The sequence below is a fragment of the Camellia sinensis genome, chromosome 10 (genome assembly GCF_055761805.1).
Source record: "Camellia sinensis isolate YWXY chromosome 10, ASM5576180v1, whole genome shotgun sequence".
In the NCBI taxonomy this organism is placed as follows: Eukaryota; Viridiplantae; Streptophyta; class Magnoliopsida; order Ericales; family Theaceae; genus Camellia; species Camellia sinensis.
Genome location: NC_138970.1, coordinates 98,308,263 through 98,380,351, shown reverse-complemented (window position 1 = coordinate 98,380,351; position 72,089 = coordinate 98,308,263). Strand labels below are relative to the sequence as shown.

General features: G+C 39.7%; 3 protein-coding genes and 1 long non-coding RNA gene across 6 annotated transcripts; 1 reads left to right on the top strand and 3 right to left on the bottom strand.

Moving 5' to 3' along the window:
• The first annotated feature begins 15,735 nt into the window (after positions 1 to 15,735).
• LOC114316573 (uncharacterized) lies at positions 15,736 to 18,877 on the top strand. Of its 3 annotated transcripts, none has more exons than XR_014343329.1 (4): positions 15,736 to 16,020; positions 16,768 to 16,825; positions 17,233 to 17,352; positions 18,583 to 18,877. It is a non-coding gene; the product is annotated as an uncharacterized LOC114316573 (long non-coding RNA). The 3 variants fall into 3 exon arrangements; XR_014343330.1 differs by lacking the exon at positions 18,583 to 18,877 and adding an exon at positions 17,592 to 18,569; XR_014343331.1 differs by lacking the exon at positions 16,768 to 16,825 and having other exon boundaries at positions 15,740 to 16,020.
• An 18,016-nt stretch (positions 18,878 to 36,893) lies between these two features.
• On the bottom strand, positions 36,894 to 60,225 carry LOC145800581 (uncharacterized). The gene is made up of 7 exons (XM_082890284.1): positions 60,010 to 60,225; positions 59,836 to 59,943; positions 59,623 to 59,742; positions 59,220 to 59,504; positions 37,919 to 37,987; positions 37,209 to 37,549; positions 36,894 to 37,011 (listed from the first exon to the last, which is right to left on the bottom strand). Exons 1-7 carry the CDS (start codon positions 60,223 to 60,225, stop codon positions 36,894 to 36,896), a joined length of 1,257 nt encoding a protein of 418 aa, XP_082746410.1.
• A 15-nt stretch (positions 60,226 to 60,240) lies between these two features.
• Positions 60,241 to 61,077, bottom strand: LOC145800580 (uncharacterized). Its single transcript, XM_082890283.1, has one exon. The coding sequence runs from the start codon at positions 61,075 to 61,077 to the stop codon at positions 60,241 to 60,243; it is 837 nt and encodes a 278-aa protein (XP_082746409.1).
• A 2,054-nt stretch (positions 61,078 to 63,131) lies between these two features.
• Positions 63,132 to 63,564, bottom strand: LOC145800578 (serine/arginine-rich splicing factor SC35-like). The gene is made up of 2 exons (XM_082890282.1): positions 63,532 to 63,564; positions 63,132 to 63,446 (listed from the first exon to the last, which is right to left on the bottom strand). The coding sequence occupies exons 1-2, from the start codon at positions 63,562 to 63,564 to the stop codon at positions 63,132 to 63,134; spliced, it is 348 nt and encodes a 115-aa protein (XP_082746408.1).
• Positions 63,565 to 72,089: the final 8,525 nt, after the last annotated feature.

Here is a 72,089-nt window from a genome sequence, read left to right as displayed (position 1 = left end):
AAAATGAGAGAGATGGATGGAGATATGTATGTATATGCTTGAAGCAATTTTTCTAACCCCTAAAACCAATGTTGGCAGCTGGTTATATGGACCAAGGAGAGGGGGAGCATGGAAGGAAAGGGTAGGGGAAAAGGACCAAGTTTTCCCCCAAAAAATATCCCCCGGATCAAGATATTTTCTGGGGGAAACAGCTATACAGCTGTAAAGTGCACAGTGTAAGGATTATGCCGGCTACCTTTTGGAGCTGCAGGTGGCCGGCCGGCCACATTCCCTAGCCAGCCGGCCAAGGGTCAAAAGGCCAAGTTGAAATAGTGGCCGGCAGCCTCACATTGGTGTCCTCCCAGGTGCCCTCAACACAACCCTGTGATTCAAAATTGGAAACAGTGAAACAGGAGAGAGAACAAGCCATTTTTATGAGGGGTTCAAAAGGTTCAATAGGAGTTTCTGGCCGGCCATATGATATTAGGATCCTCCCATGTGTGTACAACACAAATATGTGGTTTGGGATTGAAGAAAGTGGCCCCAAGGTGTTCAACATTGGCTCGGAAGTGAGAAAAACGGGTGTCGGAGGGCGAAAATGGAATATAACTGGTTGCCAAGATAATTTCTGGCCTCCCATCCTCCAGTGACCTTCCTGGTGATAAAACAGAGGTACCTGCCAAAAATGAACGAAAACCGATGCAAAACGAATGCTCGGGGGCCAAAACACGCAGTTCGGGGTCCCGAAAATGGGCTGCTAAGCACCAAAAGTGGCGTTCGGCCACGAAGTGGGTTTCTCAGACCCCAGTGTCCCTTGAAAGGGAGAAAATAAGATGTATGCCAAAAATCAAAGCGAATGGAGATGGTTGAGCGGTCCCGAATCGAGGCACACGTCCTGACGGCTCCGAAAATCGAGAACCGGGCTCCGAAATGGGCAAAATGGCCTACGACCACAAAACGTAGCCTACAGCCATTGAGAGATGGTCTACGGGACCTCTCCCTCCCCTCAGGAAAAGAAACAGAGAAAACCGAGTCTGGTTCGCAAACCGAGACAAGGCACAAAAGAGGGTTCGGAAGTTTGGAGGCAGGGCTCGCAGCCGCGACTCTGAGACTTCTGAATGAGCACGATATGCAACGTCACCAAGCGTTCAATCGGTGATGTCTGAGTCTTAAGGTCGGTCAAAAATGGGGTGTCTACAGTTGCCCCTCTTTGACAGAACTTGGAAGTCACAAGTGACGGGAGTGAATGTCAAAGCCCAGAGACGACCCATTTTTGACAAGGCCGAAGACTTAGACTAATCATACAAGATAAACAGAGATGTGCCCGCAGGCATGCCCGCAGGCAAGGGAGCAAAATGCAAAGCGATATGCACAAAGCCGAACATAACTTATGATCATGCAAAGAAAATTGTAATGAAGCATACCATGCAACAGTTTTAAGCAAGTGAATACAACTCTAACTACATTTCATGCAGAAAGGATGTAAGAAAATTATGCAATTCTCACTGCGTCTCACGCGGAGAAGGCTAAAAGCGACTACTGAGACTATCCGGAGCCTTACACACAACATCTCTCTGCGTATCACACATAGGAGAGGAAGAAGGTAAACCTCTCAGCATATCACACACAAAAGAGGAAAGGTAAACTTCTCAGCGTATCACACGCAAGAGAAGAAAGGCAAATTCCACAGCGTATCACACGCAAGAGAAAACCTCTTAGCATATCACATGCAAGAGAGAAAAGGGAGATTTCACAACGTATCACACGCAAGAGAAAACCTCTCAGCATATCACATGCAAGAGAGAAAAGGGAAATTTCTCAGCGTATCACACGCAAGAGAAAACCTCTCAGCATATCACATGCAAGAGAGAAAAGGGAAATTTCTCAGCGTATCACACGCAAGAGAAAACCTCTCAGCATATCACATGCAAGAGAGAAAAGGGAAATTTCTCAGCGTATCACACGCAAGAGAAAATCTCTCAGCATATCACATGCAAGAGAGAAAAGGGAAATTTCTCAACGTATCACACGCAAGAGAAAACCTCTCAGCATATCACATGCAAGAGAGAAAAGGGAAATTTCTCAGCGTATCACACGCAAGAGAAAATCTCTCAGCATATCACATGCAAGAGAGAAAAGGGAAATTTCTCAGCGTATCACACGCAAGAGAAAACCTCTCAGCATATCACATGCAAGAGAGAAAAAGGGAAATTTCTCAGCGTATCACACGCAAGAGAAAATCTCTCAGCATATCACATGCAAGAGAGAAAAAGGAAATTTCTCAGCGTATCACACGCAAGAGAAAATCTCTCAGCATATCACATGCAAGAGAGAAAAGGGAAATTTCTCAGCGTATCACACGCAAGAGAAAATCTCTCAGCATATCACATGCAAGAGAGAAAAGGGAAATTTCTCAGCGTATCACACGCAAGAGAAAACCTCTCAGCATATCACATGCAAGAGAGAAAAGGGAAATTTCTCAGCGTATCACACGCAAGAGAAAATCTCTCAGCATATCACATGCAAGAAAGAAAAGGGAAATTTCTCAACGTATCACACGCAAGAGAAAATCTCTCAGCATATCACATGCAAGAGAGAAAAGGGAAATTTCTCAACGTATCACACGCAAGAGAAAACCTCTCAGCATATCACATGCGAGAGAGAAAAGGGAAATTTCTTAGCGTATCACACGCAAGAGAAAACCTCTCAGCATATCACATGCAAGAGAGAAAAGGGAAATTTCTCAGCGTATCACACGCAAGAGAGGAAAGGTATGAATGAACACCGGAACTCGTCCGAATGTTCGAAACCGAAGATGTCCTAACGCACCGCATGCGAGAGGAGAAAAGACGACAATTGCAAGTGAAAAGGTGCATAACGATGCAGGTGAAGTGTACATAACAATGCAAGTAATGAGCATAACAATGCTAGACAGATGTGCATAACAATGCAACGAATGAGCATAACAATGCTAGTGGAACGCGCGTGACAACACCCGTTTGAAACAAAAAATACCGAATAAGGGAATACAAGCCTTAAGTAGACCAAATTCCAAACGCAATCTCCGGTTTACCTCTCAGAGGGGTCACGATACATTCCAAAAAGGATACACCTCGTGCATGCCCACTGACGATGAGCTACACATCGAAGACATGAGTTGAAAATTCCGCAGAAACATTTTGAGCTGAAAAGAATGGGTTCTTCTTGCACTTTCTTGATTGTACTCCTAAACCGCGGTTACTACCTTTCCTTCCTGGCCATGTTCACAACTTTCCCTATTCTCCAACGGAGTGACAGACTAGGTTGATTCAGTATCCAGAATCGAGGCGCATTCACATGCTATCTCAATCTATGGGGCTGCCATACAGATTTCAAGCCGAGGATAGACCCCTGGGTATTTAAACCAGACTTTAGTCTCAGAAATTCCGAACCTTTGCGTTCTAGGCGATAGCCGTCCGAACTCTAGTTTCCACCGTCGCAGTTGGTCTCCTAGGAACTCATGGCAAACACAGCCAAGATGAATCTGGCAGGGGCTGGTTTTTTTTTTTTTTTTTTTTGAGGGAGCACTTTGATTACCATTCTGGCACTGAAGTAGGCTGGAGTTTGAGCTTGAGGTAGAGGCACATTCATACTTCGGAGCTTTGGCAAGACTTGAAGAGGTACACACGGAATGTAGTCCAACTTACTGAAGTTGAAACAAACTCAGATACCCGACATTTCCTCTTTTGCTTTTGCTTTGTAGTCCGGAACCCATATAGCTTCAAATAGGTCCTAGTTTTGCTGTTCTGACATGACCTGGGTTGAACCCTGCGGTTTTATGAAAGAACCAATTCTGTTTTTGCACAAATGTAGAGAACGGCACGGCACTCGGAGCACAAAACGATTTTATTTTTGAAATCGAGAGATGAGTTTTCGACCGGGTATTGAGCCTACGACTGAACACAGCAAAACGACTCAACAAGGAAATAAAAGGCACACAACCTAGACACATCGAGTAACACTCGAAACGACTCAAAACTAGCATCGAGATAAAACAAAACAAAAGACACGACACACAGACGTGCACAGGGAGCCTGTTTCACCGGGTATTGTTCCCCACCTTCTCTCATTTGTGATCCTCACATCACTCGGCCCTCAAGCTCTATTTTTCTGAAAAAGCCCTTTTCTCACTTTTCCTCTCATCGTACATCTCTCTATTCTTCAATCTCTCATTTTTCATCCCTCCCCTGGGTGGTTGATGGATGAACAGCAAATTGTGGGCTTGCGTCCCTAGCGTTCTGCTAGATTCTCTTTCTTCTGCTCACAACAGTGAGTTTCTCCCGCAGAGGGGTTGCGCCATAACTGGGTGTGTAGCAAATCTGCAGCTAACATCGGTCGATGGTGCTCTGCTGGGGAGTTTGGACGTGATCAGATGTGTCCAGACAAGAGAGTGGAATATCTTGATCCATTCCGGTTTGTGCTTCGCACGTGGCTTGATACCTCGTTGCTTGGAGGATGAGAGAGCTTTCAGCCATTTTGCTATTAGCTTCGGTTGTGCCCTATTCTGGCAGGTAGAGTGCCCTTTTTGGCAAGTATGTTGACAATGGGAAAGACAGGAAGCCTGACTGAACTGTGCCCCTAGTTCATCATTTTGACCATTTTTTGTTTTAGTTTTCTCCTAAAAAAAATTTGACCAAAATGAGAGTTAGATTAACATGCTTGTTCAATTTTCTGATTTAAAATAATGCAAGTCAGGCCATGAGCACTGAGAGTTTTCCTTTTTTGGGTCCGAGAAATGGTCCAGTTTTGAAAAATGGAGTACTTTTCAAGAAGATTAGTCAACCTCAGTAAAAATTCTCAAAAACTATTTTTGCAAACGACCACTGCTCAACGAGCACGGAACCTACTCTCGAGATGCACAACCTCGGATCCATAGCAATGGAAAATTGACCCTTGTCTGAAAGACACTGCATGGCAACGGAAAGTTGCCCCTTGTTTGAAATGACACTGTGGCGTTCTGAATGGCAACAAAAGTTGCCCCTTGTTTGGATAGCACCGCAACGCATTGAATGGCAACGGAAAGTTGCCCCTTGTTTGAATGACACCGCGGTGCATTGTAGTCAGTCCTCAGAGCGATGATTGCAACCGAACTCTCGGATATTGAGAAGGCAAAGATTATCAGAACCATTACATGGACATGATTGAGTTTGAAGTGTTTTACGGCTGGACTTCAGAATGAAGTTGCCTACGTATCCCGAAGATGGGAATCAAGCCTCACGTAGTTCGGGGTTAAGGTACGCTCGGGTATTAACCTTTCCTTTTTAGGCTCTAACTTTTGCCAAGGCGCCCGTCGCGGGTTTTCGACCTTGCGAGCTTTGTTCTTCTTTCTTTCTTTTTTCAATTCTTTTCTTTTTTTGATTTTTCTTTTTGTTCCTTTCTTTACATTTTTCTTCATTTTGTTCTTTTGTTCTTTTCTCTTTTTTTGTTCTTTTTCTTCTTTTCTTGCTCTAACTTTTGCCTGGGCCGCCCTTCCGAGTTTTCGGCCCAGCGAGCCTCTCAAAGGGTAAAAGTGTAGCTTTGTCCATGTCAAATGGTTTTGAGATCCCGAAGTCATCTGAATCCAGGAGAATGGCTGCTGTTCTAGCTTCGTAAGCTTCTTCTGATGAGACCTGATCTTCTTGATCTGACTTTCTTGGCCTCTTGTTCGAGGGCTGCTTCAAATCCGGCCACACAAGCCTCATATCGCGGTTGACCGTTGAACATTCAAGTTCAAGGGTTGGAAGCAAAGGGGTTGTGTAATGACCCCAAAGTGCGTATAGGAAGTAATCCTTATTTAATTAGGGGTTAATGTGTTTGCTATCGGAATCGAAGAACGATCCGTTGGGTTATGCCTTTGAAACTAGAATTTGTGACCTTTACCAAAGAATCTGGAACTTTTTCCCTCCGCTCGAGCGGAGCAGTAGGCGCTCGAGCGTACTTTTGGGGTCACCAGCAAATTGTGCAGACGACCTGAGATTCTGGGAGTTGTGATTTTCCGCTCGAGCGGGGGAGTTGACGCTCGAGCGGACGTCTTTGTTGGTCTTCGTGCTCGAGCGCAAGGTTGGGCGCTCGAGCGGGTCTCCAAATTGAGTTTAAATTTCTGAGGCGTAGGTTCGTTTTTGGAAATTTTTATTAGTGAACTTAGAACCTCCTTATCTTATTTTGGGGTATTGATTGAGAGGGTAATATGATGGTAAAGTAAGATTGGACTAAAAGCTTTAATTAGAATAATTCGTCTACGATCAGCCGTCACTCTTTTGTCCTTTTCTTTTTCCACACTTTGAATTTGGATGTGAGGTTAGAACCATTGGAAAGCTTATTTCCGGGGCTTCAATTTGGACACAAGAACGACCTAAAACGGAGTCCGGGTGGGAGAGTTATACCTGTTTGAAGTTTTGAAATCTGTGTTGGGGACAGGTCCGCTCGAGCGGGAATAGGGACGCTCGAGCGGAAGTTTCGGGGACAGCAGCTTAAAATCGGGATTTCTAGATCATTCTTGATATTTTTCTTTTCCCCTCTTCTTTCCTCTCATTCTAGGTCCAAAACCCTAGCCCCAAAACCTTGATTTCCTTTACTTTGATCAACAATCCACTATGATTCTTACATCAAGGATGGAGAACAAGAGAGGATCAACACTTTTAACCGATTGGAATTCAGGATTGCGAAAGATTCTTCTCAAAGTTTACTTTTCTTGCTTGGTTCTTGAGGTAGGGGTTCTAATCCACTTCAATACTTTTATTGATAGATAGATTTATGGTATTTTCATTATATACATATACAAATTTCCATATTTAGAGCATGTAGTGTATAGTATGAGATTTGGGGTTTTATGGTTTGAGGATATTGGGAGTTAATTAATGGGTTAAAATGGTGAATTATGAGTCCTAGGTGTATAATCAATGGAAGGTTGGAATAAAAAGTGTTGAGTTAATAAGTTTAATTATTTCTTGAAATCTCCTTATTTTCTTGAAACCCTAGGTTGATTAAAGATGATAACCAAAGACTTAACCCAAATTGAAAGTAGAATAATGAAATTGAGGTATTGAATTATGTATATACAAGTTTAATTGGAATTTGGTGATACTTGAGAATTATGTTTAGAATTTGCGAATGAACTTTGTTATGAGCACTGTGAATCATGTCTTAATAAGAAAGGAGATTGGGGGGAAGGGTTTGTGGATGATGTAAACTTGGCTACGGAATATTGAATTGAGTCTTAGCAATTTAAATTGAATTATGTGGAATTATATTTGGTAGTATTTAGTTGAATAATGTTAAGTAGTGCGGATTATATTGGATAGTGATAATTATGTGGGGTTATGTCGATTATGTCGAATTGTGTTAAATGTTGTTGAATTGAATTGTGTAGGGTTATCTGCAGGGACGGACCTAGCATCTAAACACTGTGAGTAGTAGTACAAAAATGTACATGTTATTTATTGTCGATAATTATTGTCACTAATGCTTTGTTCTTTATAAGTGTTCTACGAATATTATGAAAATTGGGAAGTTATGTGACTCCACGTGAATTGGAAGTTATTTTGTTGTGTTACAAGTTTATAAGTTAAGTCCGTTACAAGTTTACATTTGTTATAAGTCAAGTATGTTATAAGCTCAAGAACATTACAAGTTTATTTATGTGGCAAATTCAAGTATATACAAGTTTAAGTAAATTTACAAGTTCAAGTATATACAAGTTAAAGTATGTTACGAGTTTTACGTATGTTACAAGTCCATGTATGTTACAAGTTCATGTATGTTGGAAATTCAAGTATGTTACAAGTTTAAGTACGATACAAGCTTAAATATGTTACAAGTTTATGTATGATACAAGTTCATGTATGTTCTAAGTTACGCATGTTGCAAGTTCAAGTATATTTCAAGGATAGTTCAAGTATGGTTTCAAGTATATTTCAAACATGTTTCAAGTATGGTTCCCAGTATATTACAAGTATAAGCATGTTACAAGTTCACGTATGTCATAAATTTGAGTATGTTACAAGTTTAAGAACGATACCAGCTTCAGTATGTTACAAGCTAGGTTACAAGTTTACTTATGTACAAGTTCGAGTGTGTTTCAGGTATGTTTCAAGTATGTTACGAGTTCACGTATGTATCAGGTATGTTTCAAGTATATGTTACAAGGGCTTTAATGCCAATATGTTTACAAGGGCTTTATGCCACTTTCAAGGGCCTCGTGCCACCATGTTTCAAAGGCTTTATAGCCATTATGTTTATGTTGCAGGATTGGGCCTAAGGCCATATGAAACGAAAACAGGAACAGATGAACTACATGATCTTCGCATTTATTTATGCATTGTTATGTACTATGTTTAAATTGTGCATTTATGTATCATACTATTCACTGAGCCCGGCTCACCATCTGTTATGTCTGTTTCTGTAGGTCACCAATCAGGCGGTCAGTCCTAGCCAAGACGTTGCTTTCTTTTTGTCAACCTCCATATGTCCAGGCACTGTTTAAGTTATTAAATTTCTTAAGTTGTCAAGATGTTGGTTTGCTTATGAGTGCCCATCTAAGGTGGTTGTATATACCTTTCATGTTGTTTTTGTATACGCCCGACTTTAGGGCTGGAACTGTAAATGTGTATGTACACACTCTGGGATATAGTTTGGAACTTTATTTATCTGGTATAATGCATGTGATGAATGAGGTCCTGGCATGTAGGAGTAGCTCAATGGAGTTTAATTGTTTATTATTATTATTTATCTATTTATTTTTGTGCTTCCGATAAGGCCCCATATGTTAAATTACCAGGTTATATGTCCGTCTCTAAAGAGGTCATGCCCAAAACTTTTAGGGGCGGGTTTGGGGCGTGACAGGTGGTATCAGAGCACGAGTTGCTATCACACACATGACTCCATTGAGCTTTAGGATGTCTAGAAAAGACTTAGGCATCATGCATGACATCTTTCGTGCATATGGAAGGAAGTGATAGCAACAATTATGGTATATGTGATGACGCTAACCATAATGGTTATTATTCATGTCTGTTATACTTGTATATTGTGTGTAATTGCTATGCAGAACATGGTAAGATCTGCAGATGAGATGTAATCAATAAAGTTGCGCAGCGGAAGCGTGGTGAGGGTTTGAACTGGTCGGTAAGACGACTTATATGTAAAAATTAAAATGTATGTTGTCGGTTGTTAGTCATCTTTTAGCATCTCTCTAAGTGAATTGTTGAATTGATTAAACTCTAAGCATGGAATATTTTTAAGAACAAAGGAAATACTATATGTGATACTCCAATTTTAAGGTAGAATTATTCTTTACCATGACACTGTTTGGATTTGTGGTTTTGAGAAAGTAGAGGTTATGCATATAATGACCTCCTTTAGCGAGTGTAATTTGTTTATGGAAACCTGTAAGCTAAATGTGCACTTTGAAATCTGAAATTTAACGCTACCATTTGTAATCTATTTTGTTACGTGTAAATTATAATCTGTAATCCATATTTTTCTACATGATATGTATAAGAACATCAAAGGCTAAGGTTTATGCACTTGTAGTGTTTTGACTTGACTAATGAAAAAGTACAAACATGTTGAGTTTTGGGAAGATGAAAAAAATGAGAGACATTAGAAGTGGATTCAATATAGTATACTCAGATGTTTGTGGCCCAATCGAAGTGGATTCAATTGGCAAGTATTTTCTGAACTTTATTGATGATGCATCAAGGAAGTTGAGGGTGTATTTCCTGAAAATGAAGGATGAGGTATTCCAGCACTTTCAGGAGTTTCATGCAATGGTGGAAAAAGAGACCAGGAAGAAATTGAAGTGTCTTTGCACAGACAATGGTAGCGAGTACACTTCCAATGCTTTTGAAGTATATTGTGCTAGCAGAGGTATCCGACACAAAACAACAATTCTCGATACCCCATAACACAATGGTGTGGCAGAAAGGATGAACTGCACTATTATTGAAAGAGTCAGATGTATACTCAGAATGGCAAAGTTGCCAAAGTCATTCTGGGCTGAAGTAGCCCATACAGCCTGTTATCTCATCAATAGGTCGCCTTCAGTCCCGTTGAATTTTGTGATACTTGAGGAAGTCTGGTCAAGAAAAAAGGTATCATGTTCTTACTTGAGAGTCTTCGGATGTAAGGCATTCGTATACATCTCCAAAGAAAACAGACAGAAGCTTGATGACAAGTCCATTCCATGTATATTTGTGGGCTATTCAGATGCAGCATTTTGGTACATGTTATGGGACCCAGTGAACAAGAAGATGTTCAGGAGCAGAGATGTTGTTTTCCAGGAAGACCAGACAGTAGCAGATTTTGAGAAGTTTGCAAAGTCTAGAGATGTCATCACTCCAGACTTGTTCCCATCTCCCGAGCCATCACAAAATGCTTGATGCGATGATGTACAACAAGAAGTGCCAGAGTTTCAGGATCCTATGCCAGAAATTGAGGATCAGGAGGAAAGAGATGAAGACTGGGATGGAGAGGATGTTGAGCAGAGAGAGCAACCCCTTCAACTAGAGGCAACTGGGCCTTAGTTACGAAGATCTGAAAGAGTTGTCGTGCCATCAACCAAATATCCCACTTCTCAATATATTTTGATTACTGATGAGTGGGAGCCCGAGAATTTTTCAGAAGCAAAAAGTCATACAAAAAAAGACTGTTGGATACAAGTCACGAAAGAGGAGATGAGCTCTTTATAGAAGAACCACACTTATGAGCTTGTTTCACTTCCAAGAGGCAGGAGAGCCTTGAAGAACAAATGGGTATATAAGTTGAAGCAAGATGGCAACGGTAAACTACTGCAGCATAAAGCTCGCTTGGTGGTCAAAGGTTTTGGGCAGAAGAAGGGGATTGACTTTGATGATATCTTCTCCCCAGTTGTGAAGATGACTTCTATTCGAGTAGCTTTGGGATTAGCAGCTCGTTTGAATCTGGAGGTAGAACAAATGGATGTCAAAATTGCCTTTCTCCATGGTGATTTGGAGGAAGAGATCTACATGGAGCAACCCGAAGGATTTGAAGTTAAAGGGAAACAAAACCTAGTCTGCAAACTAAAGAAGAGTCTCTATGGCTTGAAGTAGGCTCCGAGACAATGGTACAAGAAGTTTGATTCATTCATGGTGGATCACGAGTACACAAGAACAATAACAGACTAGTGTGTATATTTTCGAAGGTTTTTGGATGGAAACTTTATCATCCTACTGTTGTATGTCAATGATATGCTGATCATCAAACAGGATACTACTATGATCAACAAGTTGAAAAAGGACTTGTCACAGTATTTTGACATGAAGAATTTAGGTCCAACATAACAGATTTTGGGCATAAAGATTGTTTGTGACAAGAAAGCCAAGAAGATATGGCTGTCACAGGAGAAATATGTTGAATGGGTGATTGAAAGATTCAACATGAAAGATGCCAAGCCAGTCAGCACACCATTGGCCAACCATTTCAAGGTGACAAAACGTTCATGTCCCACGACCAGCTTTGATAGGAAAGAAATGGAGGCAATCCCTTATTCTTCCATAGTAGGGAGTTTGATGTATGCAATGGTGTTTACCCGGCCAGATATGGCTCACATAGTTGGCGTTATGAGGAAATTCCTCGCCAATCCAGGAAAGGAGCATTGGGAGGCAGTCAAATGGATTCTTCGGTACTTAAAGGGAACTTCAAAGATATGTCTATGTTTCGGGGGAGCTAAACCAATTTTGGAGGGTTTTATAGATGCCGATATGGCGGGTGATCTTGATGGTAGAAAGTCTACATCAGGATTTTTATTCACCTTTGCAGGGGGAGCTGTTTCATGGCATTCCAAACTAAAAAAGTGTGTTTCTTTATCTACAACAGAGGCAGAGTACATTACTGCCGCAGATGCTGGAAAGGAAATGTTGTGGTTAAAGCGATTTCTCCAAGGATTAGGTCTACAGCAGGAAGAGTACAAGGTACATTGTGATAGTCATAGTGTAATTGATTTGAGCAAGAATTCTATGTACCACTCATGTACAAAGCACATTGATGTCCAGTATCATTGGATACGATAAGTGATGGAAAAACAGCTGATGAAGCTAGTGAAGATTTACACAGACAAGAATCCTTCTGACATGATGACCAAGGTTGTCACCAGAAACAAACTAGAAGTTTGCAAGAATCTGACCGGGATGGACTTCAAGTACAAAAGTTAGTTATCCATATGGGCGTGGAGGACGAGAATTATTAGCTGTTCTAGCCCACATGAAGGAGTAGTTAGAGGTTGGCTGGTTTGCTGCAAGTCAAGAAGTAGGAGGGGAGATGGCAGGTGGCAACCAACCCAATAACTCTTCTTCCTTGATTTTGTTTCCTTCTCTTTTCTGTATAAATTGAGGTGAGGAGGCAAAGAATAAACATAGAAAAACACAGAGTATGTGTTTGAGTGAGAGTTCTATAGAGAAAGAGTGTATGAGGTGTGAGTATTGTAACTCCCTCCGGAAAAATTCTATAGTGGATATCTCTCCCGTGGATGTAGGCAATTGCCGAACCACATAAATATTTTGTGTCTTTTCTGTGTGTGATTGATTTCTGAGTGTGCCTTAATCCTAACATGACTTGTACTAAGATTGTTTGAATTTTTATATTGATTGTAATAAACAGATGTATGCAAGTTTCAATAATACTTGTTCTTCTCATGAGATAAAGTTCATTCACCAAATATTAGTTGAATTGACGGAAATTTGAAGTGCACTAACTTCTAAAATAATAAATTTCCTCTAGAACAGATCAAAGAATGACGACGTAAGATCAAATTGTGCAACCCTATGAAGATCATTTATTTGTTGATGATTGCCATGATATCTATCATGGGCCTGTAGGGGTGAGCATGGATTGGTTTTGTATGGTTTAGAGGGGAACCATAGACCAAACACTACCAAATGTTCCTAGAAATTTGGATAAAATCAAATTGTAAAAATTGTGGAACTAAACTTCACCAAACCTATACAAAGTGTTCGACTAAGCTTTGGAATTGCTGTTAAAGACAAAAATCAATAACAAATAAACTTGTACAGCATATGACACAATGAAAGGGGTGAAAGTGTGAAACTTTAAAATTCAAAATTGGCTAGTTAGGGGTGAAAGTGTAAAATAAGCACTTAACGGCCCAAAAATTGGCACGAGCGCCACACTCAGCTTAAACAAATTTGTAGGAATAAACACATTGAAAAGAGTAATGGTCTTAGATTTAGGGTCGTTCTAGAATATATGTAAGTTATAATATTTTATCTTATTGATTTTTTAATCTATTTGTCTTTCAATAGGCTAAATTAGTCCCAACCTACTTCCCAAACAAGGCCTTAGTGAAAGTTAACTGATTCTTGCACTCTTCCTTGCATTCTCAAAAAAGGGATAACATTATACACAGTTGAACTATAAATGACATTCACGGTCAACCCAGGTTCAACTGACATGCAAGCAATGAACGCTACAACAAAAACATACTTTAGTGGCATTATACTATTGACGTGTTTTTAAAAAATGTCACAAAAAGAATATTTGGTGGCATGTTTTAGAAAAATGTCATAGAGCCACAAACATAAAAGGCTTTAATGACATTTCAATAAAGAAGTGCCACAGCACTACAAAAAAAAAAAAAAAATAAATAAATAAATAAAAATGTGATCTAATACTATCAATTTTATGGCATTTTATAAAAGAATGACATAATAAATTATTTTAGTGGCATTTATCAACAAATGTCACTAAACTATAGCAGTAATGGCATTTTTAAAAAAATGACACTAAACTAAGTAGGTGTAAATTACTTTTATGACATTAAGTGACAAGTGTCACAAATAAATATTTTATGGCATTTTGAGTGAGAGTTCTATAGAGAGAGAGAGTGTGTGTGTGTGAGGTGTGAGTATTGTAACTCTCTCCGGAAAAATTCTATAGTGGATATCTCTCTCGTGGATGTAGGCAATTGCCGAACCACATAAATATTTTGTGTCTTTTCTGTGTGTGACTGATTTTTGAGTGTGCCTTAATCCTAACATGACTTGTACTAAGATTGTTTGAATTTTTATATTGATTGTAATAAACAGATGTATGCAAGTTTCAATAATATTTGTTCTTCTCATGAGATAAAGTTCATTCACCAAATATTAGTTGAATTGACAGAAATTTAAAGTGCACTAACTTTTAAAATAATAAATTTCCTCTAGAACAGAACAAAGAATGACGACGTAAGATCAAATTGTGCAACCCTATGAAGATCATTTATTTGTTGATGATTGCCATGATATTTGTCATGGGCCTGTAGGGGTGAGCATGGATTGGTTTTGTATGGTTTAGAGGGGAACCACAGACCAAACACTACCAAATGTTCCTAGAAATTTGGATAAAATCAAATTGTAAAACTTGTGGAACTAAACTTCACCAAACCTATACAAAGTGTTCGGCTAAGCTTTGGAATTGCTGTTCAAGACAAAAATCAATAACAAATAAACTTGTACAACATATGACACAATGAAAGGGGTGAAAGTGTGAAACTTTAAAATTCAAAATTGGCTAGTTAGAGGTGAAAATGTAAAATAACCACTTAACGGCCCAAAAATTGGCACGAGCGCCAGACTCAGCTTAAACAAATTTGTAGGAATAAACACATTGAAAAGAGTAATGGTCTCAGATTTAGGGTCGTTCTAGAATATATGTAAGTTATAATATTTTATCTTATTGACTTTTTAATCTAATTGTCTTTCAATAGGCTAAATTAGTCCCAACCCACTTCCCAAACAAGGCCTTAGTAAAAGTTAACTGATACTTGCACTTTTCCTTGCATTCTCAAAAAAGAGATAACATTATACACGGTTGAACTGTAAATGACATTCACGGTCAACCCATGTTCAATTGACATGCAAGCAACGAACGCTACAACAAAAACATACTTTAGTGGCACTATACTAGTGACATATTTTTAAAAAATGTCACAAAAAGAATATTTGGTGGCATGTTTTAGAAAAATGTCATAGAGCCACGAACATAAAAGGCTTTAGTGGCATTTCAATAAAGAAGTGCCACAACACTACCAAAAAAAATGTGATCTAATACTATCAATTTTATGGCATTTTATAAAAGAATGACATAATAAATTATTTTAGTTGATAAATGTCACTAAACTATAGTAGTAATAGCATTTTTTAAAAAATGACACTAAACTAAGTAGGTGTAAATTACTTTTATGAGATTAAGTGAAAAGTGTCACAAATAAATATTTATGGCATTTTGAGAAATGCCATTAAGCTAAAATTTTTCCAAGCTATCTAACGTCACAAAATAAAATGAACTCAATATAACATGCTATCAATTGGACTAATTTGAGACAAAATAAAAAATCCAATGTTAAAATTGATTCAATTGAAATTACAAAAATTAAAATAAACACAATAGCAAAAATAGAGAGACTAATAGTGTAATTTGCCCTAATTTTAGTATTTTTTTTAATGACAAATATGCATGTAAGTGACATATTTCATTCTTTTAGAGGCAAAATAATAAATTTGCTCAACTCAGTGAGTTAATCTTCAGTGATCATTTTTCATAAAAAATACTAACAAGATCATTAATTGTACTAAATTGACATAAAATTTATTAAAAGTTAAAACTGATCTAAATAAAAATATAAGGACCACAATTGATATCTATTTTCTTATTTAAAATGTGAACAAATTTATTTATAAATAAATAAATAAATAAAATTTTAACACTAATAGCCATGCTTCACTTCATTACTCCACCTTTTTTTATATTATGAAACAAACGAACTAAGGAAACACGGCAAAGAGGCAAAGAGGCAGAATCTATAGAGCAAAATCTGTAGAGCAGCTAGGGTTAGAGACAAAGAGGCAGAAGTCCAACAATTCTGAAATTGGTGAAGAAAATTTGATTTTGGCGGGACAAAGAGACGGGAGCAAAATAATGAAGCAAGTTTATCTTTCAAGCCATCCTTACATTCCATCTACTCCACAAAAATTCTGCATTTTCATCTTCTATAATCAGAGTTTAGTGGTATTCTCTCTTTCTCACTTTCATCAAACACACACAAGACGTCTATTTTATCACTTATTTATGATCTTGTTTTACTCATAAAACTTGATACAATCTGAGGCTGTAATCTTCTAACTCATGAATTTATTAATTTTCAACAATTTTAATATAAAGGGATAGTTGTGATTTACTATTACTTATTTATGTTATGATTTTATATAATGCCTTGCAAGTATTTGTTTAAATGCTTCATTGAGATTGGTGATATTGATGGATGGGTTGAGATGGTTTATATATTCATTGAGCCTCGTGATGGGGCCCTAAAAATGTTCCTTTCGCTGGCTATATGAGCTTTGGTGTGCTTCCTTAAGATGGGATTGCAAAAGTATAAAATTATGAAAGATTTGGATAAAATAGCTCCCTCTTTCTTCTTTGTCTTATTGTTTTGGCCGGCGTGTTTGGGGTCTCCTCACCCCTACATATACGAATGCTTTTTCTTAATATTCACCTTAAAAGGCTTGCATAGTTACATTAAATTGATTGAAGCAATGTAGAATATTATATGGTCAGAGAGCAAAACCTTTCCCTCTTTTCACTAATTTTTATTGGCCACTTCTCCCCTTAAATATTTTAAAATTTCAGTTAGCAATCACAGTCTAAATATGAGTCAAGTCTCAATTATTGCTATCTTATTTCTTAATATTCAACAACGACAAGATTTGCGATTCTTTATTTGGTAAATTCTAATGTATTATCCTCTGATGCAAGTTGGGTGACGTTTTTCCTTGGGTCCATCTATCTAAGGCAGAGTCTGGCTTTCTTTCCGGTAAAATTTCAATGTTATCTCTTCTAGTTTTTTTATTTTATTCTTTCTTTAAATGGATTCTATCACATCTTTTATTTATTTATTTATCGCCTGAATGATCTTTGCTTGGGTCTGCTATTATCCTGTAATCTTTATTTCTTTAGTGTGGGTTTTCCTCTTTTTAATTGTTTTCTCATCTTTCCTCCTTGTGTCAGCTTGTTTTTCTATGTTTCTTAACAAACACTCAGAAAAGGGGAAAACGAAGAAGAAAGGATCTTGTTGTATTTGAGTTTGTTATTAGGAATATTTTCTGTTTTGTTAGTTCTGCTAAATTTATTGAGATGAGAATGTGTTTGTATGGCAACATTCAGACATTGGTTTGCAGAGCTTTGTGATCATTATAACCTAATTGCTGCTGTCGATTTTAGGGTCATTTGCTGAAGAAGATATTGGAAGACAAGGCATAACTGCACCATCAATTGCAGGAAATGCAACTGCAAGCAGAGGACTGGAGGTTGCAGTTGCTAATCTTCAGGAATACTGCAATGGTATGCCACCTTTTTTTTAATTTTTTTTTTTTTTTTTTTTATTGCGTGTCAAGATGCATGAAAATGTAGAATTACCTAATGAAGAATAGTTAAATCACGGACTGTCCTGTTATAAGAAGCTGTAATTTTTCCATGCAGAAAAGAATCATTAAAATAAATAATTACATCCAATGAGATCAAGAGAAATTGAAAGAACATCCATAATAATAACTATCAATCATTTATGGTTTAAAATGTAGGAATCTTTCCTTGCAATAGCTAATGAGGCTCAAGAGTTCTTTTCAAGTGATGTGTGTGTGTGTGTGTGTGTAGCTGATGCTGTGCAAACACTAGACAAGCAGGTGGTTCCGAGTTGATCCTTTGTATGCAAATGTCTCTTAATATTCATTCTAGAGTTAAGGGGAGGAAAGGTCAGGAAAAGTAGAACTATTTATGTAGAAAGCAGCCCCTCTTGTGCCCTTGGTGCATTTGGAAGGACAGAAACCATATATCGTTTGGTGGAATGGAGGGTTGAATGAGAGCATGTATTTATAGGCTCAAAGAATGGGGTGTTTGTTTTGGAAACCCTCCTCAATCAAATATTTAATTGATTTTAATTTCCAAAAATGATAGAAGTTTGTCTCTTTATGGAAATTATTTGATTTTGAATTTGATTTTAGATACTCCACAATTTCTTATTTATTGGGGGATTTGACATGTGTTGTTGTGGGACCCTCATCTTTGGGTTGACATAACTACTTGATCCAATTGTCAAAATGGGTTGATCATTTGATTTACGCATGACTCATTATTTGAATAGGTCAACTTTCATGATTTTGGTGGGACCTCCAGTGCTTTGAATAATTTGATCACCTTGACTTTGATCAATCAAAATAATTTAATTTTTCTTAATAATTTGAACGGTGATTAAACCATCTCTTAATTTTGGTATCTACACTTGGTAAGTTAGAGTGTTTGGTTTTGTTATTTTTTGAGTGGTTGTTATTGATATTTTAAGCTATTATTTGATGTGGTCTAAATATTTACGGTTGTTATTTTCATATAATTTGTTGTAGTGTGGTGAACCAATTAAGTGATTAAATCGCGTGACTTGCTTATCTACTAAAGAAATGCATATCACTTTCAGTTGTGATTATCTTCACTCAGGCACTCTGTACTAGTTTATTTTTTAAATATTATTTATTAATTGCAAATATATAATTACTTAAGTAGTTAAATCTTGATTTACAGGTAGGAGATATAGTTTTAAAAAGTATCATTAAGGCAACAAAAACAGATGCAAACGGAATACTTAAAAGCACAGACACATCTAAAGAAGTAGAAAGGAAACAACTGGGACCTGACTATTGGGAGGTACATGTTCAAGTGCCAATCAAACCTAATGACAGCATGATTCAATCATATGGACTTGTCAAAACAGTTGGACAAGCTATTAGCTTTAACTTTGTTAGTGTGGTAGAATATTTTATAATTTTGGTAACCGATTTTTATTGCAATATAAATAAATTTATATTTCAATAATAAATAATTGATTGTGATTTGATTTTTTTTGTTTTTGTTTTTGATGTGATGATCCTATGGTGGTAATATTTGTTTATTATTATGAAAATATTACAGGATGAATGGATATCAAATTAATATAGGATGTAACAATTAATATTCATTTGTTTATAAAATCAATTCAATTTTTACAGGCATTTACGCATGCTTAGTTGTAGTTTTTAGAAGTGTTAATAAAAACAACATATGAGTGACATTTTGTGGTAGTGATAGTAGCTTTGCAAAGTGTCACTAAAATAAGTTCCAATGTCACTTATATCCATTTAATGGCACAAATGAATTGAATTTAGTAGCAGTTATAAAGTTGTTATAAATATTAATTGTAAGAGAACAAGTGTTATTAAAAATTCATATAGTGACATTTTTTAGATTGTAAGTCTTCTTTAATGGCACTTGATAACGTCACGAATAGTGTCTATTATGACATTAAAGTGTCACTAAAAGTGTGTAGCCTTGATGGTGTAATGGCACTTAAAAGTGTTACTAAAGTGTCACTAACTCTTTTTTTAATAGCGCTTGATAGTGTCACAAATAGTATCTATCATGACATCAAAATGTCATTGAAAGTTTTTAGTCATGATGGTGTAGTGGCACTTACAAATATCTATTGTGGCACTAGTATCTACTGTGACATGTATATAAATGACACTTGTTCAAAACGTCACAAAACTATAAAATTTCACTGAAAAGTACTTCAGTGACACTTTTAAGTGCCACCAAATTAAGAAAATGTTGTAGTGAATGTAGGCCCATCTTTACGCCCCTCTTTCCCAAAGAAAAACCAAAAGGGAAACCAGTTTGCACAATGTCTATACATATATATGTATATATATATATATATATATGAGAAATGTTTTCATTATATTCTATCATAGAGTAGAATTTGTGTGTCAATTTTTGTATGGGTTTCAAGAAAAATTCAATACCAATATCTGTTTAAAATGACCCTAAAAACAAAACTAAAAAAATTATTAATAAAATCTGGGTTTTAAATTTTCTTTTGGATTTCAAATTTTTTTTCTTTGCAATACCAATCAACTTGTTTGGTTTGGTTTTTCATGATTCACTTTTCAAAAAATTAAATATTTTTATTTTTCATGTTTTTTTGTTTTTACTGAATTTTTTTAATATTCTAAGTAATTTTTTTAATTCTTAGATACACCTAACATAAATATACTTAAAAAGTATAATATTTGTGAAAAAAACCTTTAGAAAATTCATTAAATATCAAAAATACAAAAAAATACGAGAATTCAATATATTTTTCGTATCTTTGTGTATTTATTATTTTTTAAAATATTTTTTTACTAATATTTCACTTTTTAGATACATCTAAGGTACATCTAAAAAAATAAAAAAATTACTTAAAATTTTTATTCACTAAAAACAAAAAAAAAAATACCAAAAACAAAAAACTCAATTTTCAGAAAATTGAATCTAAAACAGTGAATTAACAAGGATAAAACAAACTTGAAAAATAAAAAAAAAAATTCTTGTTTATTTATATGTCAAAGATTATGTTCTTGGTTGATGCATTGTATGAGATGGGATGGCCCAAGAAGACTGGGGAAACAAAAAATTAAATACAAAAAAAAAAAAAAAGAAAAAAAAAAAGAAAGAGAAGATTGGTAGATGCGTTGTATGAGATGGGGTAACTCAAGAAGACTGAAAAAAAAAAAAAAAAAAAAAAAAAAAAAAAAAAAAAAGAAAAAGAAGAAGAAGCAGCATTCGAAGAAGATATCAAAAATGTTTGTCTTGCTAAAGAGAAGATGGATAGACTAATAAATTCACAGTAAATTCTTTATAAATTATTGAATAAATTCTCAATAAATTATGAGTGAATTATTCAGTAAATTCTCACTAAATTACTCAGTAAATTCTGAGTAAATTACTCAGTAAATTTGTAGTAAATTACTCGGCAAATTACTCCGTAAATTCGTAGTAAATTCTCAATAAATAACTCGTTAAATTTTTAATAAATTCTTTGTAAATTATTCAGTAAATTATTGATAAATTCTCAGTAAATTACTCAATAAATTCTAAGTAAGTTACTCAGAAAATTTTCAAAAAATTTTAAGAAAATTCTTAATAAATTACTCAGTAAATAGCTCAATAAATTATCAATAAATTCATGGTAAATAACTCCGTAAATTCTCAGTAAATTTTGTAAATTATTCAGTAAATTATTGGTAAGTTCTTAGTAAATTACTCAACAATTTCTTAATAAATTACTCAGTAAATTCTCCGTAGAAACTCAAATCATATGTAAACTGCCTGTGAACAGAAATCCAGCGAAGTATCTAGAGCAATCGAACCATGTAAGTCAAATCCTTATCTTGAATTCATTATCAGTTGGTAATAACTTGGAATAATATTTTTATAATTTATTCCACATCCCACTGATTTGGTTTGGTTTATAAAGTGGACATTGTTAATTAAATAATTAAATAGTTAAGGAGCATATAACTAGGTAAGACCGTTTTATATTGTTGTTATCGTTATATTTAAGAAAGATACTCTTTTATAATTTTGTCTGATAACAAAATGTACCTAAGAGGATATTACTAGGTGTCTTCGTTGACAATAATGTAGTTACAACTGTTCTTCCACCGAAACAAACATTGAGAAAAAAACAAATATTCAGTAACATCCATGCATTAGTATATTTATATGAATCTGGAAACTCAAAATTCCATTTCTCATCATCTCACTTGAGTGTTATCCTCAATTCCACATGGTGCTTTGTCATCTCCTAAATAATTCATTTTTTTATTTTTTTTTTCATCACATCGCCTCTTTATTTTCTTGTACATATTTTTATAAAAAGTAAAAAAGTATACTTATTTAGATCGTCCCAAACAACCCCTCGGAAATGGCAAAAGTGGACTCTCAAGGGTGGTTTAACGGTGGTTGCGATGAAGAAGGGTATGATGCTGTTGTAGTGGGGTCTGGATATGGCGGCTCTGTGGCTGCTTGTTGGATGTCAATGGCCGGAATAAAGGTGTGTTTGATGGAGAAAGGCCGGCAATGGCAAGCTCATGACTTCCCAACCGCCTTTTTCAAGTTTATGTCCGCCGTGAGGATGGAAAACACCAACTTGGGTTTCACTTTTGGTCCCAAAGATGCTTTATTTCAGGTCATTCTCTCTGTGTCGATTTTTATGTGTACATAAATTATATATATAATGAAACCAAAAACTAAAAACAAAAATAGCCAAAATTTTATGAGATTTATAGGTGACCCACTTCTTGAAAATTTTCTCAGCATTTATGGGATTGTTGGGTTTGTATACTAAGATAAAATTTTTCAAATTTTGTTTAGTTTAATTTTTTTAAAAAAACTTCAATATCAGTTTCAATCTCTTACACATCAATCAATTATTTTTTTTTCTCACACACATCTACTCAACTATAATAAAATATTAAATCATTTCAAACTCCTAAGCTCTAAAACTATTTTTAAAATATACAATCAAACAAACCAACAAAATTTCTAAATTCTCTCTCTAAATTTTTTTTAAAAAATTTATCTCAAAACACAAACTAAACACAATATTTTATGTGTTTGATTTTATATTTAAAATTTTTGTGTTTTTAATTATTACACTAATTTGAGGCAACAATACTGCAAATAGAACTGTGTAAAATACCGTTCAATCTACTAAATCGAGATCAATATGCATCAATTCGCACCGCTTTAACCGCTAACTGCAGTTTAAACTTTTAATTTATAATCTGCCAACTGAATTGAATCACTCTGCTCCGCTATAGTTATTATATATATATTTTTTAACTTTCGATGAAATATCAATGTAAAAATGAATGTGAAAGAGAGATTTAAGGTATGGAATTTATTATAAATTAATGGTTATATTATATATAAAACATATTATGTAAAATAATTTGTATTATATATTTAAAAAATATTATACAAATTTGTATTATATATTATACAAATGTTATATATTATGTAAATATATGATAATTAATTAAAATATTTTTCAATCTGTCAATCCGTTAAAAATCGCTTAAATCATAATTTATCAATTTACAAAATCATCAATCCACTATTCAATTTATAATTTCACGCTCAAATTGTCCGAAACCGGCCGTGCACGCTCCTAACTGCAAACAGATTGCGCAATCACATACACTCACTTATCTGAGTTGAGATCCTCTCCTTGTGCTCTCTCCTTGCCTTCCAACTTGTAATGGTAGAGATATACTTTGAGTTGATCCAATGGTCCAAATTTGAATACGAAAAGCAAATTTGAATTTGTTTTATTATTTTTATATTTTTAAATAGTCAAATCTGAATCATTAGATCAACTCAAAATATATCTCTACCGTTGTAAGTAAGAATACAAGGAGAGAGCTCGAGGAGAAGATCTCAACTCCACTTATCTTTGTATGACAGGTCCAAGATGTGAATGTGTGTTTTGTACTTTATGTTCTTAGCATTCTTATTTTTATCTTTTATATATATTTTTTACATTTGATATAAGGACGCAATTTGAACGGGTTCAGTCAAATTGAGAGGTTATTTAAATTTATTTCAAATTGTGTTAAGATCTGTTTAGACTAAAATTGTAACTTGAAATTGCTTATTCAAACCTAACCCGAGTTCAACCCGAGTTATTCAAATTGCACGTAAATTTTAATTTTTTTCAGATAAATTATTAAATTGTTAAAATTAGATTTAATTTATATTTGTTTAGAAAATCATTAATAAGATGAAAATAAATAATTTATATAATGTAAAATAGATATCGCTATGGTACTTTTTATAATTTATGAGTGAGAATAAAAAAGATAAGATTTTGTATTATGTTACTTGTATTTAATATGATTTAACAATATAAATTATTTTAATATCATCTAATAATTAATAATTTATATATATTAAATATTTTAATATTTATATATATATATATAATTCGAGTTCAAGTTGTTTAATATTTTTACTGAAGCCGGTCTAATTTAACTCTGGACTTTTAAATTTTTACTTAAATCCATATCAAATTTAAATATCTTCCAAATTCTAAAAAAAATTCAAGTTAGGCTCGAGTTGTTCAAATTAAATTCGCTCAAATTATAGTCTTAATTTGATACAATATAAATTAAGAAAGTGAATAAAACATATTTTTCATCACCAATATGATATAAGGGTTTTACTACCATCACCACCACTGAAATTGCTACCAATCACGAACTCTATCATCACCACAGCGACTGGTAGCATCATTATCAATTTTAGGGTCAAACCGAGCATTATTTAATTTTATTTTTATTTTTTTTGGAAAAAGGGTAAAAGATGTGACAAACGAAGCTGAGAAATGGAACTTGAAATCAGTAAGCATATGTTAGACTCAATGACTAAAGTAGAGGATGCATGAACAAATATAAAGTTGGAATGCAAAACTATAAAATTGTACTTCCCTTAAATAACCAATATATTTATTGGAGGCGGATCCCTTTCGGTCGAGATTTTGGATTGTAGAGTGTTATTGAATTTTTGGGACTTATTATAAATTTTGTTTTGATAATTTGAATAATTTATTTTGTTAAGCAATTAATGTATTTCATACATATAAAAAAATATATCAATCCGATAATTGTAACTTATTCCATTTATTATATTTTTAAATTTTTTTTTAAAAAAATTATACTTTTAAAAATAAATAATAATTTTTTTTGGTTAAATATATAATAAATTGAACAAGTTACAGTTATCAGATCGACTTAATTTTTTATATAGATGAAATACACAAAGTGTCCAACAAAATGAGTGGTTCATATTATCGAAACAAAAGCCGTGATAGTCCAAAATCAATACTAGAGGAAATCCTCCTCCGTATTTATTTCTTAGTAGATATAACAGAGCAATTCTAATATATATTTTAAAGAATATACCATATGAACCCTTAATTATGTTATTTTCTTAACCAATTTTCTTATTTAGTTATAAATTATAATATTATTTTAGTTATGACTTATGATTTCTTTAGCTGTAGCTCATGAATGCAGGAGTGATGACACCGGCCCCAATCCGCGCGAGAAGGAATCCAAAATGGCCTAAAGAATGGGAAAAAGATTGGGAGATGTGTGAAGCTTCTGCTTCATCCATGCTGAGAATACAGAGTGTTCCCATCATGTATCCTAATGCCAAGATCATGAAGGGAATAGTTGAAGAAGATGGGTTCAAAGAAACCAGTGACCCATTGAAGCTAAGTGTGAATTTTGATATAGAAGAACAGTCATCCAATTCATCAAAGTTTCAGGAGATGGGCAGCTGCTTAGCATGTGGAAATTGTCTTGCTGGTTGTCCTTATAATGCCAAGAATTCTACAGACAAAAATTATTTGGTTTCTTCAGTCCAGGTTTTTATCCTCTTATTCATTTTTTTTTTTTAAATTAGAGAGAGAGAGAGAGAGAGAGAGAGAGTAATGCCTTGTCATTTTCAATATATGTGAAAAACTAACTCCATATGATTAACTGCCATGATGCTTACCATCCACAAAATGAATCCAATTCTCCAATAGCGTTGTACATCAAATGTTACATGAACACAGTGAATTGAATCAGTTGCAAGCTATGAAGCACAAGTATTTCAAAAATGTTGCGTTACTCATATTTGGTACTAATATGCATAATGATAGGGCTACATCCATATCGGGTATTCAAAATACGTACCGGATATATTTTACATATTCTTTGGCAATTGATACTCTATAGGCACGGGATGGGTAGTTATGGGATATTGGTGAAGATATATTTAATTTATTAGAGAGTTTTAATTTATTTGAAATTGCAAATCCTTTGCTTGATGTGCAGTGAAAGATTTATTATTCAATGATGAAGTTGATGGAAGTGAAGATTGAAATTTCAAGCTTTCAAATTTTGCTTAGTTTGCTTTTGAAATATGAAATTTTGTTTTGTAATTTTTGCTATTTAAAGGCGTTAATATAGCTTATGGATTTTGCTTTGATATTGTTATTGTTTGAATAATGATTTCTCTTTTGATTTTAGAATTTCTCCTTTTAGTTTTTGTTAGAAATTGGGCGTCCATGTGACATGACCTTTTGAACCTGAACTTTTTGAACTTTATCCATATAAGTTTGAATTTGAATTCAAAACTTATTTGGATAACCATTCAGGATATCTATATCTATCATATCAATAGATATGGATAGATGGATAGATTGATATATATGTGGTTATATATCAGATTATATGGTTAATCTATGAGATACGTATATCAGATATACGTTATGCGGTTTTTACCCATAACCATTTTTCCTATACTCTCTCTCTGACTCTCTCCCATAAAACAACGATCAAGTCATTTTGTACTGTGATTTGTGTGGGTGATACTCATTTTGTAGTATCACTCCACTGCTGGATTCGTTGTTCAGATTTTGGAAGCACGTGATTTACCCACGAGATTCTTCGCTATAAGGTATGATTCTGATATTTTTTCCCGTTGTAATATAATACTTTGATTTACATTGGTATCAGAGCCTAATATGGGTATTTTCGTGTTTAGTTGTATGCGATAAAATATGTGTATAATTTTATACAAATATACATACATATTATTTGTATGAAAATTAGATTGAGAATGTGATACATCTCATTTTTATGTCCATTAAATGTTATTTTTGAGACTATAAATGTATTTATTGTGAAAAGTGGAGTCCGACAGTACCAAAATTAGACCAGAAAACGCCTTGGAAGGCGGCGCGTGTGCCTCACGTGCTATATAACGCCGCCTAGTGGTTCCACGCGCTTCCACGCACCACCACGCGCTAGGCGCCCTTCCCACGTGCGCGTTAGCTGAGCCGCTTCGCGCCGCGCCTCGTGCGCAGCCACGCGTGCGCCATGCGCCGCGTCGCCGTTTAACCGTCTTGCGCCGAGTTGCGCTGAGTTGAGCGGCGCAAGCCGAGCCGAGCCGAGCCGAGTCGTTTTTCCCAGCTGGCTTGGTTCTAAGGCTCTGTTTGTTCTGTTTTTAATTCTAAATTATGTTAAATGGTCACAAGTAATTTGTTATAGCTTTGTTTTAAGCATGGTTGGTACTGTTAGATTCAGAATTACATTTTCTATCTTCTGTAAAATTTTGAAAATTTTATGAAAATAAAATTATTTTTCCTGAAATAATAATTCATTATTTCTGCTTTAAAATGCATCTGGTGTTGCATGATTAAGTTTCTGAGGCTGAATTTTTTATTGTAGACTATTGTTGTAGTTTACTATTTACTGGTATGGTTATTGCATTTTACCAGATTCTGGAATATTTATTTCTAATTTTATGTGTGTTTATTAGATATTTAAAATTCCAGAAAAAATTTCAGAAAAATTCAGAAAAATTTCGGAAAATTTCAGAATGATATACTTTCTATTATGGCATAATCTGAATATTAAATACAACATATTGTTATTTTTTTGCATATATTGTAATTAGAATAGCATGATTAATTATTTTTTTATTTTAATTCCGTTATTAAATGTAACATAGCATGAGTTGATTGTGAATCTACATTATGATGCTATTGTATGGAATTAGAATATTTTATCATGCTTTTAGACATGCCATAGTCAGTGGGAGGTTATTTGGTTGAGAGAAATCTTTGTAGATTAACTCCCGAAAACTAATATTTTGCGCATAAATTAAATTAAATTTTGGATAATTGTCACCTGTGGCGCAAGAGATGATTATGAGCATAGCGGATTTTCGATCTTGCGACTTGTGTAATATTGTCACTATTTAATTCAGATTTTTGTGGCAAAATTATATTCTGTTAATCAAATTAATCCCAATGTGAATTTCTCTCTAAATTGACTTAGCTTATGGAAGTTAATTGGTTGACCTAGACTTAGTAAAGATGTTCAAATGTGAACAATGTAATCACATTCTTTAGATGAACAAAAGTCTTGGAGACTTTAGGTCAAGTCTTAATTGAGCCAAAGTAAGGAAACATGACTCAAAGTCGCCGTGATTTTGTTGCCTTGTTTGGCATAATAAAAACTAATGTGTACGCTATGGTTAGCGGCACGCTACGTAGTTTTAGTTGGCGAGTTTTGGAGTTATGAAATTAATAAGCCCTCAATAGATCTGTATATGATCTTGACTATTGAGCTGTGCGGATTGACTTTGTAATTTGACTTGTAAATAATGTTACATCATTAGATGAAGTAACATTCAAGAGTCACGTCATCCAAGAAATACGAGCTTAAATAAATTAGTCATTAAGTGTAAGACGAATAGCCAGTATAAGTAGTGTTTTGCTCTCTACCCAATTATTGGGAGTGGATGGAGCAAAATTTCATGCACTATAATAGTGTGCGTTGAAATATCACGTGAAGTTAAATGATTAGTGCTTAGAAGCTGCAAAATCTATTAACACTAAGTGAAAAGATTAGCGCTTAGAAACTGTAAAATCTATTAGCATTGCCAACTTGTCTAAGTCTGGACACTTACTGTTTCCACACTTGAGTGTGAGACATGAGGAGGGGCTTCTTTGTATGATTCCTTAGTTAGGCTAACGTTTTTGAATAACGTTTAGCACTAAGCGCAAACGTTGCGGCATAGTAATGAAAAGGTCAAGGTCGACAAGGTTGTTATGACTCTAAGAATTTGACGCATCGCTTGTGAGAGTATTGTGTTGAATTAGACTCTTTAGCCTAATTCACGCTTAAGTTACTTTGGAGCTGTCATAGTTGATAGCTTATTCTCTCCTTCTTGTGGATAGTAGAATTAATTGCAAGTAACTATGAAGCGAGAAATAGATATGGCAAGAGGAGTATCGTCATCGTTCAACTAGATGCAATAAAGTGTATAGAGAATAAAATTGACTTGAAGGTGCAGGGGATTAGCACTTACTAGTTAAATTTGCGACTTAGACGCACTTGATATCTCCATGACATCCTTTTATGATCTAGTGAATATGAATTAGTCATGAGTCATTACCTAGTTGGGCCTAAACCTTTAAAACTTGTCTTCGAGAACTCACACATTAAGATGACCAGAATTAGTTTATGACATTGGTCATGAACCAGTGGCCTATTATACTTAATCACATTAATGAGATGATGACACGACGGTTTGAGTAGGCCTTCTTGGGCCCACTCGCTTATGACATCTTGCTCTCATGTGAAAGGGTAACTTTGTTCGCAATGGGTGCGCACAAGTAAGTAGGAAAGCCGTATAAGGTCATTTGTTTTGGCGCATTTAGTCCACTATGATATTTGTGACTAGATATGTGTAAGGGTATGATAGCTAAGCCTCAATCTCGACACATTTATAGATTACGATACACATCTGAGTCAAGATTATTTGATCTCCCATAAGTCAAAAGTTTTGAGATGAATTTTGACATTGCACATATGAGGTTGAGATCAATTAGATAACAGCTTTCGTGCTTTTAGTTTTGACTAAGGTGGCGAGTATCTATTTGAGTTATTTTTCGAAAACTCTGTGAAGAGAGATGGATGCTTAGAAAATTGATTATTCCTAGTACTCAACAACACAATGGTATAGTAGAGATAAGGAATTAAATATTGTTAATGTTAGGTGGATAATGGCACAAAATGTTTCCCAATTGGAAATTGCACTAGTTTGTTGCCTATATCCCTAACTAAGTGCCCTCCATATCAGATTTTACACTTCATTTTGAATAATAGGTTAGCGGAGAGCCATCTATAGGCGATCTGTAACCGTTAAGCAGCTTATCTTTATTTTACTTCTCATAAGATTGCGAAGTTAAGACCTAGGGTTCTATAGCGCATTATTGTATGCTGTCTTGTAAGCACAAAGGGTCGTGTGGCGCATTATTGTATGCGGTCATGCAAACCCTCCGGGTCATGTGCATATAGGTAAGCAGCTTTGTGGTAGTGTAACTAAGTCACATAAAGTTTTATTAGTAAAGGTGACGTGAATAGAGTTTTTGGAACTCTATAAGATAGAGAATTTTAAGCATAGCGCTCTATGTAGCCTAGTTGAGAATGGAAAGAAATTTCCAATATCATAGGGACAGTGGGAGCGATGTGCCTACTAATGGATTACTCCATTAGAGAAGAATACTCTACATTCTTAGTTGCGTGGTAGCGATTGTGAAAATTTTCCACGTCATCACTGGGTGATTGAGAGGGAAACATTCATGATTGCTCCGCAAGATGATAAAGAGCCTAGGATAATGCCTAAGGCACTAGTCCCATATTTTTAGAAAGTGGATCAATGTTGCGCAGTTTAAGACAAAGTCTTTGAGGATTAACTATTTTTATAATTTGGTTGACTTTCCATTATGACGCAAAACTGTTATAAAGTTATGCATAATTTGGATAGTCATTGTTGAGGCATAAGGCTCGCTAGATACCGAAAGGTCGCACCATTGAGGAAAGTGTAGACCATGAGAAGACTTCCCCCTGGGGAGTGAGGTTATTTTGACTTAGGCTATGATTAGCATAAGTTCGGAACATTGATTTGTGGACATTGTGACCCAACTTTCTCGTTAGAGAATTGGATAAGTAGATCCGTAGGGATTTACCTTCTGCTTTTATGGTGAAAAGTTAGGAGCGCAAAAAGGTTGCTAGTTCCAATAAATCTTTTACAGCCTAAAACAGTTATCCAAATAGTGGTTCTTAGATTTCGTCAATGGTCCAAAAGAAGTTTTTCCTTACTTAGTCATTATGAGCCAGAAATTTATAAGGTTGTCGCCACCTAGGGTGGGAAGTCCTCTATTTTAGATATGATGGACATGGGTGATGTAATTTATATGCTCAGATGTACGATCCTTAGGGATTGCTTTGGGAGAATTCATGTTTTTTCTTCGATGACTTACATAAAGAATATCCTAGAACGATTCTAGATGCAAAATTGCAAACCCATTGACTTACCTATCGGTAAAAGTCAGAGTCTTAGCTATTGAGTGAATCCTCGGATTGTCTTTGGAAGAAACAGATGACCTATATTCCTTGATCTTTTCTTTGTTGTGGAAGCCTAAAGTACGCTATGTGGGCGTATTCGGCATGATAAGTGTTATCTTTGGTAAATGGTCAACTGAGTTGTTTAGACATTGACCTTGCTCATTAGACTGTGGATAAAATGCTTTACTAGTAGCATATTAATTTGCTCCTTGTAAGATTCAATGCGCTAGTTGGGCGCATCTGCGCTAGTTGGGCGCATCTGCGCTAGTTGGGCGCATTAAGAATGAACGCAAATTGGTCAACAAAATATCTTTAGAGAGGTTATTGCGCAAGAGGTAGTGATCTTAAATCACTTCATGTGAGGCGCATATGGTGGATTCCGTTGTATATACTTATCGCAAGAAGTGCTGATAAGGCTTATATTTGGAATCTATAATTGCGCAAGCTGTGGTCAATTTTTTTTTTAAATCGATCACTTATTTTGAGATGATGGGATGTTGACACTATTATGGTTTGTGTCATAATGATTAGCAGATGATGATGTCAGCAGGCAAGATTGGCTCACTCACACGAGCAATCGCCCTTGGCGCTTGGGAGTGAGCAAGGATGAGACTAGTGGTTTATTTTTATTTAGAGCCAAGAGAGGCTTAAATAATCCACTATGTATGTCGCCTTGGTTACAACCAAGATGTGGTCGTGTTAAGGACCAAACATGGATGTTAGTACCCACTTTCCATGTTGTGCTTGTTATGATTAGCCAGATGCGAGATCTCATTTGGCGCCTGGAAGGCGAGCAAATAGAGAATTCGGGTTAGGCACTAGAAAGCGACTAGACTAATATCTGTACGGTGTATTGAGTATGACGTCACTTTTTATGGAAGAGTTACTCCACTGTAGCATGTATTCATACTATATGTGCTTGGCGACCGAGTAATGAGGTGAGAGAATGAATCCCCGTTTCCTCACCGTGTGAGTCTTACGTGTCATTATTGATATGACTCTCATTTATGTACCCTTTTGTGACTTTTGACTATGTCATAAGGTAAGGGGTTGATGTTCTGCTACTTTGGTATGTTGCCTGCGACCATGTATGATTCGGCCTTAAGGGACATCACTGGGAAACCAGTCAATCCTAAACTAAATGGCATGAGGGCAAAGGGAAGATCATCTAGTATTACACCACTGTTGTATATTCACTGCCGGCAACTCACATCGCTCTGTATGAGAGGCGAATTGAGTGTGAATATATTGCAAGAATTGAGAGGGTCAAACATGCTCTTTTTGAGGGATTAGAGATGTTTTTTGGACCGGTGTAATTAGATGGGTCTGGGGTATATGAGACGCTATTTCTGTTCTTTTTGGATTGATGTCTCTATGCTGACTCATTTTGAGTTTCTAGTATAGAGCTCCCACATGCAGGTGTTCTCAGTAGTCGCACGGTGCATTGGGTAGTATGAGATTGTTCTTTTTTGGGGAGATTGAGATAAGAGATGTGGTAGTGTCATGCCAACTCGTGTGTGAGTGGGAGATGTTAGAAATTGGACGCCCATGTGGCATGACCCTTTGAACCTAAACCTTTTGAACCTTATCCATATAAGTTTGAATTTGAATTCAAAACTTATTTGGATAACCATTCAGGATATCTATATCTATCATATCAATAGATTTGGATAGATGGATAGATTGATATATATGTGGTTATGTATCAGATTATATGGTTAATCTATAAGATACGCATCTCAGATATACGTTATGTGGTTTTTACCCATAACCATTTTTCCCATACTCTCTCTCTGACTCTCTCCCATAAAACAACGATCAAGTCATTTTGCACTGTGACTTGTGTGGGTGATACTCATTTTGTAGTATCACTCCACTGCTGGGTTCGTTGTTCAGATTTTGGAAGCACGTGATATACCCATGAGGTTCTTCGCTACAAGGTATGATTCTGATATTTTTTCCCGCTATAATATAATACTTTGATTTACAATTTTGGTAGTAAACTTTAATTTGTAAGTTGAATCTCAAACTATAAATTATAAAAAATAATAAATTTATTGGCATACCTCAACCGTACCGTTATCTTATTTTTTTAGGTTTGATGTATCCGCATACCCTTAACATATCCATACTAGTATCCGTACTTGCACCCGTGCTTTGTAGGTTGCAAGTGAATGTTTGTACCTTGTGGGCTAATCCCTTCTATCCTAAAATCAGATTTTGTGCGATTCAGGCAGGATGTACCATCAAAACACAATGCCAAGTTCAGTATGTGGTACAGAACCCAGATTACATTTGTGAAAAGGAAGACAAAGTTAGCAGGAAAAAAAGGCGGCTTTGGCATATATACCTCAATGAGATTGACTATGTTGCATTTGATTTTGTTATCCTTTCAGGTAATATGACATAGCTATAGATACTCAAAATCTTGTTACAATTTTAGTCAGACAAACGTTACGAACTTTAAAAATAAAAATATAAAATACTTTGAATCACTCTGCAGGTGGAGTGTTTGGCACGACTGAGATACTATTCCAGTCTCAAATGAGAGGACTGAAACTTTCTCAGAGAATCATATTTTAGTTGTAATGGTAACACTGTCGCTTATCTTGCTGGTAGCCCTACACCATTGGGTGCTTATGCTTTGGACAAAAAGCAATTCACAAAGATACCTTTTCAGGAAAGGCCAGGCCCATCCATTTCTTCATCATACACCTCTTCGTTGGGATTCACAATTCAGGTTGAAGTTTTATGTTCATATATATAGGAGTTCTTCTTCCATGTCTCATTTGTGTTTATGATTATTGTCAAAATTGATACATGTGGTACCATTTGGCGCAGAGTGCAGTACTTCCAGTGGCATATCCTTACCTTCTATTTAAAGGGATCTTTACTTATGGATGGCCTTCTGGCTATTGGTTCCTACATGGTATTATAGACACGCTAAAACATGTGTTAGGAATGAAATATAGCAATGCAATGGTTTTCAATGCAATGGGATATGATGAGAGTGATGGAAAAATAACATTTGACAATGACACTAACAGAATCTGCTTTCAGCCACCCCTTGATCATTTACTACCAAGGAAAATTGGGGTGTTTCAAAAACTTACAAAGAAATTGGGAGGAATATTGTTCATGTCAAGGTATCGGAACGCATCAGTTCATCTTTTAGGGGGTTGCAATGCATCATCAGACCTTTCACAAGGAGTTTGTAACCCCAATGGTCAAGTATTTGACACAAAGTCTCATAACTTAGTGCACCCCGGCCTCTATGTTTGTGATGCCTCCTTAATACCTTGCTCTCTCGGCATAAATCCATGTCTAAGTATTGCCACAGTGGCTGAGCATTTAAGTAGGAACCTTGTGTCAGATGTTCTCAAGCACAAAAGCGACAAAGGTATGGTTTTGGTAAATAACTTGGGTGATCCAAAGCCAGGCTCAATTAATAGTGTGAACCTAGATAGCGATCGAAAATCAATGGTTGTCATTAAAGAAACCATGAGGGGCTATGTGGGTGGTATGCCATGTGTAGCTTATCTCAAGATGAAAATGAACTCTAGAACTTGGAAGTAATCGGATATAAAGAGTAAACTTATCGGATTATCTCATCCTCTGCTAAGGGGTAAAGTTGGAGGATATGTTTTATTTAGTGCTTTTGAGTCTGATAAATTACATATTGTAGATGGGGAAGTAGATTTGTGTGAAGTTGGTGAAAGAACTCTGTATACGTAGTGTATGCACTATACTCTCCTTCTTGCTGCTTCTTCTGGTTCAAGGTCTGATATGATCTAAACTAGAAATTTATCTTCATTCTGACATTATTTTTTATGGTATTTGTTTTTCACATAATAGAAAGTATTTTTCATACAGATACATTCTTGAAGGGAAGAAGATAATGAATCCTTATCTCTTTGGATCAACTGCATGGAGGGAGACAACGACAATGAATGTGACATTCAATAAAGTCTGAATAGACAGTTCCAAGGAAAATATGCTGAACTTGAAAGGGAAGCTTAGTATTTCCATGATAGAGCTCCTGAAGTGCTTGATAAGCCTAGAAGGGAACATGAGAAGAAGGTTTGTTGGTGTGCTATTACAGAATCTTTTCAAAACCTACATTTTGCAGGTGCCACGAGGGAGTCACAAGGAATTCAATTCTTCAGAATTACACCAAAAACCTTATCAAGACAGTATTCTCCACGAGATACAAATAGGTAGTCAGAAGTATACAATCCATAGATTCGTAACTTGCAAGTTCGTTTGTTCTCTAAATTGTTCCGACTCAATCCAATACTGTCTTGAACCAATACTCTTGGATAACTACAACTGAAATAGTAATATGTCCTAGAGCACCTTATGGACTATATCAGTACTCTTTTTTTATTTTTATTTTTTATTTATTTACTCTTTTTTACCTTTGGTACCAGAGTTCTTAACGTACTGTTGCTTCTTTGGTAATTGAGCAGAAGATGGGTTTATCATCAGTTGCAAGCAATGGAAAGGAAAGAAGAAACTAAATCCAGTTCTCCTAATTAATGGTCATTCCACTGAGAATTATTGGCTACCAACAGAACCAAGTGATTTGGTTAGAACTCTACTAGAAGAAGGGCATGAAACATGGCTGCTGCAACCAAGATTACACCCTTTGAATCCTTCAAACAATTTCACCATTGAAGACATTGGCAGATTTGATATACCTGCTGGTAAACAAAAAAAATAAAAAATAAAATTCTATATAAAAAATGTAGTTACTTACCAACTCAACTGGCCTATTTTTAACTCTTATTTTTATTTTTGTAGTGATCAATAAAATTCGTGATTTGCACGGGCCATTGATAAAAATACATGTGGTTGCACATTGTGTTGGAGGCTTAGCAATTCATGTAGCTCTTATGGGAGGCCATGCCTCTGCAGCCCATATAGCTTCTCTGTCTTTCACCAACTCTTCGATGTTCTTCAAACTCACCACTTCATCCAGAGTCAAAATGTGGCTTCCCCTCATCCCGCTAAGCTTTACCTCTTCATAATTCTCACAAAATATGATTGGAAGTTATTTTCCATAAAAGATAATTCGAATATGGTGAACTAATTAAAATGTACAATTGGTAGAAATCGGAAAGTGGCTCGTGTTTGAATATGGAAGCATTATGTTCTCGTTCTTGAATCATTTGGAATTTCTCAACATTCAGATATTCATCATTTAGTGACTTATATAGCAGAAATTCAAGTAATAGTAAAACGATGGTTATATAATTTTGGTTCTTTTTTTTTTTTTTTTTTTTTGATTGGCAAAAACAAAATCTTTATTGATGAAACATACAAAGTGTGAAATATTACATCAATAAAGAGGAGCTTGGAGTTAAGAAAAAGCTCCAAGTGCCAGTTGGTGAGGAACCAACAAAAGAGAGCAAGAGAAAAGACAAACAGATAGATAAATTAGTCTACAACTTGGAGCTAAGAAGCTAAACTGATAAATAAACTGGTAGGAGCCAAAACTAATAGTAACAACCAAATTGATAGTAAAACTGATGAGCATCGACTTTTCCCCACTTTGACAAGCTTCGCTTACATTATACAACTGAAACATTGGAGCCACAGCAGAAGTCGACCACCATAACAGAGATAGACAAAACAATCAAGCATCATTCCCATAACTAAGCAGAACCTCCATAGCAGACCAAAATTCAAACACAGATAGGAAATCTCCCACACTACTCACTAGATCAACGCAACACACACCAAGTAGGCACCATAGCAGAACAACATACACCAACAGAGCAGAACAACATACACCAATAGAGCAATACAGCAACCACAATAACAGAAACAACATACAACACTAGAATCCATCACACCATAACTACCCAGCAGACCAATCAGCACTATGTAAGTGTAGCAGACCCTCCCAAGCACTTCCTGATTTGCCTCAGATTAAACACAAAATCCTGAACTGAAAAATTAAAGTCACTGAAAACTAGTTTTAACCAAAAAGCAATCCTACATTTAATCAAGTCACATAGATCCACAAGTTTTGGGAGAGTTTCTCTAAACACACACTCATTCCTGCACTTCCAAACAGACCACCACACAGCCAATGGAATCACCCTCCAAATCTTCCTTTCTTTCTTCTTTAACTTTCCCCCTACCCACCACAGCAGTAGACTCTTCACAGATCCTGGAATAGCAGCTTGGACATCCCATCAATCCAGCATTTCTGCCCAAACCATCCACACAAAGGGACACCAAATTAATACATGATGCACTGATTCACTGCCACTGCCACAAAACACACAAGCTATGGAAGCACTTGGGTTGATCACCCCCACTTTTTGCAGAAATTCCTTGGACTTAATTCTTTTTTTCCACGCAAACCAACCAAAAACCTGCACCTTAGGAGGGATGTACTTAAGCCAAATCAATTTGGTAATACTCATGATGGCACCTGTATTATCCACACCCCACCTATATAAATCTACTACTGTTAGTACCCCAGCAGATGATGCTAACCATGTAGGTCGATCAACGCACTCTGGACACACTGCAGGAGCCCCCAGCATATAATCAAGAAGTCTAGCCAGCTCCTGCTTCTCCCACTCATATAACCCCCTTCTAAACTCAAAGGACCAGCCATCCACTATATTTTTCTTATCAGCGAAAATTCTTAAGGATTCCTTTTTATCGAAAGACAACCTATATAAGATTGGAAATTCATCCTTCAAACAAACAGACTGACACCAAGTATCAGACCAAAATCTAATCCTCCTCCCATCTCCAACCTTCAACTTAAAATTATTCAAGTAAAACTCCTTGAGGCTACTACACTATTCAGCTACAGAAATAATCTCTTTCCATACTGCCAAGTGGCTGCTAGATGAAATTAGAGTTGGAATCCACCCATCAATCTCCATCTTATATCTGCTACAAATTACTCTCTTCCACAAAGCATCATTTTCACTACCAAACCTCCACCACCATTTAATTAACAAACACTTGTTCACATCCCTTATTTTCCTGATACCCAAACCACCTTTCTCTACTGTTTTAGACAAGTCCTCTCACTTGATCATATGGACTTTCTTTACCAGTTCAGACCCACCCCATAAGAATGTGGCTTGAATCTTCTCCAACTCTCTAGCTACCCCTTCAGGCATCTTAAACAAAGATAAGTAGTACACTGGCAATGCTGAAGTTACCGACTTGACAAGTGTTAACCTCCCTGCGAATGACAACAACTTTCTCTTCCAACCAGCTGTAGACACCCCATTTTTGACCGTCCTTAAGACTTGGACGTCACCATTGTAGCACTTGGTGATACCCTTGTTTGTGCTCGTCTTGAGTTCCCGGAGGTCTCGGTTGCGCGCCTTGCCTCAGGATCTCTCGGCTCGACCGTGTTGTGTCTGGTTTTGCACCAAACACTTGTGTTTTGCCTTGAAGGGGCAGGGAATGCCTTGTGAGGCATCCCCACACATCACCGGCCATGGCTTGAGGCCACCGTCCAGTGATTTTGTGCCATCGGCAATGTATATTTCCGGTCGGCACTCTTTGTTGCCGGTCGGCCATTTATTTTTCCAAAATGGCAATTTTGAATGGCCGATCACTGTTCATCTACTTTTAGTAGATATTTTGTGTCAGCTGTGATAGCTGGCACCCACTCTGTTCCCCTCCATACACGTGTATGGAGGGATTTCCCTCTAAGCAAGCTTGTTTGGTAAGCTTTGCAAGGGGGAACTTCTATAAGAGGAGAGCTCTCCTCCTTCTTCTAGGTTGGCAATTTTGAAAGAAAAACCAGAGCTTATACATATACATACACACTCTCTCTCTATATTTCCCTCTCTCTCCTCCCTTGTGTGTGTTTTGTGGCCTAAAAGTGCATTTTTACCTTAGTTTTGCACTAACACACACACTACCACACCTTACTTCGACTTTGGGGGATTTTGAGGGTTATTTGTTGAGGTTTTGGACTAGTTTTGGTCAATAGAGGGTGGCTGGACCAAGTGTTCTTCAAAGGTTCTTCAAGGGTAATCACTTTACTTTAGTTTCCCCAATCTTGCATTGGCTTTTGACCTATCTTGCTTTCTGTTTTAGGCTTTGTGTATAACATGAAAAAGCTTTGTATTTTCATGCTTAAGACATCTCATTGAGGTCGTTTTGGCATTGGGGGTCGAACTCCCCCTCTTAGGCCTCTTTTGGCCTCTTTTGGTGCCTTTTCTTTAAGCCTTGTTGACCTTTGGTGTATTGCTCTCTTCACCACTGAAATCCAGTGAATTTTCAGTGGTGAAGAAGATGGTTTGAGGTCTTGCATAGGGGAGGGACACCCCTCTCCCCTTTTGTCTCTCTTTTATCCTTGTTTTGGCTTAAAGGGCAACATGCATGCTTGATCATTTTTGGTCCCATTTCAGAAGCTTTTTGGGTGTTTTGGGTCATATTATATCTCTGTCCAATGGTGGTTTGTTGGCCCTTAGCATGCATTTTATACTTGCTTTGTAATTTTCCATCTTGCCTAGAAGTGTGCTATATGTTTAGCCTAGCATATCCTCTTGTTTTGGCTTTGCTTTGTGAGGTTCTTGGCCATATTTTGTCATGCATGAGGTCTGTTGGCCACTGATTTGGACTTGTTTAGCATGCTTGGTATAGTTAGTTTACATTTTGGCTTGTAAGCCTCGAGTGTGTGAGTCTCTAGCATGCTTAGCTTACCTTAATCTCATGACTTGACATCATTGTAGATCATATTTCAGTCCCTAATCCATGCTTGTATGTTTGTCTTCATCATCTCTTTCATGCTTTGAGGGGTTGTCCTTTTATGCCTTGGAAATGGTCATTGTGCATGCCCATGCGTTTAGATATTAGGTTGCCATATCAGTGGCTTTTGAGGGTCCTTTTTGCATGCTAGAACTCTGTTTTGCATTGAAAATTCATGCCATGTTTGCTTGGGATAAGTATTGAGGGATGCTCCCTTTTGGCGGCCTTGAATGCCCTTGTTTTGGACTCATTCCTTGGCATGTTTTGACCATGATCCATGCATGCTTTAGTCTTGTTTTGGAGTCCCTTGGGACTGTTTTAGGTCATTTTGGTCCTTTAAGGTTTGGTCGACATAGCTTTGGTTTGCCCCCTTTTATTGGCTTCAAGTAGTGGTCATTGTTGCATGCCTTACTTGCATGATTTGTTCGATTTGGCATCATCCTTTATTCATTTTTCAGAGCCTGGCATGTTGGTTTAATGCCCTTTTATATCGCCTTTAAGTATGCTTAGAGTTGTCCCCTTTCATGCTTAGGTGATGGACCTTGATATGTGCATACTTGTATGCATCATTTGTGCTCTTGTACATCATTTTGGCCACTGTTTATGGCAAGGTTGAGGTCTGCCATTTATGGTTTAAGTCCACCATTGCATGCTTATCATATGCTTGTTGCTTATTTGGTTCATTATATGTTGTCCCGTGCTAGCCTTATGGCATATTGGTCCATGTTTGCATCACATTTGCATCTCATATGACTAGCATTTTGCATACTTAACATGATAGATTGCATCACATTTGACATGTTTTGCATCTTAGTATCATGTTACATTTTGAGCCATGCTTGCATAACATGCATTGCATTGCTTGGTTTGGGGTGTCAAACCAAGTGTGAGGGATGAGGGGCGTTTGTACTTCGAGTGACAAAACACACCTCAACCCTCGGTCACCTAGGCCCTTGACTTTGGCATGATAGGATCTTGGTCCTCATTTGTGTGTTGCATGCATTTTTACATTGAATTGCAACCTTGGCTCCTTAGGCTATCATGCATCAAATGCATGATTGATAGCCCGAGGGTCAAGGGCCATGCTCCCTCGAGTCCGTTACATGATTGGGAGAGTAGCCATGCATACACTTGCTTGAAATTTCATGCCATACACTGTCTGTCCTTGTTGCTGTCAAAAACCAGATTCTGCAGGAACTTTTTGCCGACCGGCAGGGTTCAGTGCCGACTGGCAACCCTTCCTGGGCCGATATCTTCATCAACAGCCGATGGATATTTTCAATGGCCGGTGGACATTTCCTTCAGCCGATGGTGTTCCACAGTTTTCAGGGGACCTGTCCCAGAACTTTGGCAATTTTGAGAGAAGCAGGGCAGTGTAAACGGAGGCGGCAGTGGTATGGTACGGACTTTCTGGGCGAGACGGGTTCGAGCATACATCATTCGCGTATCCCGAGACGGGGGCTGTGGCCACGTTTCTTTTTGCATTCATTCTGTTAATTAATTAGAAATCCTGTAATAATTTGTGTGTTTATTATTCGGACTGTAATATTTATTTGGACCCTCCGAGTGAGGGCAATTGTGTAATAAGTGTGCGCGGGTGTGTATATGTCTTCCAACCCCACGTCTTTCTTCCATTTTATTTACCCGCTTATGATGGTAAACTAGGGCATATTTAAATTAGCATACCTTATGCTATGCATGCGTGCATCCATACATTTGTCTTGCATGCACCGGGGTCGGCGCATCATTCTAACTGCATCTGTATTTCAATTCCAAATTGAATACGCGTTAGTTGCAGCATTTCACATACTATGTTTAGGATAGCCGAGCCTGTCTGGATTGCATCTTTGCATGTGTTGCATTAGCCATTTCAAATATGAACTAGGATCATGCATGTGATTACTAACTAGTTCCTGTCTTGGCTTGGAGTACTCTGTAAGTTCTTTTGCTTTAGCATCCTTGCATGCGTGTGAGTGTTGCCATAACAGCATGATTACCATGAGGCTAGCTGCTTATGTGATATAACTGCTTGAATGCCTGTGGATGGAGGTTGAGTTACCTAAATTGGAAAAAACGCATTAAAGCTGTGAATTTTAAGCCCCCTAGATAGTGGCAAAATCACCTTTTCTAAAAGCCCACTTGAGGGTGGCAAAACCTGCATTTTAGCCTACTTGCGAGTAGCAAGCCATTTTCAAAACAAACATGAAATGTTTTTGCTCCAATTTAGGCGATTTGGTCTATACTTGTTTGCTGTGCGCATAACATAGTAATTCTAGGCTAATAAATGGAATAAGAACACATAACGTTTTCAAAAACGGATATCATGGTTAGTAGAGGCCGATCTTCGGATCGGGCGAGAGGGGGTGTTCATAGCTGACCTTCCCCAATCGTACCTAAGTTCCCGAGCCGAGGCAACTTTGGTGATGACGGACACGTGGCCTTTGGCACCGAGTCAGGATTTCCTAAATTCCCCCATTTTAAAATATTTAGGTGGCGACTCTGTATCTGGCAAAGCAGTCCATGTTTGGCACTTCTTTTCAAAAAATATGTTTCTCAAAACGATTTGCCGGATTTGGACTCTTTGGTTCAGATTAAGAACCGTGACACAAATCGAGTCCGAACTGTAGCGTGTAGCGAGGGCCCCCCCACGCGGGCGCGTCTACAGTTTCTGGCGACTCTGCTGGGGATTTAGAGAGCTTGACTCGAACTTGTGGTATCCTGTTTTGATTTCATTTACGTGTCTCTTCACATTGCATGTGCATTGGTGCGCCTAGGACACCATGTTTGCCATCTGCCATTCCTGAACGGTTTGCCGGAGGCTTGTCTTGTCAAGGCATGACCATAAGGCTGACTGGTTATGGGCTCTGACAGTGTGGGAACACAAACCCCAGTTTTACCGGGGCACCCTTTTTGACCATTCGACCTAGTGCATATCGAAATCCATAGTGACCATTCCAAGCTAGGACAGGTTGCTTACCCGATGTTAGGTTGTTTGAAAACTGCTGCGTGCATAGTGGAACCCTAGCTCCTGACAAAATAGGACAGGGAAACCCTACCCCAACATAGGGGTGTTTTGGCTCTCTTTACTTGCTATGTGCTTCTAGAGTGTATCTCTACAGGAATGTACATATCAGTTTGCAAGATTGAGTATTAGACCTGAGGGCATCAGTATCAGTTTACGAGAATCAGTTATCTGCGGGTACCAGGTTCAGTTTTGGGAACAGTGATTTTGGGGAACAGTGATCAGTATCGAGGAACAGTGTATTCGACTTACCAACTGTGTATTATGAATACCCAACTGTGCATTGTATGTGTTTATTTTACGCCGTTGTGCTGTCCAATTGTTTGTTTATTTACTGCTTTATTTATCTTTTTGCTAGGTAGTTTAGCACCATTGCTTCCAACCCGGTAGATATTTCCCAAGCACTCTGGATTAGAGGTCGTCGGCTCCATCGATTTGAGGATCTGGTAGACGGACAACCAGTGTACCACTCTCTACCCCCAGTTACTAGACGGAGGACAGCTAGGCAGAGGGCATCAGTTCGACAGTCAGTACAGAGGGCTTTATCTACCCTACCTGCATACAGTAGGGATCGGGGTTCTGTTTCACCCGCAGAGAGGGAACATATACCGATAATTCAGTCAGAACAAAATAGTATGGCTAGTTTAGAGGAGATGGTGCGCCAACTCCAAGAGAGCATGAAAATGATGCAGCAGGATGCTGTCCGGCAGGCGGAGTTCGCCAAGCAGCAGGCCACGGTTATGAATGAACAAACTGAGTTAATCGTGAGGTTACAGCAGCAAACCGAAGCATCTGCTTCACAACAAGTCCCTCCCCCACCAAGGGTTCCGATACCCGAAGAAACACCGAATGCCCGGAATGTCCAAGAGGATACCGACCTTCCAGCGGGGCCAGCTCCACTCCCGATTCCGCCACAACTATCCAAGGCACCCACGCCTGTCAATATACCGGACTCTCCTTTTGAGTTCGAAGTGGACCCCACAGCCTTAAAATTGAGTAAGTTGGAAAAGATGTTTAAGAGATCCCAGGGAGTCAAGACCATCCCTGACATCGAAGATGGGTATACCGACGCAGCCGTGACGTTGCCTGACAGATTCAAAATGCCGCACATTGATCGATTTGATGGGTCCGGAGACCCCATGGTGCACCTAAGGTTGTTTTCAGATATCCTAAGGCCAATGGGCCTCACTAGACTGCAGAAGCTGCCTTTATTTGGCCGGACCCTGTTGGGTGTAGCGGCCATATGGTATGCCAAATTGGAGGATGACGTCAAGAGAAGTTGGGATGAGATGGCTGAGGCCTTCATCTTGCAGTACTCATACAATACACAAATCGAGATTACGACCCGGGATCTCGAGACAACGAGGCAAGAACTCAAAGAGAGCTTCTCGGAATTCGTAACCAGATGGCGAGCTAAGGCTTCGGTGATGACCTTAAGGCCCACAGACAAAGACCAGATTCGAATGATTGTGCGCAATCTTCAGCCGAAATTGATGCAAAAGATGATTGTACTCCCCTTTCCTACCTTTTCTGATCTACATGAAATGGGGGTGCAGATTGAGGATGCCTTAAAGCAAGGATTGATTGATAATGACCGGGAGCAACCCCGTAGAACTTTCAATCGTAACACTAATGCTAGCCCGAGTGGCCCTACAACTACCAGGACCTCCGAAGTGAGTATGGTCACCACCAACCCTCCCTCAAGAACTATGGCAGCCACACCATTCTCCGGTGCGTCCGGAAACAACCCACAAATAGTCAAATACCCACCCAAAAACACCAGAACCTTCGCTCCGCTTTATATGCCCCTGTCCAAAGCTTTGGGGGTCTTAATCAGAAAAGGGCATCTAAGCCCCTAGAGCCGCGGCCCTCACCAGAAAGACCCCCCGCTACCCACAACCCAGCCAAATATTGTGCATTTCACCAACAGCACGGTCATGACACCGACCTGTGCTTCCGATTGCGTCATGAGATTCAAGATCTCATCGATAACGGGGTGATTTTGCCTCCTGAGAAACCCAACATTACTACAAACCCTCTCCCTACACATAACCAAAATCCACCACCCAAAAGAGTCAACTTCATCCAAGCTGGGGTCGTGCCTTACGATCCTAGCATCTATATCACTCCTTCCCACCTGCCTAAGCTGGAAGTGTTCCTTCCCGATTGCACCGATTTGTGCATGATGGACATCTCCATAACCCGACCTAAGCCAACGGTGGTGACTATCGAGAACCGGAAAGAGAGGACTCCAAAGGAGAAAGGGGTTCTTGAGCTAGAGTCTGCGGAATCTGGGAGTGGTGTTGGGAATGCTTATAGTCCGAGTGACTACATTTTATCAATAGGCCAGGACAGGCCAGATATGGAACTACCAACAGAGGGGGAGCTGTGTGTGATCCAAGGGGACAGTCTAGGACAGGGAACAGATGATGTAACGGCTGTGGAAGAGGATCTTGCCAAGCTCCAATTTTACAGTAACCAAGATCCAGGGGACTTAGCCGTCAACTGGTTCGATTATGAGGAATCAACAGAGGCTACGGGATGGTTGGACGATCAACCAGATGTGGTGGAAGAGTCTCAGCCACAACAAGGCCCGACAGGGGCAAGAATATCAGTGACAGCCGGAAGGGTTGGAGAACAGAGTGCATCGCCGGAGAGCGCTGGTGTCAAGAATTTCGCTCGGGATTGGAGCATTTCGAGTACGGGGATTATTGAACAGCTGGCTGCATTGACACAGTCGGGACAGGAAAGATTCGAAGATTCCGAGAGAATCAGGAAGGCAAAAGCCCATGTGGGGACTGAGACTGCTATAAACACAGAAACGGAAAATGCCGCGAGCATAGGGATAGAAGGTACTGCGAGTATGAGAACAGTCATGCCAGAGCCGGGCAGGTGCCTGTCAGCAGCAGATGGAATGTGGTGGGAGGATGATGATCTATGTCTTGCCCACACGGACGAAGATTGGGGGAGTAACCAACCAGATGATACCTGGTATATCGGCGAAGTCGATCACATGACTAGGAGTGGACGGTATTTCAAGCCTCCACACCTAGATCAACCAGAGGTGTCTGGAAAAGATAGGGAGGCAGAGAAGCAAAAAGAAAAGCAACTCGAAGATGAGGCCGTATTGAGACAATTGAAAAAGATACAAGCAGACATCTACATCTGGGGGCTGCTTATGGCTTCTCGAGTACATAGACAGGCCATCCTTTCAGCCATGGACAAAGCCAAGCTTTTTATAGACACCACGCCCGAACAGCTGGTGGGCCTAGTTTTTTCGGGAGGAGCTACCCCGATGTTGACCTTTTCTGACAAAGAACTGCCACCTGAGGGTGCGAACCATAATAGGCCACTCTACATCTCCGTGGAGTGCAGAAATAAATGGATACCCGTGGTGCTTGTCGACACAGGGTCCGCCATCAACGTCTGTCGGGTAAGGACAACCTACACGATCGGTTTGAAAATCGCGGACTTTGTGCCAACGGCCCAGGTGATTCGGGCGTATGATAACACGAGCCGGGAAGTAATGGGAACAATTAAGATTCAAACAAAGGTTGGGCCGGGACAGCATGAGATAGATTTCCATGTCTTAGAGGTTCCTGCAACGTTCAACCTGCTTTTGGGGCGGTCGTGGCTGCATCAGGTAAAGGCAGTCTCCTCCACCCTACATCAAGTGGTGAAATACCCCTATGGGAAGGGAGTAGCCATTGTTTTTGGAAATTCATCGATTCATCCGCCGCCGGAGGTATCTACGCCTGTTCTAGAAATCGAGCACGGTATAGAAGATGTGTTCATATCGGGTTTTACCTTGGCTAAGGCTCGGGTTGTACAAGACATCATGGCAGCTAATGAAGGGGTATATGTCAGTGCTCAAGCAGTCTATCTCATGAACAAGCTCCAACACATCCCCAGGATGGGATTGGGAAAGAGCGGCCGGAAGGGCGTCGCAGCATTGGCCGAAGTGCCACACAACCCTCATACCTTTGGATTGGGTTATCTACCCACCAAAGAGGACTGGGTAAGGAAAGGAAAGGAAATGGCCGGAAGAGCCAGAGCGAAACAGATGGGGAAGCCCTTTGACTTGATGCACCGGCCCATTCAGGGTACCCTAAACGGATGTTTCGTCTGAGAGGGGGAGGACTTTCCGTTCTGTGGCTTCCCAAAGCCGTGGCTGAACGCGGAAAGGAAGCGCGTGCTAGGGTTTGAGATTTTCTTTGATCTACAGTTACCTAGGGATGACATTGCTGAAGAGTAGACAGACCCATTAGCCAAGGCTGAGCAAAGTAAGGAAGTGCAGTCTAAGGACGCTGGAAATGAAATGGGGGTAGCATTGGCATGTCTACTTTCAGATCCTTCGATCGAACAGAAGTGCTTGGGGGATAATTCCTCGGTATGCATGATCGGGAATGAAACAGCTGCGGACCTACCATCAACTATTTTGGATGCATCCATCGCACCCTCTCTCGTCTGGAAATATGAAGAGGGATTTTTATCAAGCAGCACCGGGTCAGGTAGTGAGCCGGAATCTGATTCCACCGAATCTTGTGAGTCGGAATCAGGTTCCAACTCGACTGAGTCTGAGTCCGGTATTCCTGGGGGTGATAACCCGGATGCCACAGTCCTGTCTAGGTCGTCATTTTCTTTCTCTTTTGAGTCTGTTGTAACAGAAGAATTGGACGGCTTGGAAGTATTTAATGAGAATGATGTTGATGTGGTTTCTGAGTATTTTTCTGTGCCTTTGATTTATTGTTTAAATCAGGATTTTCAAAATTTTGATGAAAACGACGAGGAAGAAATTCCTCCGGTTTTGCAACGATTAATTGATCAAGAGCAGGAAAGATTTGTTAAACCCTTAATGGATGAAATCACTACTGTGAATGTTGGTACTGAGAAGGACCCACAGCTAGTCCAGATCGGGTCCACGTTGTCTTCGGAGGAACGCGAGCGCTTAGTCGCTTTATTAAAAGATTTCAAAGACGTTTTCGCGTGGTCCTACGAAGACATCCCTGGAATCGATCCTGAGATTGTACAGCACCGGATCCCTTTCGACCCCGAGGCCCGACCCATCAAACAGAAGTTCAGAAGGATTCGTCCGGACTGGGCCATCAAAATTAAGGAAGAGGTCACCAAGAAAATCGATGCAGGCTTCCTGTTAGTATCCGAATACCCGACTTGGTTGGCCAACATTTTTCCGGTGCCGAAGAAGGATGGCAAGATCCGAGTATGCGTGGATTTCAGGGATTTGAATAGAGCTAGTCCGAGGGACGACTTTCCCTTGCCGCATATTAATGAGTTGGTGGATTTTACAGCGGGGCATGCTTTGCTCTCGTTTATGGATGGTTTCTCAGGCTACAATCAGATAGTGATGGCACCCGAAGACCGGGAGCAGACTGCTTTCACCACCCCGTGGGGGACATACTGTTACAAAGTGATGCCGTTTGGGTTGAAGAATGCTGGGGCCACATATCAACGGGCTGCAACCACAATATTGCATGATATGATCCACAAAGAGGTTGAGGTGTACGTGGATGACATGATTGTCAAGTCCAAAGAAAGAGAAGGCCACTATATCGCCTTACAAAAGTTCTTCCAAAGGATCAGAGAATTTCGGTTATGGCTAAATCCTCAGAAGTGTACATTCGGTGTTACAGCGGGAAAAATGATGGGATTTCTGATTACACAAAGGGGCATCGAAGTTGACCCTTCCAAAATCAAGGCCATCTTAGAAATGCCACCACCAAGGACTGAAAAGGAGGTGCGAGGCTTTCTAGGTAAAGTGCAATTCATAAGACGGTTTATTTCAAAACTAACCTTGACTTGTGAACCACTTTTTGGTCTCCTGAAGAAAGGAAAGAAATTCTAATGGGACGGCCGATGTCAAACAGTTTTTGAACAGATCAAAGAATATTTACAGAACCCGCCCGTGTTGTCACCACCAGAGCCGGGGAAATCGTTGATATTGTACCTTTCAGTAACTGAGACTACCATGGGCTGCATGCTTGCACAAGAGTCAGAGGACAAAGTGGAAAGGGCCATCTATTATCTAAGCAAGAAGATGCTGGATTACGAGACCCGCTACACTCCGCTGGAGAAGGCTTGTTTGGCCTTGGTATGGGCTACCAGGAAACTGCGGCACTACCTGTTAGCTCACTCTGTAATGTTGGTTTCACGCTTGGATCCCATCAAATATCTTTTCGAGAAACTGGCACTTACGGGTAGGCTAGCTCGTTGGCTGCTGTTGCTTTCTGAATTTGATCTGAAGTATGTGACACACAAGTCAGTAAAAGGAAGAGCGGTAGCGGAGTTCCTTGCCGACCACCCAGTTGAAGGGGATGAAGCGGTTGAGTACCTATTCCCAGATGAAGCCATTCTGCACATCGAAGGTGAAACTTGGACGATGTAATTTGACAGAGCGTCAAACCAGTACGGGTATGGGATAGGAGTGTTGTTGATAGCGCCTGACGATTCCCGTATCCCTTTAGCATTCAAGCTCCGGTTCAAAGTCTCGAACAATGAAGCAGAATATAAGGCATGTATTGCCGGCCTAGAAGCAGCCCTAGAACTAGGGGCAAGGCGGTTGGACGTCATTGGGGACTCGAACCTTGTTGTGTCTCAAGCAAAAGGAGACTGGAAAGTCAAAGAGGAAAAGATGATAATTTACCACCAGACCTTGGATTTGTTAATTCCTCGGTTTGAGAAGCTAAATTTCACCCACCTAGTAAGAGAGAACAACAGGTTCGCAGATTCACTAGCAACTCTATCTTCCATGATAGACATCCCGTTTGGAGTCCGGATGCGTCCAGTCATTATTGACCAGAAGTTTGCGCCGGCATATGAGTCAATTTCCGCCATAGATGAGGCTCAGGACGACAGCCCTTGGTATTACGACATTTGGAACTTCTTGGAAAAGGAGGCGTATCCACCAGGGGCAAATGCCAAGGATAAAAGGGCAATCAGAAGAATGGCCATTCAGTTCATCATCTGTGGGGGTAAGCTGTATAAGAGAGGTCATCTGGGAATGCACAAGCTGTACGTCGGAGCCGAAGAATCGAAGCGCCTGATGGAGGCCATCCATGGAGGAGAGTGTGGTGTGCACATGAACGGAGTAATGCTAGCACGGAAGATCCTTCGACAGGGTTACTACTGGTCCACCATGGAGGAGGATTGTATCAGCTTTGTTCGACGATGCCACAAATGTCAAATCCATGCGAATCGCATGAATATCCCGCCATCAAAGCTGTACAACATGACTTCACCATGGCCATTTTTAGTTTGGGGAATTGATGTGATCGGGGCTGTTACTCCAAAAGGGTCGAATAGGCATGAGTTTATCTTGGTCGCGATAGATTATTTCACAAAGTGGGTCGAGGCCCAATCATATGCCGTGTTGAAGGCGTCGCACGTTGCAAAGTTTATCAGAAACAACATCATCTGTCGCTACGGGGTCCCAAACGAGATTATTTCGAATAATGGTTCCCACTTTAAGAATGAAGTAATTGCCTTGTTGGAGAAATATAACGTGGCCTTTCATAAGTCATCCACATACCGGCCGCAAACCAACGGAGCAGTTGAGGCCGCCAACAAGAACATCAAGCATATACTGCAGAAGATGGAGGAAACCTACCGGGATTGGCCAGATAAACTGCCATTTGCTCTGTGGGGTTACAGGACTTCAATTAGAACTTCTACCGGAGCGACTCCGTATTCATTGGTTTATGGGATGAAGGCCGTTCTACTTATCGAAATTGAGGTTCCGTCATTACGAGTATTGGCTAAGTGTCAAATAGCCGAAGCAGATTGGCAGCAGAGCAGATTTAAGGAACTCATGCTCTTTGATGAGAGAAGACTGAAAGCACTGTACCATGTTCAAAGTTATCAGCGCAGAATTGCCCGGGCTTTCAACAAGAAAGTTAAGTCTAGGAATCTAAAGGAAGGAGATTTGGTGCTCAAAGACAACCGAGCTCCCATCCACGACCCAAGGGGCAAGTTCAGGCCTAATTGGACTGGTCCCTATATCATTAAAGCTATCTGGTCAGGTGGAGCTGTGGTTCTGATGGACCTAGTTGGCTTGGAATTTTCCCAACCGATCAACATGGACAAGTTGAAGAAATATTACCCTTGAGAGGCTCGCTAGGCCGAAAACCCGAAAGGGCGACCTAGGCAAAAGTTAGAGCACAAAAATTGGAAAATATAAAACTGAGCTCGCAAGGTTGAAAACCCGCAAAGGGCGACCTTTGCAAAAGTTAGAGCGTAAAAGGAGAGTGAAAATACTCGAGTGAACCTAAGCCTGAACTACGAAAGGCTTGATTCCCATCTTTGGGATACGTAGGCAACTTCCTCCTGGAGTTCAGCCATAACCCTTTTCCCCGATCAACTTTGTCCATTTGATCATCTCGGTCATCTTTGTCTATTCAGCATTCAAGGGTTTAGTTATGATCTCCGGTGCAGCGCTCTTCAGACTAGGGGCAACTTTCCAGTTGCAGAGATCCGGGGTTGTGCATCTCGGTGACAGACCTCAGGCGTGTCCAGTTCTGATCCACATCGAAAATGATTTTGAGAAGTTTTAATAAAAGTTGACTTCGTTCAAAATAATCATTTTACAACTTTGATCATTTTTGGACCAAAGCGGAAAATTTTCAGTACCACAACCTTCAATTTCATTGATTTCAAAACAGAGTTCTCCTGCTCTTGCATACAATCGAAGTTGCTTTTTATTACACTCATAAAGAAAACTTGAAAGTACTAATAAAGCAATAAATCCGGGGCATAGTCAAGTCAGGTGCTCCTGCGCCCCCTCCCAGAGATGGTCGAAGCCTCTAACGCCAAGATGGGCCCGACATGTGCCTCCTCATTAAGCCAATCCAAGCACTCATCAAACAAAGTGCAACTGAAAGTAGGAGCGGGGGCAGGAGTTCTCTCGTCCTCCACGCGGTGGCCTGCCAAGCAAGCTGTACGCCTCAGGCCGGGAATGCAGCAGGATACTCTATCCCCTCTGGCAGGCAGGTCTGATCATGGCCAAATTGGCCTCGAATCCAGAATGGGAAGTAGAACGCACAGTGAGTGAGACCAATCAATTGAATCCCAGTCTGCCGGGGCATATTGTAACTCATTGTCGGAAGGCTCAGCCAAGGGCACCGCCAAGCAATACGGTCTGCGGACAGGCTGCACATCCAATCAAACCACCATCCCTCGTCAAGGGCATTGACTAGACGGTGCCGAAAAAAGTAGCCGCGAGCTGAATATGCTGGGCAAGAGTCCACAACCTGCAGTTTGTCCATCAACCATGCCTGGGAAGGGATTAAAAAAATGAGAGAATAAAGAATAGAGAGATGTACGAGGAGAGAAAAGTGAGAATAGGGTTTTGTGAGAAAAAAAAAAACTGATCTTGAGGGCCGAGTGATGTGAGCAATGCATATGTGAGATTGGGTGGGAAACATTACCTGTAGTAGTAGTGGACTCCCTGCTAATCTGGTCGTCTCATGACGATAAAAGGCGTCTAAGCCCATCGGCGTCTCAGCCAGAGTCATGGCAATACAGCTCTTGCCCTCCTTCAAGCCTTGGGCAACCTCGGTCAGTCGGACACTAGACCCTCCGGAGCCTGAGACAAATAGAAAATGAGATAACATGCACAAACAGAGGGCGTGTCACTGGAAGCCTTGCCAGTGTTGGTTGTTGCGATCACCAGCATTAGAAAACCGATCGGTCAAACTCGGAATGTCCAGCATCCCGTCACAAATCAGAGACCGAGCGTCACGCATACTAAGTCCACACATTCGCCCTAAGGATTGGGCATGGCCAAAATTAAGTTGGGGCAGGAGCTCCTCGTCGCGCTCGGACTCCATTAAGGCTCGGAAATCTTCAAAGGTAGGACATATCTCTTGCCCAGCGAAGCTAAAGACATGTGTCACCGGATTCCAAAACCTTTCCGCGGCATGGAGAAACGGGAGGTGCAATGGGGTACGACCCAGAGTGAATAATGCATTTATGCCGAAACCCCGGAAATTCAACTTTTCCGAGCCATCCAAGCTAGCAATCCAAGCTGTGAGATTTTGAGCAAAAAACTCTTCCATTAGAGTAAATCAGTGTGGAATTGAGAAAAACTACGAAGCTGGGGTCTTTTGTAGGAGATAAGGTTGGGTGGAGGACAGGTGTCAACATTCTGGTGATTTCCTCATTCATAGTCGGCCGGCCAAATATTCTACCGACCGGCCATTATCTTTTGCCGACCGAACAAATTTCTGGCCGGTGGCCATTCCTTGTGGCCGATGGCCTCTGCCCCTGGCCGATGGGCTTCCTCTTGGTTCCTTGAGCTGTTTATGCTAGGGATTGGGGAACTCCACCACCTCCGATCCGTCCCTCGGTGATCGATTCTTGCCGAGTCACACCTGTCTGCTTATCAAGTCATTGAACATTTGCTTATCGAGTTGTACTTCACTCCCTTTGAGTTTTTGATCTGTTTATCGAGTTGTACTCACACCTGTTTGGTTATATCATGCCTTTGCTTTGCTTATCGAGTTGTAAGTCGGTTCACTACTTGATTATTACGATGCAAATATTCAGTGTTCAAAATAGGTTCAATTTCGTTCACATTGTGGTGTGATACCTTGGGATGCGATGCATAGAAAGTTTACAAATGCAACATCTTTTGAACAAAATGGTTGTTTCATTTCCATCACGTGTTTTGCAAAATGTGTAATTTTGAGAAAGAATAAAACCTGCCCGAGGCAGTGCAATGTGCTTAAACTACCAGTAAAAAGGAAAGTAAAACATAGAATGACAGGGTAGCAAAGTGTCGGAATTGATACCAGTAAAACTCCCCTTGCGGTCAACGCACCTTCCGCACCTTTGTTCGGGTTAACTACATGGTTTGGCACCTTCGTCACTCGAGACAATGCGGGAAAGCACACGTTTGAAACGTGAACCTTCGAGTTGACCTCAGGCCACAAGTTCTGCGGGCGATGCTCGAGACATACGAGGAACGTCCCGTCCCGTATCCTTTTTATATCTTGTGAATTCCACAAATCGTTTCAATTATGTTGTGTTACAGTACTTTACATTCCAGCATCGCGAATAACATGTTTCTACTTACATGTGCACATTCAACTCTTCTCATACACATTACTTGCGTAGACCGCATGTTTTGTTTGCGTAGACCGCATGTTTGTTCAATTTCATTACTTGCGTAGACCACATGTTTTGCTTGCGTAGACCGCATGATTGTTCAATTTCATTACTTGCCTAGACCGCATGTTTGTTCAATTTCATTACTTGCGTAGACCGCATGTTTTGCTTGCGTAGACCGCATGTTTGTTCAATTTCATTACTTGCGTAGACTGCATGTTTTGCTTGCGTAGACCACATGTTTGTTCAATTTCATTACTTGCGTAGACCGCATGTTTTGTTTGCGTAGACCGCATGTTTTGTTTGCGTAGACCGCATGTTTGTTCAATTTCATTACTTGCGTAGACCGCATGTTTGTTCAAATTCATTACTTGCGTAGACTGCATGTTTTGCTTGCGTAGACCGCATGTTTGTTCAATTTCATTACTTGCGTAGACCGCATGTTTTGCTTACGTAGACCGCATGTTTGTTCAATTTCATTACTTGCGTAGACCGCATGTTTTGCTTGCGTAGACCGCATGTTTGTTCAATTTCATTACTTGCGTAGACCGCATGTTTGTTCAAATTTATTACTTGCGTAGACCGCATGTTTTGCCTGCGTAGACCGCATGTTTGTAATCGATTCCATTACTTGCGTAGACTGCATGTTTTACTTGCGTAGACCGCATGTTTTCCTTGCGTAGACCGCATGTCTTGCTTGCGTAGACCGCATGTTTTCTTTGCATAGACCGCATGTTTTGCTTGCGTAGACCGCATGTTTGCATTCAATTTCATTGCTTGCGTAGACCGCATGTTTTACTTGCATAGACCGCATGCTCTGCTTGCGTAGACCGCATGCTTATGTTCGATCTCCTGGCTTGCATAGACCGCATGCTTATGATCAGTTTCGTTGCCCGCGTAGACCGCGTGCTCCACTTACATGTCTGTGCCTTCATAGCATTTTTATGCTTCCCACTTGCTTTGCGTTGTCACGCATTTTCAAATGCATCATCATGCATGTTGCTAATAACATCGTACCTGTTGAGTTTTTTTCTTTACAGGCACGATATTGTATGTACGGTTCATTTGAGACTGGTGCAACCAGACGAGCCGCACAGGTATTGTATCCTCCGAGTGAGACGTATTGAGAATTGCATAATTCTCTTACATCCTTTCTGCATTGTAGTGTAGTTCTGTGTATGCTAGCTTAAAATTGTCGCATGTATGCTTCATTACAGCTTTCTTTGCATGATCATAAGTTATGTCCAGCTCTGTGCATTGTCTTGCATTTTGCCCCTGCCTTCGGGCGCATATCTTGTTTGTCTTGCATGTTTGTCTGAGTCTTCGGCCTTGTCAAAAATGGGTCGTCTCTGGGCTTTGACATTCACTCCCGTCATTGTTATGACTTTCGAGTTCTGTCAAAGAGGGGCAACTGTAGACACCCCATTTTTGACCGTCCTCAAGACTTGGACGTCACCATTGTAACACTTGGTGATTACCCTTATTTGTGCTCGTCTTGAGTTCCCGGAGGTCTCGGTTGCGCGCCTTGCCTCAGGACCTCTCGACTCAACCGTGTTGTGTCTGGTTTTGCACCAAACACTTGTGTTTTGCCTTGAAGGGGCAGGGAATGCCTTCTAAGGCATTCCCATACATCACCGGCCATGGCTTGAGGCCACCGGCCAGTGATTGTGTGCCATCGGCAATGTATATTTCCGGTCGGCACTCTTTGTTGCCGGTTGGCCATTTATTTTTCCAAAATGGCAATTTTGAATGGCCGATCACTGTTCATCTACTTTTAGTAGATATTTTGTGCCAGCTGTCATAGCTGGCACCCACTCTGTTCCCCTCCATACACGTGTATGGAGGGATTTCCCTCTAAGCAAGCTTGTTTGGTAAGCTTTGCAAGGGGGAACTTCTATAAGAGGAGAGCTCTCCTACTTCTTCTAGGTTGGCAATTTTGAAAGAAAAACCAGAGCTTATACATATACATACACACTCTCTCTGTCTATATTTCCCTCTCTCTCCTCCCTTGTGTGTGTTTTGTGGCCTAAAAGTGCATTTTTACCTTAGTTTTGCACTAACACACACACTACCACACCTTACTTTGACTTTGGGGGATTTTGAGGGTTGTTTGTTGAGGTTTTGGACTGGTTTTGGTCAATAGAGGGTGGCTGGACCAAGTGTTCTTCAAAGGTTCTTCAAGGGTAATCACTTTACTTTAGTTTCCCCAATCTTGCATTAGCTTTTGACCTATCTTGCTTTCTGTTTTAGGCTTTGTGTATAACATGAAAAATCTTTGTATTTTCATGCTTAAGACATCTCATTGAGGTCGTTTTGGCATTGGGGGTCGAACTCCCCCTCTTAGGCCTCTTTTGGCCTCTTTTGGTGCCTTTTCTTTAAGCCTTGTTGACCTTTGGTGTATTGCTCTCTTCACCACTGAAATCTAGTGGATTTTCAGTGGTGAAGAAGATGGTTTGAGGTCTTGCATAGGGGAGGGACACCCCTCTCCCCTTTTGTCTCTCTTTCATCCTTGTTTTGGCTTAAAGGGCAACATGCATGCTTGATCATTTTTGGTCCCATTTCAGAAGCTTTTTGGGTGTTTTGGGTCATATTATATCTCTGTCCAATGGTGGTTTGTTGGCCCTTAGCATGCATTTTATACTTGCTTTGTAATTTTCCATCTTGCCTAGAAGTGTGCTATGTGTTTAGCCTAGCATATCCTCTTGTTTTGGCTTTGCTTTGTGAGGTTCTTGGCCATATTTTGTCATACATGAGGTCTGTTGGCCACTGATTTGGACTTGTTTAGCATGCTTGGTATAGTTACTTTACATTTTGGCTTGTAAGCCTCGAGTGTGTGAGTCTCTAGCATGCTTAGCTTACCTTAATCTCATGACTTGACATTATTGTAGATCATATTTCAGTCCCTAATCCATGCTTGTATGTTTGTCTTTATCATCTCTTTCATGCTTTGAGGGGTTGTCCTTTTATGCCTTGGAAATGGTCATTGTGTATGCTACCATGCTTAAGCATTTAGGCTGCCATATCAGTGGGTTTTGAGGCCCCTTTTGCATGCTAGAACTCTGTTTTGCATTGAAAATTCATGCCATGTTTGCTTGGGATAAGTATTGAGGGATGCTCCCTTTTGGCGGCCTTGAATGCCCTTATTTTGGACTCATTCCTTGGCATGTTTTGACCATGATCCATGCTTGCTTTAGTCTTGTTTTGGAGTCCCTTGGGACTGTTTTAGGTCATTTTGGTCCTTTAAGGTTTGGTCGACATAGCTTTGGTTTGCCCCCTTTTATTGGCTTCAAGTAGTGGTCATTGTTGCATGCCTTACTTGTATGATTTGTTCGATTTGGCATCATCCTCTATTCATTTTTCAGAGCCTAGCATGTTGGTTTAATGCCCTTTTATATCGCTTTTAAGTATGCTTAGAGTTGTCCCCTTTCATGCTTAGGTGATGGACCTTGATATGTGCATACTTGCATGCATCATTTGTGCTCTTGTACATCATTTTGGCCACTGTTTATGGCAAGGTTGAGGTCTGCCATTTATGGTTTAAGTCCACCATTGCATGCTTATCATATGCTTGTTGCTTATTTGGTTCATTATATGTTGTCCCGTGCTAGCCTTATGGCATATTGGCCCATGTTTGCATCACATTTGCATCTCATATGACTAGCATTTTGCATACTTAACATGATAGATTGCATCACATTTGACATGTTTTGCATCATCATGTTACATTTTGAGCCATGTTTGCATAACATGCATTGCATTGCTTGGTTTGGGGTGTCAAACCAAGTGTGAGGGATGAGGGGCGTTTGTACTTCGAGTGACAAAACACACCTCAACCCTCGGTCACCGAGACCCTTGACTTTGGCATGATAGGATCTTGGTCCTCATTTGTGTGTTGCATGCATTTTTACATTGAATTGCAACCTTGGCTCCTTAGGCTATCATGCATCAAATGCACAATTGATAGCCCGAGGGTCAAGGGCCATGCTCCCTTGAGTCCGTTACATGATTGGGAGAGTAGCCATGCATACACTTTCTGCCGACCGGCAGGGTTCAGTGCCGACCGGCAACCCTTTATGGGCCGATATCTTCATCAACAGCCGATGGATATTTTCAATGGCCGGTGGACATTTCCTTCAGCCGATGGTGTTCCACAGTTTTCAGGGGACCTGTCCCAGAACTTTGGCAATTTTCAGAGAAGCAGGGCAGTGTAAACAGAGGCGGCAGTGGTATGGTACGGACTTTCTGGGCGAGACGGGTTCGAGTATGCATCATTCGCGCATCCCGAGGCAGGGGCTGTGGCCACCTTTCTTTTTGCATTCATTCTGTTAATTAATTAGAAATCCTGTAATAATTTATTTGTTTATTATTCAGACTGTAATATTTATTTGGACCTTCCGAGTGAGGGCAATTGTGTAATAAGTGTGCGTGGGTGTGTGTATGTCTTCCAACCCCACGTCTTTCTTCCCTTTTATTTACCCGCTTATGATGGTAAACTAGGGCATATTTAAATTAGCATACCTTATGCTATGCATGCGTGCATCCATACATTTGTCTTGCATGCACCGGGCTCGGTGCATCATTCTAACTGCATCTGTATTTCAATTCCTAATTGAATACGCGTTAGTTGCAGCATTTCACATACCATGTTTAGGATAGCCGAGCCTGTTTGGATTGCATCTTTGCATGTATTGCATTAGCCATTTCAAATATGAACTAGGATCATGCATGTGATTACTAACTAGTTCCTGTCTTGGCTTGGAGTACTCTGTAAGTTCTTTTGCTTTAGCATCCTTGCATGCGTGTGAGTGTTGCCATAACAGCATGATTACCATGAGGCTAGATGCTTATGTGATATAACTGCTTGAATGCCTGTGGATGGAGGTTGAGTTACCTAAATTGGAAAAAACGCATTAAAGCTGTGAATTTTAAGCCCACTAGATAGTGGCAAAACCACCTTTTCTAAAAGCCCACTTGAGGGTGGCAAAACCTGCATTTTAGCCTACTTGCGAGTAGTAAGCCATTTTCAAAACAAACATGAAATGTTTTTGCTCCAATTTAGGCGATTTGGTCTATACTTGTTTGCTGTGCGCATAACATAGTAATTCTAGGCTAATAAATGGAATAAGAACATATAACGTTTTCAAAAACGGATTTCATGGTTAGTAGAGGCCGATCTTCGGATCGGGCGAGAGGGGGTGCTCATAGCTGACCTCCCCCAATCGTACCCAAGTTCCCGAGCCGAGGCAACTTTGGTGATGACGGACACGTGGCCTTTGGCACCGAGTCAGGGTTTCCTAAATTCCCCCATTTTAAAATATTTAGGTGGCGACTCTGTATCTGGCAAAGCAGTCCATGTTTGACACTTCTTTTCAAAAAATCTGTTTCTCAAAACGATTTGCCGGATTTGGATTCTTTGGTTCAAATTAAGAACCGTGACACAAATTGAGTCCGAACTGTAGCGTGTAGCGATGGCCCCCCCACGCGGGCGCGTCTACACTAGCCAGTTTGCTTTTGATTTTATCCACAACTGGTTTCCATGTAGCTTTCTTCCTTGGATTAGCTCCTAATGGCATCCCAAGATACTTTAGAGGTAATGACTTAGTTTTACAATTCAACACTGCAGCAAAAGCATCTAACATCTCCTTAGAAACACCCACACCGCATACAACACTCTTATGGAAGTTTATTTTCAGACCCAACATAATTTCAAAGAACCTTAGCACCCTTTTCAACTTCCTCACTTCATCCACCTCAGCTTTACAGAATAATAATGAATCGTCTGCAAACTGGAGATAAGTTAACAACACACCATCATAGCCTACCTTAACACCTTTAATTAGATCTAACTGAGAGGCTCTACTCAACAACATATGTAGACCTTCAGCCGCAAGATTAAACAGAAACGGGGACAGAGGATCCCCTTTGTCTTAGACCTCTTTGTGGGTTGAATTCTTCTGTAGGAGTTCCATTAACAAGCACTGAGAGCCTTGCAGTTGTTACGCACTCCTTAATCCACTTGATCCACTTAACGCCAAACCCAAAATTAGAGAACATTGAAAACAGATAACCTCAATTAATAGAATCATATGCCTTCTCAAAGTCCAACTGAATAAGTACCCCCTTCTCTTTGGCTTTCTTCCATCCGTCAACAACCTCATTAGTTATTAACACCCCATCTAGAATATTTCTACCATTCAAGAACACAGACTGAGACTCACTTATGATCTAAGGCATTACAGATTTTAGTCTATTAGCCAACAATTTTGCTATGATCTTGTATATAGAGCCCACCAAGCTTGTAGGTCTATAATCAGATAGCCCTATTGGATTCTCCATCATGGGTATAAGGGTTATGGAAGAACTATTTATACCCTTGACCAACTTACTATTGTTTTGAAATTCTTTCACAAAATTAACCACATCACCCTTCATGACTTTCCAAAACTTCTGATAACACATCAAGTTAAAACCATCAGGTCCTAGTGCCTTATTCCCATCACAATCCATCACTGCTGATTTAATTTATCCTACTGAAAAATCTGATTCTAACCATCCAGACCTCACTCTGCCTTCTATTGATGGGAAAAAACCCCCCAACACAAGTCTTGATGACCAATGCTCTGTGTACTGATTTCTAAAGTGTTCAAACACCTTATACTTCACTTGACACGGATCTTCAACCACCACCTCCCCATCTATTATAGAGTTTATTTCATTTCTAACTATTCTGCATTTTGCAACTACATGGAAGTATCTTGTATTTTTATCCCCTTTCATTGCCCAATTAAGTCTTGACTTTTGTAGCCATAACCGTTCAACCATCCTACTCAACCTCCACATCTCAGCTCTAACTTCATTTCTCCTAACTTTTTCAGCACCATCGAGGTCTCTATCCTGAACCAGAATATCAAAATAGTGAAGTTCACCCTCTGCTGCCTTTAATTTGTTTTGTACATTACCAAAAACCTCCACATTCAAACTTCTAAGGCCACTTTTCAATATCTTCAATTTTTGAAATAGTATAAACCCAACCCAGCCTACTACACTGGACTCTTTCCAGTTCGACTCCCAGAACCTCTGAAAATCTTTGTGTAAGAACCAAGCATTTAATACCCTAAAGGGTTTTGGGCCCCAGTCCCTCTTATCCTCCATCAAAAAAAGAGGACAGTGATCAGAGACCAGTCGAGGAAGACCCCACAGCTTAAAATTAAGCAGCTCAAGCCACTTTGGGTCTACAAGAATTCTATCTATTTTGCTCCACTTCTCACCAGTACATGAATTACACCAAGTGAACCTTCTCCCAAGTAATGGTAAATCAGATACCTCACACTTATCAATAAACTCATTAAATTCTTTCATATCTCTATCTCTCCCCGAACACCCTTTCTTTCCCCAATCTGCCTAATCTCATTAAAATCCCCTCCTAAACACCATGGATTAAGAAATTCCTCCTTCAGCTTCAACAAACAATTCCACAGATTCCCTCTAGAGCCCACATCATTAGGTGCATAAATGTTTAGAATAGCACAATCAAATTGGTTAAAGAGAGTACTCGATAATAATATAAACCTTCTATTGCTGCATCAATCCTTAACTTGGAATATGTCTGGATCCCAAATACACAATAAACCCCTTGCAGAGCCTATAACATCCACCACCATATACTCCATTTTGCCCCTTACCCACACTGATCTGACTTCCTCCTCTATTAATTCTGATTTCTTTGTCTCTTGAAACAAAGCAATATCTACTTTTCTCTCCTTCACAAGCTTCTTAATCTTGCTTCTCTTCTCCTTCCTCCCCATCCCCCTATTATTCCATGATAAGATCTTCATAAGAAAACCACTGTTTCTCCTATTTTCCCCCCAGCTGGTATACCCTACTCCCCAACTCTCACCGCCCCTTCAATACGTTCCATTTCCTTCAATTCAAGGTCTACTATTTTCTCCAACACTTCAGCCCTCTTCCCATTCAGCTTCACCCCGAGGAGTTTCCCCATTTTCAGAGCTGCTTCAGCCTCATTAAGGACGACCCTCCCTTTATCCACTTCACCCTCAATCGATGCAGATAAAGACATTGCCGCCACTGCTGCTCGCCAGGCTGCAGCCTTGGGTCGTGCCGAACTTGTTGCCGCACCTCTGCTACCATATTTTCTCATTAACTCAGCCGACCTTCTTCGTGGCAAATTCGGATTATATTTCTTTATGCTTTTAATCCTTTCTTTCCCTTTTCTATTCATTCTTTGACTACAACTGGGCTCCTTCTCATGGGCTTCTGATAAACTTGAAACTCTCCCAAAGCCCTACTTCTTTTGGCTTACCACTAACAGATTTTCCTTGCTGCTCCAGTCCAATCTGTGGTTTACAAAGCCCAACCCCCTTATTTGGTGTGTTAGTCTGGCCCAAAATTACTTCAATATTCACCCCAAGCCTTTCTAAACTTGTTATGTCTAAACTTCTAACATGACCTTGCATACAGACCAGGTTATCCATACACTGACTAACTACCGTCTCCTCAATTGAGCCGTTCCTCTGGTTTTGCACTTCCATCATTATGTTGCAGACCTCAGCACTCATTACGTTCTCCCCATCACTTCGACCAGCTTTAGTTTCCTCTGCACTCCTCCGACATGCCATGTCATCCACCTCCTCACTCTAATTTCCACCAATTGGCCTACCTTCCTGAGCCACATCATATCCATCCTCCATATCAGCATCTTCATCTTCATCCTTCCTGAATTTCTGACCCACACTATGATCGTCCACCACATTTGAACTGCTGATCTCAACCACATCTTGAATCTTATGACATTTGCAAGAACATTTTCCTATTTTCACCGTGATCACCTACTCTTCACAAACTCTCATTGGAAACACCCTCCCACTACATTCTAGATTTACAACTGAGTTTATAGGTTCCATGCTTTTGGTGGAAACCTTAACCTTTGCACACACAAATGACAGTGGTTGGCTTATATCACCTTCAAAACATAAGACTTGCCCCCACACCCCACCAATCCTTCTTATGTTGGAACTATTCCACAGGTGCAATGGGATGCCATAGCAACTGAGCCATACACTTCTTTCATGTTCCAAAACCTACCCTTGTTTTCCTTCAGCAATATCTACACACCAATCTAAAAGCTGGTAATTTCATTGCCTTCTCCTCCTTTGATCTGAATGTTATAACAATATCTCTTCCCCCACTATCTCTTACCATTACATCCTCCATTCCTATTGCTACTAGCTCTTTTTTCAGACTAACATTAGCATATTGTACCTTCAATCTGATTATTATGCTCTTAAACAACCATCCATTCCCTACCTCTTCTGCCTTCACCAAAATACACCCTACTCCTTCATCTATTTTCCTGCCACTGCGTCAACATATGATCTTCTATCTCTAAGACCACTTTACCCGGTTATAACATCTCCACCTTTAGCAGCATAGATTACTGGTCTCCGCACTTGGGTACTTAATGGCATTCTTTCAGCTTCACCCCTAGCATTGTCCTTCCCAAACTTTGTAGGTTTTACCTGTAATGATCGATTGTCCACCCATAAACCATTGGCGTTCTGGACAACTATATTAGTTGCCACAGAGCAATCAAACCTCACAAAACCAAACCTTGTGTTAGTCACCCTGCGTCTTTTTTGCGGTATAAAAGCATCTTTTACCACTCCAAACTTTGTGAATAGATTGAACAGGCCCTTTTGGGTTCTATGATACTGGTAAGTTATCCACAAACACAGTAAATACACCTGCACTCCCTTCCGTCCTCCAAGGTCCTGGTCTGCCCCTATCCCTTACTACTGGAATCCACCCTCCTTGCTGAGCTCCTCTCATGGCTTCTTAAGATTTAATTTTTTATAAGTTTCTATTGATAAGAGTGGTTCTCACTGTCAAACCTATTCATATCTCTTCTTATAATTTTGGTTCTTTAATATAAAAAAAATTTAGACATCGAGGCTTCACGCCTTGACAAACTGTAAATGGGGGTACCCATTACTCTTGAGGCTAATCAAGGTAGGCCTACAAAGAACATAGTTCTGACACCATTTTATATATGTTTTAGGTCTGCATTCTTTTATAACTCCAATCCAATCATATTGCAGATGTCGATGGTCATACTAGGGAAGAACAAGATCCTCCCTTTGTTCAAGACATCAAAGGCAAGTTAACGACAAAAGCTCCTAAAATATATTGCTCGTTTGGTGCCACGTTACGAGAGATGCACCTGCGATGAATGTGAGGTCTTTTCTGGGATATTTGGTAACACATTTTGGCACGACAACATAAGCCCCTCCATGCACTATTGGTTAAACAAACAGAGCTTACCAAGGCTTCCAATGGCTGGATTTCCTCACCTCAAAAAGATTTGCAATGCTGGTTTCATTGTGGACAGCAGTGGTAAAAACTCATACTTGATACATCCCGAAAGAATGGCGCTCCCTACGCTTTATATATCCGGTGGGAGGACTCTCCTTGTGACTCCCCAAACTACTCTTTTTGCAACTAACTACATGAAGCTTCACCAGTCCGGTTTTAGACATGAAAGGGTGGTTGTGGATGGCTTTGGTCATTCGGATTTATTGATTGGGGAAGAGTCCTATAAAAAGGTTTTTCCTCACATTCTATCCCATATTAGATTAGCTGAAGAAGAAAAAAATTGTTTGCTGGGCAGTGAGAAAAGAAAGTACAATAAAGAGGCCTTAACATGGGGTGGTGATCCATTACAAGAAGGAAACTGAGGACTTTGGAGCTATATTTCTCCTTTAGTTGCCACCTGGTTGCTCTTCGTGTTGTTATTGTTAGCCATGGTAGTTTACTTTTTTCATTAAAATCTTGCTTGGTTGCTAAGAAAACACTAGAAGGAAAAGGAATCAATCTTTTGATTCTTATGTTTCTTATTATCCATTGACAAATGGAAAAAAGAAAAGGAGAAAAAAAAAGAACAAAAATAAAGGCATCCATTAATAATTACTCCTTTGTAACTGTTTTCATTTAACTGAACTGAAATGATCAAGTAAGTATTTCCAAGTATTGTTTGAGTGATGGGAGAAAGAAGGGTTCTTCAAGCCATTATAATAATTGTAGAGGAGTTTTGAGACAGTTCAATTTCTTCCATGAATGTCTTCCTATTTATTCGTTTATCTGTATATTTCATTGTACGCCGTCAGGCTAAATTATGGTGTGATCAAGGAAGAATACTTCTATATATTTGGTAGGAAAATGAGTCAGACTCCAAATTTTGGATATTCCCATGACCTCTAAAATGATGTAGACTATTAATGTGTGTTATTTATTTATTTTTTTCCTATCTCTCACACATGAATGATTCATATCATTTTAAGGGTCACGGGATCTCCAAATTTAGAGGTCTCAATCATTGTTGTATTTTATATTATGTTTTCGAACCTTTTTAGAGACCGTTTAAAAATTACAAACTAAAAACTTACTTACAATGAAGTGTACACATTCATATAAATCCGTGGCCCATATCAGACTGTAAGTAATTGATAATTTAATTTGTAATTTGATATGAATATCTAATATTTTTGTATTTTTTAACCCACAGATTTTCAAAAAATCTGTAAAGGAGTTCTTATAATGGGTCATGCTTAAGTGTGCAACCCCCTTAAGGTTGCACACCATATGCAACCCAATTGTTAGCCGTTAGATTACAATAATTGATCAAGACCATTGAATTGTTTAATCGTGAAAAAGTTGAAACCGGGGCAACCGGTTAATGCTTGTATTTGCATGATTGCATCCCACTCACTCTCTGTATTTCGTCTCTATCTCTCTCTGTGTAAGGTTGAGTCAGTGTAACCGTTGATTTCCATTAACAGGGAGAAGCCCCTGTTGGGTTCGTTCCATTGACGAAGCTCTGTAGGGAACAGTATAACGGGCGATTTCCAACAACAACGTAACTAGAAGGCTGTGTTGGTTCCATTGCTGAAGTGAAGCCCTTCTCTCGAACTAGATATGAGGTATGGAGCTGTGTCCCTCTCTCTGTCTCTCTCTCTGTCTCTCTGGCCCGTTCACTTCAGCTATTTTCCCTCAACTAAACCCCCATCCTAACTTCAACCGCTCTACGCTTCGCTCCAACGGAAACCCCTCCATTGGCAGCTAACCTTTCTCTTTCTGTTTCTCAAGCGAGTGTTTGTGTTTGCACAAACAGGTAAACCGTGTGAAAATGTCATGTTTGTGTTTGTGTTAACAATTTTCGGTCATCAAGTAATTGTTGGTAGTAATGTCATGTGCAGTATGGCCCCAGCGGAAGGTAAAAGGGAAGGTGATGATTATGACATTCCAAATGAAGCAGATGACATCCATTTGATGAATGAAAGTTGGGCAGAACCTGATCATGGTTGCGAAGTTGGTCCGAGCAATGAAGAAGCAACCAACATGAACGTTGAAGATGGCGGAGCCGACGTGAAAAAAGAAATGGTTGACGATGCTCATCGCAATGACATGGTTGGTGATGTTGAACGTGCTATTCTGGAATGGAGAAGATTTCTACAATGCGTATGCTAAAGCCAAGGGATTTAGTATACGAAAATCCAGATTTAACACAAATAAAGAGGGAAAGGTCGTTAGTAGGCTGTGGTTGTGTTCAAGGGAAGGTCAGAGATTACCAAAATACTTGGACCGTGTTGCTGAGAAGAGTAGAGCTCCCAAGGCACTAACAAGAGTAGGTTGCAAAGCCCAATTTCGCATACAGTACGATGCGGATGCTGGTGAAGGGGGAAAGTATGTTGTGACTCACTTCGTCGCAGACCACAGCCATGAATTGGCGGAACAACACTGTGTGATGTATCTGAGGTCACATCGCAGTTTAAACAGCGGTGACAAAGCTCAAGCAATGGCTATGCGCAATGTCGGTGTGAAGACTAGCCAAATCATGGACTATATGGTAAATCAGTCGGGGTCTTATGAGAATGTTGGTTTCATCCGCACGGATCTGCACAACCATATTCAAGCCGAACGTAGAGCAGAAGTTGAGGATGGTAATGCGCAGGGTGCGTTGGTTTACCTATGCGCAAAACTTGATGTTGATGCACGTTTTTTTTACAAGTATGATGTGTGTAACGATAACAAGTTGCAAAATCTGTTCTGGGCAGATTCGAAATCGCGGGCCGACTACGCAAAGTTTGGTGATGTGTTGATATTTGACTCAACTTACAGAACCAATGCATACAAGAAACCGTTTGTCATGTTGGCTGGTGTGACTAGCCACTTTAGGACCACGATATTTGCATGTGTTTTGCTAGCTAATGAGACAATTGAGACATACACGTGGGTTTTGGAAACATTTATGGAGGCGATGGGCAATAAAGCACCTATGTCCGTACTGACAGATGGGGATAAGTCGATGCGAGAGGCAATCAGAAGAGTATTTCCAGATGCAAGACATCGATTATGTAATTGGCATCTTGGGAAAAATGCTGTTTCAAATGTTCACATAAGTGGCTTTGCACATGCTTTCAAGCAGTGCATGGACATGGAAACGGATGAGACAAAGTTTGAGCATGGCTGGACGACAATGGTCGAAGAATGTGGACTTCAAACCAACAGTTGGGTGTTGGAGACATATGAGAAGCGTCATATGTGGGCTGAGGCATATATGCGTGGACATTTCTTTGCTGGGATGAAGAGCACTCAGCACTCGGAGTGTATGAATGCTTATTTCAATCCCTTCCTCCAACACAAATTGAAGCTATATGAATTTGTTAGGCACTATGATCGGGCTCTTGCAAGGATAAGGTATAACGAGGCTGGAGATGATGCTGAAACAAATAACACTTTTCCGGTATTGATTACTCCATTGCGAGATATAGAGAGACATGGAGCTGAGCTATTCACCCGAAATATATTTAGAATGTTCCGTGATGAAATCTTAGAAGAGGGGAAGTTGAATGTGAAGGATGTGTTCCCTTTGCCGGATGGTCAGAAATGCTACTATATTCATAAGTACAGAGTGAAGGACAGATCATGGATAGTAACACACAGTCCAATGGATGCTGCAATGAGATGTTCTTGCATGAAGTTTGAGTCGTTGGGGCTACCTTGCTGCCACATGATATGTGTTATGAAAGCTGAAAATTTAATGCAAATTCCCCCAACTTGTGTGCTGCATAGATGGACAAGGGCTGCAAGCAAGGATGGCCAGCAATGGCCTCAACCCTCAATTGATAGCACTACAACACAGACGGCCCGGTATGGGATATTGTGTTCTTCCTACAACGAAATGTGTTTCTATGCCTCGCAATCAACGGAAGGTTTCAAGGATGCTAGGGATGCATGTCTTCCGATGACGAGCCGGATGAAGGAGTTATATGAGAGGAATTTGAACGGTGGGAATGGAGACAAAGGGAAACATTCATTCCGTCGACAATTTGGAGTAGAAGATCCTGATGTTGTGAAGACAAAAGGGAACCCAGGACGGGCCTCGTCCAACTGTCGAAGACCAAGAAAATGTGGGAATTGCAAATGCATTAGGCACACAAAGCGAACGTGTCCTAAGGTTCGGTTTAGCCGAACAGTGGGTAATAACTCAGATGCAGATACACCCCACATAACTGACCGTGAGTACAATGCGGAGTCATTGCCCGTTCGCTACAAAACTGGGTTGGTGGATCCAAGTACACCGCACATTAAGCAACGGCGACTATTTTTTGATGTTTCTCCTGATTCCAAGCAGCCTGTGGGCCAATATGGTAGTGTTGAAGCAGCAGTGTGGAAAAATGATTCGAACACAATTGATGAGGTGAATCAGGTAATTGTATAATTTGTATGATTTACTTATTCCCTTAGCTATTGAAAACACATGGAAATAATGTATGTAGTTTTCATTTTGCATGGATTGCTGTACGTAACGTGTAAATAATTGGTTATGTACAATGCCAGGAAATGGCACAACGTTACTTATGTACAAGGCCACGAGTTGTAAATTTCCCATATTGTTTAGAGTGATGTTGTCATTTGTGTTTGCAGTGACTTGTCATTTTCAAAACTAACTGAAGGTGAGGTGAGATATATATGGGTTGTCTGTGTGTTGTTTTGGGTGGGAAATTGGCTTATGTCTGTATTCCAAGATTCCTATTGCGGGTTGCTTGTTTCTGTTCCATATTTGGTTGGATCTAACTGAAGGGTTTTTTGCGGTGTGGTTTATCAACTAACGATGTGTTTCGCTTCGTATTGATTTGTTATGACTTGTGTCCGTAAATTAGTATTATATTTCGAGTAAAATACGAATTTTGTCCAAGTGGGTTTGCAAAATTACATACCAGCACATGCATTTTCTATATAATCCAAGTGGCAGTTAATTTTGGGTGTTACTTGGAGAAAGTAACCCAACGAACTCGTTACTTTATCTCCATGCCTATCGGTATATGAATTACGAGTTACGAACAGGAGTTGTGAAATTATTTAATGTTTACTATGGAAGTATGGGTTTATTGTTAGTAAAATTATGGTGGGCCTATATGGACAGCAACGAAGCAGTAATTTAAAGTTGACAAGTTCAAGAAGAAAATCAAGCAATTGTGGTATTGGTTCAAATGCCTGAAATGGATGAAGATTTCTTTCGATGAACTGATGGTAACAAAGTAGAAAGTAACAAAGTAGAAAGTAGAAGGGAAAAAACTACACAGAAGTTACAATGTAGAAAGTAAGTTGCCACCTGTCGAAGTGCATATAATTGAAGTTACCACCTGTGCCCAGGTCCTTTTAGCCTTTCCTCGACAGATAGACTCCCAATTCGTTCATGTTTCCTCTTGGAGGGTGGCCACTAAATCCATGAGCACTGCCAGTAACTGCTCCAGCGTGTAAGTCAGGTGGCATGCAAGATTCAATGTTAGTTGAATGGAGCAGCTGTTGGGAGGATGTGGGAAAAATAGGTGCAAAGAGGAATTTTTAATCTAATATCCAATCAGAATGTAGGTGAAAATATGAGTGAACTTTTTTTAAAAAAAAAGTAGTTCCCATTTTTTTGATTATAAACCCGAGATGTATATTTTGTTTTTGATATAAATAAGTTGTGTATTTTCGTTACGTAAAATGTAGGACAACAATTGTGTTTAAGTCATTACAATACAGAAAAAGGTTATTTCAAACGTATTTTCAAGTTTACCGACATTGAATATATTTTGATTAAATTACAGGGAAAATTCAATATTTGGCAGAGTTTGATGATTCATAGTCAGGGGCAGTAACTGTGAGTGGCCAAGTGTTGCGGTTCATTGACCCAGTTTGCAAGGACTGTGGTTGTGTTTAGTGGACAATATTCTGTCGATTTTTGTCTCATAATGATGAGGGACATGCCCCACAATGGTGAAAAGGAAGGTCGATAGGGAAGAGTCAATATTTGGCAGAGTGGACTTGAAGATTCGAAGTCGGGGCAGTTACAGTGGCAGTTATGGTGTAGACGTGTGGGATCATGCAATAATGGGCCACAAAAACAGTATACGGATATCAATACTAAACCTCCACTTCTATCTGTCGAGCTCCCTTTTCTTGTGTTTATTTCATGGCCACCAACTGTTTTAAACTTCTGTCGACAGAGCAAGGCTCCTGCTTTGTCTCATGCTTCCTCCTGAAAGTGTGCCCGCTAACTCCGTGACTGGTGGTAAAAACTTCCCCTATCACTTCTAGGTGACCCACATGCAGAGAGCCCACTTTCAGGTCGTGGACATTCCTTCAGACTTGGCCACATGCCCTCGATTAAGTGGACCATCTGTCGACAGAGACTGGCAAAACTTGGTGCAAACAATGGCCCCCATGTTCAAGTTAAATATTGCGGAAGTGATTGAGACCCCCCCAATCACCACCACCACCCCCCCCACACACACACGTGGGGGCTGCTGTTTGGAGAAGGAAAAAAAATAAGAAATTGAAAAAAAAAAAAAAAGTGGCCAATCAGAGAGAGAGGGGGTCATGGGGGTCCAAGTCATATGATATTTAACTTCAACGAGGGGGCCATTGTTTGGGCCCAAAACAAACATAAAGTACAGCCCAATATAAGAGCTTTTAAATATACTGGCCCCATCATAAGCTATAAAAGACCCACCCTTTCAACTTCAAACCACTTCATTTCCCTCTGATTCGAACTCCCCAGACTGTACTCCTTCTCAACCATTGTCGTTCAAAACCAGAGCACCACAAAACCCTAAGCCATGGCACCGAAAAAATCTCAACCATCTCCATCTGAGGAGAACAATGAAGACCTACTCCGCTTCCCGGACCCTATCAGAGCACTTATCGCTCCTCTAAAATTTGCTGCAACCCTATTGCCCAGCCCAAGCTCTGTCGCTAAGGCTACTCTAGGCCCTACCTTCGCGTCTTACTTCCCAGACGAGCTAGCTCCATACTATCCCCTTGGTAATGGTGAGAACCTTCTTCTCAACCAAGCTGGACTCAAGTGGACTAACTGGAATGTCAGCAAAAACCCACTCAGAGGGTGGAGGTCACCAGACTCTGATTGGCGAAGCTGGGCCAGGAGAATTGAAGGTCACGACGCCGAAGTATGGAAGCACCAGGGCATTGCTGAAGCAATTAGACTGTCGACTAAAATTTATGACGTAGAGAAAGGGCTGATTGCTGCTGCTGCATGCTTTTGGTCGCAGTCTAGTAACTCCCTACTCCTCAATTTTGGTATGATTTCCCCTACCATCTTAGATGTAGCTCACTTGACTGGTCTGCCAATCTTGGGAATCCAATTCATGCTCTCCTTGAGCCTCCAAAAGTGACATTTACTTTAAACACTGACATGTGCTATACAGATTTTGCCAAAAAATACCAAGGCAAGCGTGGTTCCCCTGTCGATGACAAAGAAAGAACTGCTTTTTACTTGCTTTGGCTTTGTGAGTTTCTTTTTTGTGTCCCTGGGTACAAGATCACGAAAGAATACCTCCCCATTGCCTTGTGTATGCAAGACGGCCAACTTATGGCTTTAGCCCCTTATCTTCTTGCCACCCTTTACAAGGCCCTATTTTCCTTTGTCGACAAGAAGATTTCTGGCAACTGTGGTGGCCCCTTCTGGCTCTTCCAGGCCTGGTTGTATGCCTATTTCCCTGAGGCGCGACCCCCACCACCTAACACCTTGAAACCTGTTTGCCACTCCTATGCTGAGCAACTGCTCACTTATAACAGCCATTCAAAACTCACTTTCACAAATCATCTTACCATGTTTTACAACCTTCCTTCGCAGAGACCTTCCAACCTGTACATGCCATTTCAAAACTTTGAATTCTCCTCCAGTAGACTTCGCTTCCTCTTCACAGACCCTTCTGATTTACACAATGAGCAAGTCCAAGAACAAAATGAGAGTTGGAGACACATTCTCACCTGTAGACATGTCTTGGTTG

What these genes read in the sequence shown, in the direction of transcription:
- LOC145800581 (XM_082890284.1), bottom strand. Translation starts at nt 60,225, where the DNA reads ATGGATTGTGATGGGAATAAGGCACTAGGACCTGATGGTTTTAACTTG. An exon ending in ATTATAGACCTACAAGCTTG is followed by an intron (nt 59,944 to 60,009) that starts GTGGGCTCTATA and finishes GTAATGCCTTAG; the next exon opens with ATCATAAGTGAGTCTCAGTC. An exon ending in TATGGGGTGGGTCTGAACTG is followed by an intron (nt 37,550 to 37,918) that starts GTAAAGAAAGTC and finishes GTTTGTTTGAAG; the next exon opens with GATGAATTTCCAATCTTATA.
- LOC145800578 (XM_082890282.1), bottom strand. Translation starts at nt 63,564, where the DNA reads ATGAGAGGAGCTCAGCAAGGAGGGTGGATTCCA. An exon ending in AGCAAGGAGGGTGGATTCCA is followed by an intron (nt 63,447 to 63,531) that starts GTAGTAAGGGAT and finishes ATAACTTACCAG; the next exon opens with TATCATAGAACCCAAAAGGG.
- LOC145800580 (XM_082890283.1), bottom strand. Translation starts at nt 61,077, where the DNA reads ATGAAAGAATTTAATGAGTTTATTGATAAGTGTGAGGTATCTGATTTA.